This window comes from Cucurbita moschata, unplaced genomic scaffold (assembly GCF_002738365.1).
Source record: "Cucurbita moschata cultivar Rifu unplaced genomic scaffold, Cmos_1.0 Cmo_Scf00003, whole genome shotgun sequence".
Classification (NCBI taxonomy): Eukaryota; Viridiplantae; Streptophyta; class Magnoliopsida; order Cucurbitales; family Cucurbitaceae; genus Cucurbita; species Cucurbita moschata.
The window spans coordinates 1,772,545-1,838,867 of record NW_019268519.1 but is presented as its reverse complement, the minus strand read 5'-3'; the positions used below and the strand labels follow the sequence as shown (position 1 = coordinate 1,838,867).

Genomic DNA, 66,323 nt, shown 5'->3' with positions numbered 1-66,323 from the left:
AAAAAAAAAAAAAAAAAAAAAAAAAAAATTTCCTCTCGCATCCCTTTCCTAAAAAGGCAGCATAAAATATCCCGAACCTAACAAATCCATTTTTAAAAAGAATTAAATTACATAATATATGAATTTTTATATTTGGATGTGCTTCATTTTGTCCTTTTATTTGTTTGGTATGGTTCATACATTGTATTCATTATATTATGTAATTTTATTGCTTTAATAACTATTTTAATTTATGTTTATAAATATTACTTCTTCCTTATTTTAAATCTAAACTTACTTTTACTTTTGAAATTTAATTAAGAATTTCAGAAAAAAAAAACTATATACGTGTGTGATAATATAATATACTATAATATTAGTGTGGGTGAAAAAATCTTAAAATTTAAAAAGATATTATTCGGATGATAATAAATAACATATCTAAGATATAAATACATTATTTTTATTTATTTATATAAAAAGCATGTATTAATAACTCTAATTAATTAAAGATCATAATTTAATGTCCCTATGACATGCATGGTGGTTAGCTATACATAGGCTGTCCATGTGAGCTATGCACATGCGCCATATTTCCCCCATTGACCGTTTGAGAGAGAGAATCTCGATTGGTTAATTATAAGCTATTTATATATTCTAACCGGTCAAAACTGACAATATCTGTGGTAGGCTTAGACTGTTACAAATGACCGAAAATTTTTAGTAGGAAACATGTAAGTGAGAACAAAACATGTTAAAATAAATCATATTATCTACATTCGTTTGTGGGGATAGTTTTTTCTTTTGAAAATAATTCAAGTACATAACATTCGTCGTGTCATAGAGAATGTACGAGAACATATTTTATCTAACACGAGAGTTCAATCTATATGAACATATTTAAGTCGGACAGTCTGATTAACAACATGATTTTTACATGTAACAACATAACTTTCACGATAGCTTGGTGATTTCGAAATTCATTCAAAGATCTCTTACATGTGCCAACTCCAAACTCTAATAAAGAGATTCTCCGAGAAAAAAGGAAGTGGGTTCGAGAAATGAATATTCTAACCATACAACATTTATATATTAAAGTAAAATAAAGTGAGACCTTAAAGAATCTTAATAAAGGCTCGACAAATGTACATGGGTGACGGGTATAGATAGATTCACTGTATATTGAATTGTCGAATCATATAAATTAGAATTAAAATCGGTAGGTACATTCAATATAATGTTTTGGAAACAACTTAATTGATTCTGATATACCGTCGTCTTCCAACCATTGTCCAATGACCTATACATACAATATATATATATATATATATGAAATACAATTTAGCCTTGTCCCTTTGTATTCACATAAATATTTTATTTTTATTAAGTCGTTGTTATTAAAAATAGTTAACAAAAATGACGATGCAATGCAACATTTAAATATACTTTATTAATTAATTAATTAAATTGAGAAAATACCCATTTTTAATTAATTAAAGCAAACCATAGTATTCATAACCATAATTAATTAGTTAACATTAAATTGGATTGATTATACTTTATAAAAAGGATTTATAATTGACATTTTTAATCTCTAATTATATCTGCCATTTTCTATAATATTATATTATAATTTTAAACAACTAAAAATAATAATATAAATAAGTGAATTAATTTTATCTAGGTGGCAATAAATGGCGCGGGGCAGTTTGGGGACTAATTTGGAGGTGCCACTTGTTGAAACGGGGTTGGATAAAAATAAATTTATTAAAAAATTGAATTTCTCTTGTTTTTTTTTTCTTTAATGAATATTTTCCACCTCTAGTCCTATCCTTAATTATGCCACATTTAATCATCGCTAGCTTCCACACTATTTCACCAAAAAAAAAAAAAAAAAAAAAAAAAAAAAAAACTAAATAACTAAATGCAGGTGAAATGACCATTTTAGGACATACCAATCAATTTCATAAAAATTATTTAATCACATCTTTTTTATGAAACACGAGCACGGTATAAATCTTACATTTTGAAAAGACTAAATACATTAACGATTTTTAATCTTTTTGAAACACGAGCAAGAATAAAAAAAAATTATTAAAAATTACTGATAAATAGATTGATGTATTAAAGAGGGCGTAAATAAATTTTGAAACGTAAAGATAATATTGATAATTTAAAAGATTAAAGATCAAATTTTAAAAAAAAAATGTAGAAGGTAATAATTTAAGCCTAAAATTTAAATCAAAATTTAAAATCTTAAATGAAGATGGTCTCGACATTCTTCTATCTCTTTTATAATATATAACTATTTGTATTGATCAACACAAATTATTTCTGCACGTTATGATCGACACGAATTCTTTTCGAATAAGAGACATAGGTGAGAGAAAGGGTTAGAGATTGAATGTGAAAATCTTAGAAAAAGAGAGACAAAAGTGGTGGGCAAAAAGAAAAAAGAAATAAATAATAATAATAATAATAATAATAAGGAAATAAATAAAATATTATTTCCAAAAAGAAAAAAAAAGAAAAAAGGAAAGGGGAGTGGATTGGATTAAAAAAGGAGCACGCTTTGTAGGCTAACTAAGGCACATCCCTTAACCTTTGTGGCTCCCACTATTTTATTTTATTTTATTATTTATTTATTTTTCTCTATTTCTTTTGCATTCATCCTTATCTTGCCCTAAGATTCCCTTCACCTAATTATTATTTTTATTTAAAAAATGGGTTATTTTGTTCTAGAAGAAAATTTTAAAAGAAAATTTTAATTTCCCATTTTTAAAATCTTTTCCTATTTCTCTTAATTAAAATTTTGAATTCTAAAATTATATTGTGGTGTGAGAAAAGATGGCCGTTATTGATTTAATAGGTAGATGATAGTGTACTAAAAGACATGTTTTACGTTTGTCCACCTGCTCGGTATGAACTTAAAGTTTAAAAATTAAATTTGTAGTTAAATATCTATTTATCAACATTTAATGAAATTATAATATTGGAGGTGATTAAAGATGAGTTGTAGAGTTAGTTAATAAAATTGATCTATCCCTGAAACTTTTTTTGATCTATCAACTTGATCCGTCCAAAAATAGAGTTCATAACTCAATCTTACATAAATTATTATGAAGATAATTTTAAATAATTTTAAAAAAATGAACAAATCTCAACCTATCTCGAGATTACTGTAGTGGGTTATGAATCTTATTCGAGTCATCAATTCAATCAATCCAAATTTTCAAATTTGTCTAAAGAAAACTTCAACCGAACCCAATCTATATATGTCTCCCACGTTAGGATTTCTGGTTGAATTGCATACGTCAGATTCATATATTTAAAAGTTTTTAAAAAAATAATTATAGAAAACAATATTTTATTACTTCCTTGGTCAAAAGATAATAATTTTATCAACTATTTAATATTTTTATTTATGACGTAGTCTATATAAATAATTGAAAACAAAAAAGACAGACTTTATAGAGACGATCAAAAGAAAGTGACATTTCATTTTTATTTTCTGAAAATTTTTCAGACGACGTAAAATAAAAATAATAATAATAATAATAATAATAATAAACAACTTAATTGGTAATTATAAATAAATTTTAAACAAAGAAAAAGGGAAAAATCTACCGTGTACTGATGAGAGGAAAGTTCCAACAAGAAATTGGCCATTTTTGGAAATTAAATTAAAGTTTTTTTTTTAAATTTTAATAAATAAATAAATAAAAAGGGAAATTGATGGATTAATTTTGGTTCCTCGTTCATTGCATCAAATTGGAGGATGACTTCCCATACAAATTAAAAAATATATATATATATATATTATTCTTTAAAAATTGACCAATAAAAAACAGAAAACATGGGGGAATGGGACCAGAGGAATCTTTTTTTTAGTTGGGATCAAAGCTTATCATTCCATTTTCTTACAATATCCTCCCACACACGTTGTCTTAATGTCATTTTTTAATTTAAAAAGATTTGCATATAGATCGGGAGTCTTCCTTATAAGTGCGTGTAAACCTCTCCTTGATATACTCATTTTAAAAATTATGAGACAGACAACAATACGTAAAAGCTAAAACGAACAATATCTACTAGCGGTAACCTTTTATAGAACATGAGAAGACAAAGGTTATGAACGGTTCTTATCAAGGGGACAAGCAAAATCTCAACTTGATACCATTTGCCTTCAACCAAGATCTGTTTGGATCATGGGAAAATGGGAAGTTTTCAATCTGTGAGGTGTTGGGATCAGGAATCAAGTACAAAGCTTTGAACTTGTAGGCAATCTATTATTTGCTCATCTCAAATCATTCTTCTCCCTGTTATCTTATTCTTTCCATTAATGTTCTTCCTTTTGTTCTAACAAGAAAATTCCTTTTTGGGAATGAAGAATTTGATTCCCCTTTTGCTTTCGGTTCCATTAATGAATCAAATCCTTAGATTTTGGGTCGGATTTAAACGGCTATCAAATAGTAGATTCGAACTTCTAACATCTTGATATGCTTAAACTAGTTGAGTTTTTTATTCCATTAACGAACCACTTAAACATGAACTCATTCTTATGACGACAACAAAATATATTAGTGGGAATCACATTGTTCCTCTCGGCCTTTATCTTCTTCTGTTCTTGCAGCAACTTTTATGGCAGATTCTACACAGTATAATGCTGTTGGATTGTATCAATATCCAGCCCTTTCAGTTTCACCACTGATTCAACATGACCCTTCAGAGTGTTGAGCTCCCTAAGCCTGTAACGGAAACGTTGTAGATTGGTGAATGTTAGTATAATCTAAACTAATGAACTTGTTTGTGTTACCTAGCAATCTCGGCTCGTCTCTTGGCCTGCTCGGCGATCTCGGACAGCTCTCTGTAGCTATTCTTTTCAATGAACAGGCTGGTTCTTTCTGGGGCTGGTTGGAGGCCATGTAAGGTCCTTTGAGTGGCAGCCCATTGAGCTTCTCTTTCGGCCATTCCATAGTTTTTCTTCGTCGTAAAGGCGGTCTGGTTTTCGACACGAAAAACATGGTTAGCAAAGGGGCAATGAGTGTTTGGAGAAGGCCATTGTTAAAACTATACCTTGTTATCTAGCATGTTAAGCCAAGCCTTGCCACTTAAGGCATATCGAATAGCAAACTTGATGAAGTCTAATGGAATGTAGAAAATAATACTGTAAAGCCAGACTACGCCAGCCCATCCCCATCCAACTCCCTTGATCTTTGCAAATCCCCAATTTGCATATACTGCTATCAGCGTTGCAACCTGCAACCCAGACAATCATTTACCCGCCCATATCAATATAATGTTTGAATGTTTTACCTTGCCTTACCAGTTGTGCAACCATGAAAGCAGCCATGAGTAGCAAGCCAGGGCGTTCGGAGTACGACCAGCTTCGCGATCGAGTCACAAAGATCAAAGCCTGGCTGACAATGCTCACTTGTAGGTAAAGAGCAGCCATCATTTCTTTAGGACTGTCCTTTATAGATCTTACACCAAATTTCTCCTGTGCATTGTTCATGGTTTGATAAATAATAGGGGCTAAAACTGTTGAGGATGGTTAGGAGAGGAGTCCCACATCGGTTAATTAAGGGGTTGATCATGAGTTTATGAGTAAAAAATATATCTCCATTGGTAAAAGACCTTTTGGGGAAATCAAAAGTAAAACCATGAGAGCTTATGCTCAAAGTGGTCAATATCATACCATTGTGGAGGGTTCGTGATTCCTAACATGGTATCGGAGCCATGCTCTTGACTTAGCCATGCAATAGAATCTTTAAATGTCGAACAAAGAAGTTATACATCTCCATTGGTATGTGGTCTTTTGGGGAAACCAAAAGCAAAGCCACGAGAGCATAAGCTCAAAGTGGACAATATCATAACTATTGTAGAGAGTTCGTGGTTCCTAACAAAACTGGTGGCAGCTCAGGAGGAAGGGATTGAGAAGAATCTTACTGGGAAGTAGTCTGTTTCTCTCATTATCCAGAAGAATATGACAGTCATCAAAGCCAAGTAACCTCCAAGCATAACGCCGGTAGCAAATATCTCTCTCAATTTCCAGCTATCAGGTAATGGAGATGGCTTCACTCTATCCTTTGAGATGGTCATGATTGTGCCTATATCAGGAAGATTAGTCAATGAAGCAGATAATGTTGAGGATGGAGGGAGTCCCACGTTCGCTAATTCAGGAAATAATCATGAGTTTATAAGGAATACATCTCCATTGGTACGAGGCCTTTTGGGAAGCCCAAAGCAAAACTATGAGAGTTTATGCTCAAAGTGGACAATATCATACCATTGTGGAGAGTCGTGATTCCTAACAGATAAGAGAGTAGATATCGATATCAAATGCTTATTTAGCAGCAGAATACTAACCATCATTTAGAATGGCAATGATCAAAACCATGAAAGGAGAGAAGTCGAACTTCCATATGAGGGCAATAAGCATGAAACCGAACTGTTTGTTGGCAATCAAATGCAAAAAGTTCGTAAACTAAGATCCATAATAGAGATAGAATAAGAACATGTGCTTATTTGTACGAATACGAACAGGTTTGGGTACATACCACGATACGTATAGTGATCGAAACTGCATAAATCTGCAAAAGAAGAGGGGAATGGTTAGCTGAAATCATGAGGGAAATGGTTGATCTAAGGGAGGCTGGTGGAAGACTGACCGTATAATTCTTCATTCTTTGGAAGATAGCTCTACTTGTAAGAACAGCACTGATGATAACACTCAAGCCAGGCTCTGTAAGGACTATATCAGAAGCACTTCTAGCAGCATCAGTAGCATCAGCAACTGCTATTCCAATGTCAGCCTTCTTCAGTGCCGGAGCGTCATTTACGCCGTCTCCGGTCATTCCACAAATATGTTTCCTCTCTTGCAACTTCCTCACGATCTCGTACTTGTGCTCTAAACATTCAAGAATGGAGATTTCAGACTACATGATTTGTAACAGCTGAAACTTAGCTGAAACTTACTTAGCATATATTGTCCACTTACTTTTAGTATATATTGTCCGCTTTGGCTTGTTTGTCGTCAGCCTCATGATTTTAAAACGCGTCTATTAGGGAGAGGTTTCTATACCCTTATAAGGAATGTTCCATTCCCCTCTCCAACCGATGTGAGATTTCATAATCCACCCCCTTGGGAGCCAGCGTTCTCGCTGGCCCACCGCCCAGTGTCTGGCTTTGATACCATTTGGCCCACCGCCCGGTGTCTGACTTTGATACCATTTGTAACAGCCCAAACCCACCGCTAGTAGATATTGTCCGTTATGGCTCATTACGTATCGCCGTCAGCCTCACTATTTTAAAACGCGTCTACTACGGAGAGGTTTCTACACCCTTATAAGGAATGCTTCGTTCCCTCTCCAACCAATGTGAGATCTCACAATCTACCCCGTTTGAGAGCCTAGCATCTTTGCTGACACACCGTCCGGTGTTTAGCTCTGATACCATTTTTAATAGCTCAAACTCACTGCTAGCAGATATTGCCTGCTTTGGTCCGTTACATACCGCCGTCAGTCTCATGGTTTTAAAATGCGTCTACTAAGAAAAGATTTCTACACCCTTAAAAGAAATGCTTCGTTCCCCACTCCAACCGATGTGAGATCTTACAATCTAACCCCCTTGAGGGTCCAACGTCCTCACTTGCACACCGTCCAGTGTCTGGCTCTGATTCCATTTATAATAGCTCAAACCTACCGCTAGCAGATATTGTCCACTTTGGCTCGTTACGTATAGCCCGTCAGTGTCACGGTTTTAAAACGTGTCTACTAGGGAGAGTTTTCCACACCCTTATGAAAAATGTTTCGTTCTCTTCTCCAACTAACGTGAGATTTCACTTCATTCTACAAATTAACTTTCACGGTAGTTTATTTCAGTAAGTGGTGATTGAAAATCAATCTCACCAGGAAAAACTCCAGCAAATCCATCTGCCTTTTCAATTAACTCTTCTATAGGAAGACCTGCAATGCTTTCATCCTTGTGTTGACCAAGTAAGGATGCAGATGGGTACATGTTCGTCCCCATTCCGAGTCGTCGACCCGTCTCTTTGGCGATGGCGAGCTGATCACCTGCATTGATGGGGAGCTCAGAGAGAATAATCTAAGAAACACAATGAATGGATATGACTAACTTGATTGAGTTGAATTAATTACCAGTAATCATCTTGACATTCACACCTAAATGGAGAGCTCTTTTGATGGTTTCTCCACTGTCATGCCTTGGAGGATCAAATAGAGGCAATAAACCAACGAACTGCCATGCACTTCCAGGACTTTCTTTTCTTTTCTCAGGTACTTCCTGAACCAACATGACATAGCAATGATTACACAAATGTCCCCAAATTAAGTTTATTATTACCTAACGTCCAACCCATTGCTAGTAGATATTGTTCAACTTTTCCTCAATATTTTTAAAACGCGTCTCAAATGATATCAGAGCCAAACACTAGACGATATGCCAGTGAGGAGGCTGAGCCCTGAAGGGGATGGACACGAGGCGGTGTGCCAGCAAGGATGCTGGGCACCGAAGCGGGTGGATTGGATTGGGGGTCCTACATCAATTAGAGAAGAGAACGAGTACTAGCGAGGACACTGGGCCACGAAGGGGTGGATTGGATTGGATTGGGGTCCCACATCGATTAGAGAAGAGAATGAGTGTCAGCGAGAATGCTGGCCCCAAAGGGAGTGGATTGGAATGGGGTCCCACATCAATTAGAGAAGAGAACGAGTGTCAGCGAGGACGCTAGGTTCCAAAGGGGGTGGATTGTAAGATCCTACATCGGTTGGAGAGGAGAACGAAGCATTCCCTATAAGGGTGTGGAAACCTCTCCCAAGTAGACACGCTTAAAAACCTTAAAGAGAAAGCTCAAAGGGAAAAGTCCAAAAAGGACAATATCTGCTAATGGTGAGCTTGGAGCGTTACACATTGAACATAGTCAAGACCTGTCTCGCAACAGCCAACGAGCGAAGACCACGTTCCGCAAATTTGTCGATAACAGCATGAGCCTCCTTCTTAACATCGGCCTTGCAGTTGCAAAGCGTCAAGATCTGTGAGCAGAAATTCATTGTGAGAACAACAACATAGTAAATATTCAATGAAACAAATGGATATGAAAGTTAATATACCTGTTCTGGAGCACCTTTGCTTGCTCGATGCCAATTATCATTGGAATCAATGTAAGTTAATGCAGTTCTCTTATCCACAGGATTGAAAGGGAAGAAATGCACTTCTTTTATGCCTGCTCGTGCCTCCTTAGGATCAGCTAGCATTCCCACAATAGCAGCATCAATAGCATCTTGATTTTCAGTTCGAGAAGCTCTAGCAGCAAGCAATATCACATGCTGTTTATCCACACCATTAGCAAAAACCTCAACCAAGTTGACATCAACACTAAGCTTGTTTAGAGTCAATGTTCCTGTTTTATCACTGCACAGGACATCCATACCAGCCATCTCTTCAATAGCAGTCATACGCTTAGTGATAGCGCCTTGTTGGGACAGCTTATGAGATCCAATAGCCATTGTCACTGACAACACTGTTGGCATGGCAATCGGTATTCCTCCGATCAAGAGAACGAGCAGATTGTCGATACCGTCGCGGTAACTTCGGTGTTGAATTGGGTACATGACAATGATCTCAACCAGCATTCCTAAAGCAATGGAACAAATACAGAAATTCCCAATTGCTGTGAGCACCTTTTGGAAATGGCCAACTTGGTGGGTGCTGTCTACAAGATGTGCTGCTTTTCCAAAGAAGGTATGAACACCAGTGGCAATAACAACAGCTTCGATTTCTCCTTGTTTACAAGTTGAACCAGAGAAGATTCCATCCCCTGGATTCTTGGTAACAGGAAGTGATTCTCCAGTCAATGCAGATTGATCAACTTTCAAAGGATCGCCCTCCAGAAGACGAGCATCAGCTGGGATGATATCCCCCAACTTTACACTAATGATATCTCCTGGAACCAAAATTGCAGCATCCTGCTCGCTCCATTTCCCATCTCTCAGTACCTGCAAATCAAATTTACGAGGGAGTCCCATATTAATTAATTTAGGGAATGATCGTGGGTTTATAAATAAAGAATACATTTCTATTGGTACGAGGTCTTTTGGGGAAGTCCAAAGCAAAACCATGAGAGTTTATATGCTTAAAGTAGACAATATTCATACCATTGTGGAGATTCGTGATTTCTAACATGGTATTAGAGTTATGCCCTTATCTTAGTTATGTCAATAGATGTCGAACAAAGAAGTTGTGAGTTTTGAAGGTGTAGTCAAAAGTGACTCAAGTGTTTTGTTCAAGGACTCTAAAGAAGGAGTCGAGTCTGTTCGATGGCTCCATAGGCTTCAGGAGAGGCTCTATAGTGTCGAACAAAGGGTGTATTTAGTTCGAGGACTCCAGAAAAAGAATCCAGCCTCAATTAAGGGGAGGCTCTATAATATACTTTATTCGAGGGGAGGAAGGTTGAAGCTCAAAATGGTCAATATTATATTATTATAGAGAGCGTGATTCTTAAGAATAAGTTGTTTAAGACTTTGTTGACTCACCTTAGTTTTAGGGGCAAGGCCAGCCATGAGAGCAGCAGCAGCATTCCCAGCGTTATTTTCTTCAATGAAACTGATAGTGGAGTTGATGACCAGCAAACATATAATACCCACAAAGTCTTCCCAATCTGGAGGCTGTCCATCACCATTAGCCAAAGCAATAGCCATCAAAGCTGCGGCTTCCATAACCCAAGACAAGGGATTCCACATGAACCCCAAGAACTTCAGAAATTTGCTTTCCTGTTCATAAACACGTCAGTGGAATCCTCAAGTATGATTAAACAAACATGACAGTATTGGGGAGTTTTTTTTGTTCTTTTTTGCAGACCTTTTTCTCTTCTAATTTGTTGGGACCGAATATCTGGAGCCTGTTTTCCCCCTCCGGAGTTGACAGACCTTCGGGGCCACATTTCAGTAGCTCAAATACTTCCTCGATCGGGATTTTCTCCTGTAAACCAACAGGTGAGGCACTTGACAAAATGAACAACTTTTTTTTTTTTTAATCCAAAATCTTAGTTTTATTAGTTTTTAGAAAACCAACATAATTTTTAGAATCTAAAAACTAAAAAATAATAATTACCAAACAAATCTTAATTTCTTTTCTTACTAATTGACCAAATAAAAACAGAATAGAAAATCTTTATGTGAAAGAAATTATTTTTATTGAAGTATTTAGAATTTACCTTTAAGTAGCGGCTTATTTAACTTCATCTATTTTAGTACAATAAATCCAATTTTAAAATTTGGAATTAATATATTAACCCTATCCAATCCCTTTTCCTTTACTTGTTATATATTTATTTATTTGCAATATATTTAAAAGAAATTAGACTAAATAATAAAGATATCGTTCAAATTTGTACTTTGTCTAAAAAAATATCTCTAAATTTTCAAAAGTTTCAATGATATCCTTAAATATTAAAAAAATATATCATTATCATTAGTTTGGGATGAAAATAGTTAGTATTTTGTTTTAACGAGTATTTTAAAAATACCAAACTTTAAAAAATTTCATTATTGTTCTGAAATTTTTTAAAATATTTTTACCGTTAATATTATATTTAAAAATTATTTATAAATTTTTAAAAGTTTTATAAAAAAAATTAAAAAAAAGTTTTCAATGTAGAGACAAAAAGTTTTCTAAGTTATCTACAAATATTTTATTTTATTTTGAAAAATTCATAATATTTTTAAAATATTATATCAAGCATAAAAGTATTTTTGAGTTTTTTTATAAAAAGTTTAAAGGTATTTTCAAAGTTTTTTTTTTTTTAAATTAAAAGATATCTTTTAAAATTTTAGAGAGAAAAAAAATAGTATTAATGAAAAATTTGAAAATTCTAATTTAATTCTAATGAGTGGGAGTTACTAAAATTTAATAAATTCTCCTAAAGTATATATAACTTAGAATTTTGTCATACAATTTAATAAAATTCTCATGAATTTTACCCAATAATTAGTTAAAATTTTCATCGATAGTTAGAATTACTTTTTATTCATCAAATCACATGTACTAATACTAATCTTTAAAACAAATAAACTACCTCTTATTTTTAAAGAATTATAAGAATCAAATTTATAATTTAATTACATCCAACTATTTTATTTTGTAATAATTTAAGAAAATAGAATATTATACTTATGATCTAATTCTCTATAGTTGAGAAAATAAATTATTTATAAAGATTTTAGCTGACTTTTTACTTTGAAATTGCATGGACTAAATTTTAAATTTATTCAAACTATTAAAAGAATCTACTTGGAAGAAGGATGAGATATACACGTGCGATGGAACGGCGACGTGAACGGGACCGTTTTTTCCTTCGCGCCAAAAAAAAAAAAAAAAAAAAAAGCCCTGAATCCACAATTACTTGATTTTGGTACTCATTTCATGCATATACAATTAGGTCGAAAAATTGAGGAAGATGAAGAACCAGAGCGTGAATCTAAGAAATCTGAGATAGAATCAGAAACGCGCGATAAAGTAATTTGCGAAGGAAATTTGGAGGCGATTACGTACCAGGTCAACAGTTTCGTTCTTGATTTCCTCGAGACTGAGTTTTCCGGCCATTTCCCCCTTCTCCGACCTTCATCAATTAACATACAGTTAGTTCCGATACCGGCGGAAGCCTTTTTCAGTGAAATGGAGAGAGAGAAAAGTAGAGAAAAGCCATTGAAGATGAGAAGAACTTACCTAATTGAGAGAAGAGCTTCACCAGAACTTATGGAGGTTGCGAATTCTTTTCTGCACTCTGCCTCCTTTTTATACCATACTACCGCCACTCACATTTTCCACTCCATTTTATTTTTATATTCTAATAATATAAATTATATTTTTTAAACTCTCCAACATACTAGCAAGACATCATACGTTAAAGACATACAATTTTAAAAGTTTTTAAAGTTTAAAATCGACACAACTTTCCATCTCAATTTATTATACAACTATGTATCTGAGTAGATGAGAGATACATAAATGAATCGATATTACATTTGAATGAGATAGATTATGAGGATAGTATGACTAAGATAGACGAAAATAAAAATTATATTTATATTAACACGGTAATTTTTTTTTTTTTTTTTTTTTTTTTATGGTTGGATGTTTAGAATAATAAATATATTTTAATATAGTTTTCAAATAATTATATTTTTAAATTTTGACACATAAAATTAATTATAATTGTTATGGATTAAATTTCTTGGTCATTTAATACAAGACTTTGGCATATATTTGAAAAGTCAAGGTTTGACTCTTTGCTTCATTCGTTAAAAATATCAGGATGTACTAAAAAACATAAAAATATAGTTTTGTGCTGACTGAAAATACATGTCACATAAGCTTTGCATTAAATAATTTATATAAAAAGACTAAAATGGCTTATTCAATGTCCATGTATTAAAATACAATACAACAATGGAATTTTCGTAGTTCAAACGCAAAATAAATATAACAATTAAAAAAAAAATTATTTAGTTATATTTTTTCATAAGTAACTCTAAAATATTTTTATTAATGTTAAATTACTATAACGAACAACTATCGAACACTATACAAGTCGACCGTTGTTGATGGAGGTCACCGACTTGGTTATCAATGATAGAGTGGAGGTTAGTGGCACTAGTTAATTGAGGTGGGCAGGATGATTGTAAGCGATTGATGATAGTAACAGTGGGAGGGTATTTTGGTCATTTTTATATATTATAAAAACTACCGACCACTATATAGATCAACCGTTGTGGATGGAGGTCTCCAAATTGGTTATCAGTGATGGAGTGGTGGTTAGTGTAGCTAGTTAATGGAGGTGGACGGGACGATTACAGGCAATGGATTGTAGTAACAACACGAGGGTGTTTTCGTCATTTTCATATATCATTAAAATCACTTATGTAAATATGGTATTAAAGTTAGTAGGTATTGTTTTAAATCCTTTAATTCTTTAGAGGAACTGCAAAAAACAACCCGTTTGCAGACAATAAATAACACTTAAAAAGATATTTAAAATGTCATCAAAGGCATGGCGTGTCCTTGCCTTTCCTTTTTTAGGGTTTGTCAACTGAATAAATAATTGCTATTACAAATTAAAAATTAAAAATTTAGTTTTTTTTTTTTTTTTTTTTTTTTTAACTAGGTAACGAAATAAAAAAAATTATAAAGAAAAGATAATATTCATAAAATTAATTTTTAAAAACAAAAAATAATCATAATTTAGGTTATAAATTCTTTAGCTTGACTTCTTTAAACGAGTAGATTTTTAAATAACATATTTGTGGAAAATATTAGAGTTTAATTATTAATATGTTTTGAAGAGAGCGATTAATTAATGTAAAACAGCGAAAATGAGAATAAATTATAATAAAATTATTGAGTCTTAATTATTAGTTTTCCATTAATGAAGCAATAATATTGAACCCCCTCTCATTATTTACTATTAATAATTATAATATTCAAGGTTTCATTAAATTTACTCAAATTATAATTTCTATGAAAAATATTTAAAAAATCAAATTATAATTTCTATGAAAAATATTAAAAAAAATTAAAGTCAACGGAAAAATGATTGAGAAGTTTAGAAGAATTAAATAAGATTATTAATGGAAAAGTTGACATTAAAAAATAATTAAGTTGTAATTGTTTCTCTAATCTCGGAAGAAGATAAGCATGAATGTCAATATTAGTAGCGTTGATTTGATGTTAATTTTTCAAGATAATATCATAATTTAATTAAAAGTGTAGTACATAAATTAATTAAAATGCACAAGTAATGCCTTCGTGGGCATGCCAGTGGTTCTAACGAGTTGACGTGTTATTTTATTTTTATTTAAATAAATTATTTGAATTTGAAAGTGAATATAGAATTTTGAAATTCAAAATTTTCCTCTTTTTTATTATTATATTCTCTTTCTAAACAAAATAGAAAAGTATGCCTATGACTTCAAGTCTTTGTTCCAATATTTTGATTTTGGGAAGAAAAAATATTTATAATATTCATTTTATTTTTATTATTTTGTTGCTTGAATATAATAATTTTATTGTTCTTTAAAAAATATTTTAACATTTCTCCATTCAACTTTTATTTATTTATTTATTTTTGCTTATTTCAATAAAAATATATTATTTTATTGTCAACTATCACATCATTTAAAAACAATTTTTAATATTTAAAAAATTGTGATCAGTAACTAAAAGTGATTTTTTTTTTTAATTTTAATTGTTCAAACGTTTCAATCCTAGCCACACCCAATTATTGCATATTTTTTAATTTCCAATTTAAAAAACCAAGTTTTAAACCTTTTATTAGTTTTGGCTTATTAAGTATTAGACTCACTTTTTTAAAACGTGTATACTAAGAAAAGGTTTTTACACCTTTAGAAGAAATGTTTCATTTCCCTCTCCAACCGTCCAACCGACGTGGGACTTCATAATCCACCCACTTGATCCCAACGTCTTCACTAGCATACCATCGACTCTGATATCGTTTTTAACATCTCAAGCCAACCGCTAGCAGATATTGTCTACTTTGACTCGTTACATATTGCTGTCAGACTCACAATTTATTATTATTATTTTGTATTTTTTTTCCTTATAAATTTCTCTATTAAGAATTTTGAGGGTTTTTATTTTTATTTTTTTTTAATATTACTTGTTTAATTAGATTTTGTTATGTAAATTGCATCTCTCCTTCCTCGTAACGTGGCATTGTTTAGACTTATTTTAGTTGTTTAAAAAACTAGAAAAGGTTGGTAAGGGCATTTTCGTCCAATACTAATTATAATAGCCTATTATTAAAATAGAGATTATAATTTAGCCATATCTAAAAGTCTTAATTAATTTTCAAGTTAGCCCATTAATCCCTAAACATCTCTTCTCCAACTTGAGGCCCAACGTGAGGCCCAAAAATGCGATACTAAGCCCAAATGAAACACAAGCCTTTTTTTTTGGAGTAATGCCATTCGACCAAACTATCAAGGCATTGTGGCTGCAGTTCCTAACAGATCATACATCCTTCCTTCCGTAGAACAGATGAGAAGAGAGGCAAATCATCAATGTTTGCTACGCATAACCCCATAAAGAGAACTTCGTATACAAATAGCACAAAAGTTTCAAGCAGTCTGGAAGATATTGCAACTACGAACTGAGATTAATCTTCTGGCACTTGAAATGGACAACATTTTATCAGTTACTTTATACATACGTAAGGAAGAGTTCTTATTGTGTCTGTGCATAGATAGAGTTGGGAGGGGACGACAAGATCCTGAGAATTCACTTCATTTAAATAACAAGCTGGTGAATTTGGAGCTCCTAAAGTAATCAGTCCAAAAACAACGAAACATAAACAACCACTAGTTTAGGGAGGGAGTGTAAAGTGGGCTTCAAATAGACAGGGCAGTCGGGACTAAGCAAATGGAAGTGAATTCCACAGCAGTCAAACTAGAACCATCTGTAAGGTATCGACCTCTCGTCACCATCACTTTCCACTCTACTCGGTCTCTCGCATCTCCAACAACCATCTAATGACCCTGCACACGCACACAGATGAACCATGTAAATTAAGAGCAGTACTGTTGCACATTAGTATATCAGATACTTCGACAAGCTGGACTTGGTTAATAAGGCCGAGTTTACCGACCCAACTGCATTGGTGGATGAGGTATGAGGTTCATCTATCTCAATCCTCGGGCTGGTTTGAGTTATCTGTACTTGTTGGCGTCTTCACCTCAATCTCTAACTCCAACTCATTTGAAGTTTCCAATTCACTGTCTACCGGAACTAATCGAGTTGCTCCAGAGATGGACTCTGCATTCATGTAAAAATGTCATCATTCCATGAATATGATTAGTACAAAAAATAGGCAGTTTCGTACAGAAATTAACAAAAAAATACAAATAAGCTCAGTTTTTAAGACAAAATTTTAATCAATTTAACTGCTGAAACGGGGATGCCAATATTTTGACTCCTATCCCCATCACCAAATGGGTGATAAGCATAAATCCCTCTGCATGCTTCATTGTGAACTACTGGACTTCATCACTGGAATCATTGCATGAGGCTTGTAGCTGGAAAACACCTTTTTTTAACAAAGAATCAAACATTCATTGGGATAAGATGAAGGAATACAAGGGGACAGTAGAAAAAAATTAAAGCGCGAGATAAAAGGAGCCAAATTTAAAGAAGTTAACAAACTAAACAATTACAAAAAATGGAATATGTTTATTCAACCTATAGATTGGGAAGCTGGGAATACTATTATTCAAGATCATAAACTGGTAGCCAACAGAATCTCCTGTTGAAAAGTAAAAACTATGACATGGATTCATTTAATCGAACATATCGTTACGCTGATCATTATATTTAACAAATTAGAGCTGAGATTTTCAAGCTCAAATCATGTCCAGTATTTGTAAGTTACGCAACAATACTGAATGCATAGTTCCTTCGGGGACATGTGGTAAAAAATTAGGAGAATATGAAGATAATCATGGCCCTGTGCAAGGATCGCACAAATTGAAAAATGATAGAAACAATGCTGTGCATTTATATATATATAAAACATCTATACTTCTGCTTTCACAAGGCATGATAGCTAGAAGAAAGGAACTTTATCCTACACCTTATCGAACTCTCTTAGTTTCACTACAAAAATTTTGCATATTGGGCCAGAACAACCATGAAATGGTCAAAGCTAAATCAAATAACTATGTCAATGCACATAATCATCATTGTGACTATATGCCCATATCTCGACCAGCTCAAGAAGTTGGGGGATAGAGGATATGTCCAGGGGTTTCTTATTTTCTGTAATTTAGTGATGCTTGGTGAATTGCAATCTTTATCAAAACCACTACTCTCAGTCATCTGGGATTTCAAGTTGTTCTTCATAACTTGAAACTACAAAATCACGTTACTAGTAACGAGTTGATATAAGCCATAAACATATCTTACAGTATTCCCTCACATGTTTTACATCCTGAGTGCAACTGCAGATTGTAATTCTGAATTAAGATTCAGCTAAAATGTTGAGACAGTAAGATATTACATCAAATTTTTCACATATACTCAAACCATTTTTTGGGGTAAACTGCAGATTATAATTCTGAATTAAGATTCGGCTAAAATGTCAAGACAGTAAGAATTAGATCAGCCAAAGTAATCACATAAAGCTATCAGAAGTACCGTCCCAATTCATATGCACCAACGACGCAGTAGTGTTTTATATAGAAAAATATGGTTGATTTACCACTCCAATTCAGAAAAAATACGGCAATTCTATCACTCTGAATTAATAGCGAATAACACAAATTCATCTTAAGTCGGTTCACCTACAGTTGTAGTACAAACGACAAGACTAATAAGGCCGAAAAATCACCGCTTTCAATCATCCCTCCCCACATTAATCAACCACTAAAGACATATCTATCGAATAACTCAACGCGATCGGGGAACAAAAACAAAAAGAATAATATATATATATACACACACATATACCTTTGGCGAAGAAATCCAAGCAGGGCCAACCACGGGCGTTAGCAAGGGAAGGAGACTCCTCTTTGGTGAGCGGTTCAACCAATTTATCGAACAGGTCGACCACCTTGCGTGGTTTGTTACGGCGAGGAGGAACCCAAAATGAGGAACCGGGAACAAACGGAAGCCAATCCGGAGTCGATCGCTCAACGATAATCTTCTGTACAAAGTCATCCAGCTTCCTAATAGCAAGAACCTCTGAATCAGCCCCGAAAGAGGACGATTCGAGGTCAATTTCGATAAACTTGACCTTGCCGGAACGTGTAGATCGGTTCCGATGACCGAGGACAAAGGAAGACGGAATCAACAGCGATAATTTCGAAGGCGCAGATTGCAACTTGGCGGAGATGAAAGATTGCGATAAAGATAGAATTCGGGCCATGCGAAGAAACCAGATGAAATTTGAACGCTATAAATTGAAGAGGAGCTCCCTCACCTTTAAGCTCTGGGTGTGCGAAAGAACTTTCAGAATCGAGGATTAATCTCGATAAAGAAATTCTTTTTCGGAATAATTTATCCGCAATATATACATGTATTTTTATAGAATTATCTAAAAAAAAATAAAAAATAATTAATTTAAAATGTCGTAAATTGCGCCAAAAATATTGACGGTGTGTGTTTATTCCGTGAGTATAATGATAATTAAAATAGAAATTTGATTTATTAATTTCTCAAAATTAGAAATGCCTATTTTCATTTCATTTCTTCTATTTTTTTAATTATTTTTTTGGCAATTACCCATTTGAGTTTTTTTTTTTTAGAATTAAAAACATTAAATAATATTTGTTATACGTTTTAAATTAAAATATTTAACTTTTATTTTATTTTATGATATTTTAAAATAAATTATTTTATGGATGCTTTTATATAATGAAGACTTAATTTTATATAGTTGAATAATTTAATTCTTGACCTAATGTAATTGACCAGAAGTCAAGGCAGACGTGGACGATCAAAATTAGTCCAAACAAGGAGGCTGAAGCCAATCGTGAACGAACATTTGTCGTAATCTGGAACGTTCAATTGACAAGTGAGGCCAAATTACTGAACGGTCACGATTGAATTACCATTCATTCGGATGTAAACAAATTCTATTGCTGTAGAATTTCATTTCGCGCAATCGACCTCTCTCGCCTGTTCGAACGATTCTTCTCAAGTTTCGATCCCGATCGCTTGTTCTAGGATTAGGGTTTGGTTTTTTTCTCTGCAAATCGGGGCAAGATGGCAATGAGGCAATTCTTCTCGGAAATCAGGGGCTTGAAGGTTAAGGAGCTGCCTGGCTACGTGAAGCCGATGCTCACCATTGACTCTGTGAAGAAGGCAGTGCAGAGAGGTCTCGACAACTACAACGCCAAGTACATTCAGACCAGCTCGATTGACCCTCTTCTCCATGTCTGCTATGGCGGTATGATCTTATCCTACCTCCTTGCGCTCCCTGAGGAACGGCGCCACCTTGAACATCAGCAACACGCCAAAGAGCATGGTGGCCACTGATTGAATTCCCCATGTTTTGAGGTATGGATTCCACTCTGTAGTATTTCTCTCAGCATTTCTTTGAGTGATTAGGATTTTATAGGCCAAGTCGTGTTTAGGTTTTCTTGGATTGTGATCGATTAGGGTTCAATTCGTGCATGAAATGAGTATTTGTGTCCCGAATCATCGAATTTCATCATATCTGTGGAATATGTTTCCTATTTACATTGTCATCATCTGTAAATCAAGTCAATTGTTATTTTCATGCTGTATTTAGCTTTGCTCAAATGATCATTTGTGTGTGTTGTGATTAATATTTGTAATATGCGATAAAGATTGTTTCCCGCTGGATCTTTTAATTCTACGATAGCATTCAGCACACGATATATACGTAGAAATTTTTTCTCGTGAAAACTTCCGTGCGTCTATATTACGTGCGTCTTTTTATTTGGAGAAAAGGGACTTTATGATTTGGAGAGAAGATACCAGTCAAATAATGTGTTATTATACCCCGCTCTAAGCAACCATTTGGATTAAACAAGGACCTATCATCTTCTTTTTCATCCTTTGTCTATATTACAATTCACCAAATCCATTTTACCTAGGTATTTTTGTTCTCTGTGCTCATAGAAACTGTTTTAGCTGCATTCATGGTCGACTATCTTTAGTTTCTTAATAAGGAAATTCTGCTGTGTTTATCTGACCGTGAATATGACTTCTCAAGTGGAAAGCAGGCAGATTTACATCTCATAAAATGACCCATGTTACAAAACTCACAGGCTTGGGGTCTAACTTCTTGAATTTTGGTGCCATCGAGACTAACTTTAAAAGCGATGTGTGTTTTCAAAATTTTTGTTTTTTATTGCTTATATGCTAAACTCAGTTTAATCTCTCTGCATGTTCGGTGCTTAAAAGGTCAAAGAAAAAGGAGACAAGCACATGTAACTTTTGAATGATTGTGCTTTTCTATGGAACATATAAACACTAAGTAGTGACATTTTTCTTTTTCTTTTTTTATTTTTTCTGAACTTAATGAATGGTGTATGTGGTGCATGCGAGTATTATTCACCCATGAGGCCTAGCCTTGCAGTTTTGAGTTCGTCTGTACTCACTTTTCCCCCACAAATTAGGACATTTAGTGCTCTTAATGAATTCTTGTAGTTGTTGCCTGTTGAAAGTACCTTGTCTTAGGATATGCCTAATTTCCGTAATAAGAACCTGCGGAAAAATATATCCTCATACTGTACTAGTAAGTCCATTTTATTTCCTAAGAATGAAGTTTTGTTATTTCTGGATTAAAAGAGTACGATAAGAAGTATCTAAAGGATGTTTAAGGGAAACAAAGTGTCCGTGTTATACGCTCGTAGCATGGCTTACCTTGCCAGATTTTAAACCTCCTTTCATTTCATTCTTGTGCAAATAACTACAAATCAGATAGATTCTTGGCCTGTATTGACCAATCCTTGTCCAACTTATCCTACTTTTTAGTTGGGTCGACTCAATGTATTGTGACAACCTCTCCTGGGCCGTAAAACTCAGGATCTATGCCTTTAGTTTTAGACATCATAATTGTTCATGCAGGTTGTGAATCTTTCATATAACTTATGCATGAAATTGTACGATAGACTACGTTCACATATATTTCGTCTAAATTTAACTCCTTCCTTTTCTTTATTTTTGCAGGGTCAGTGTGCCTCAAAGGTGTTTCTGGTCAATAATTTGTTTCCCGAATGCTTTTGTATCTTAGTCTTGCTGCCTGAAACTTGCTATTATTTTCTTTAACACATGGTGCCAGAGGCAATAAACAGACTTTTCTGTGAGTTTTTAACCATATGTGGCAACCATCTTTTGAGTTGCAATACGTTCATGGTTGTTTTGCACATGCTTATTCCTGTGGTTAGTTCTTTTCTTTGTCAATTGCCTAGTGTACTATTGCTTCAGGCTTCAAAATTTCAAATGCAAATTGATATCTTTCGTTTCTCCAGGTTGTTAAAAGTCTTTCTTGCAACATTATTTGTATTTGAACTCTTTGAACAAGTTTGTTTGTGATGGAAATAGATAAAATCAATGGAAATTTTAGTTGATAATTGTTTGGTGGCTATTTTAGGATGGAACAGAAAAGACCAAATCTTGAACATTGCAGCTATTCTTGTTACCGAATGGTGGGCTAAAGTCTTTTCCAATATAGAATGTTAAGTTGTCTTGCACCAACCATAATGGGTCGTCTGTGATCTGATTTGATGGGTGATTTTAAATGGTTGAATAGTTAACCTGCGTTCTTAACAGATTCGATTTGGTGTCATTTACTAGACGCCCACACGAATTGGTTCATCATGGCCTGTGATCCCCTTTTGGGTGAATTGGGCTATCCGTCATTTTCTTGTTTTGCTTAATTAAAAAAAAAAAAAAAAAAAACTTTATATATAAATGTATTTTATAGACCAGATATTACATATATATCAAAAGTGAATAACTGAAAAATCAAGAATTTTAATTTAAACCAATCATATTTTACTCATTATTTGTCCCATAAATACTCTCACGAATTTGAGAAAAGATGCATAAATAGATCTTAGGGTAGTCACATGAGTTTGAATATTATGTTGATTTTGTAATTGACACTTCATTGTATAGATACCTATGCAGGTGAGACATTGGTTAGTCCTAAACCTACGACAACGACACAAAGAGTAGCGACTAGACAAACTGCAACCTAAGTACCACGAGGCATCCATTTCTCTCTAAAGGATTACACCCGAGTGACTAATCCCACGATAATATACTAAAATTGAGCATACATACAAAGATTTTCGTGCGCATGAATAGCTAAGATCTAAATTTCAATTTTCCACGGATGGTAAGAATCAATTTTTAATTTTGTATTATATTTGATGAAATCAATTCATTTTGAGAAAGCCAAAATCCACCTATGAATTATTAACTGCAACAATCTTTGATACCCAGAAGAGAGAAAATAATAGGAAAAAAGAAAGACCTACACAAAGCCAAAAACTGTCCTAAGAACGTCAAAAAGGAGCATCCAGAATTTATCTCAAACACTAACAATAATTATTATAATAATTTTGACTTAAAGTTCATCAAATAATAAGAGCAATCCGTAGTAATTTTGTTGCAGAGACATATGAATCAATCATTCTCAAAAGTTATTGGAAATACTAAAAATCCGTTTTAGTACGTATCGTTTCCTCACAGAGTGTAGAGATGAGCAATTGATGCTATACAGAGAAATGGGCTTCAGTTTGATTCTCTAGAAATCCGGAAGATTGCAATTGCTTATGGTATGCGTTTAAGGTTTCGGTTGGTGTCGAGTCTATTCCGGGAAGAGTTTCCAAGTCCAGAGATCGAGTAGAGGCAGAGACACAGAGCTGTGTCCATTGGTTTCTTGAGGAAATTAGAAACTGAGGCGGCTACTGATGAATGTAGCATGAGCCCAAAATCTGCAGTTTCGCGCTTGAAATTTCGAACCCAGATCATTGATTCAGTATAAGAAGCGTCCTCTTACTTGCCATTACCTCTTTTGGTTTCACTTTCATTCCGAGTGCTGCTGTAAATTATGGCTGTTAGAGATCATTCAATTTGAAGATCTCCTTTCTTTTTGCCTATCTCCTCGAGGTACCCTTCTTTTCTTGAATTTCCTTCCATTGTTTCGTCTTGTGTTCCATAATGTGTTTTTCGATTTCTGGTCAAATTCTCGGGAGGTCTACCTTAAGATTTATGTCGTCGACTAATTGTTTGTATGGATTTATTGGCGATTTGGATCAAATTAGCGTCTGGGTATCTGTTGAGTTGGTCTATTACGGATCACGATTGACTTGATCTTTTAAACATTAGTCATATTGACGAATGATTATCTTTGTTGATAGATTCTTTAAACAAGTTATTCTACTTTACCTAATTTATTTTGAAGTATTTAATTTCTATTTCCGAGATCAATGTAGTTATTTTTCTTCTTGAACTCACTACCTTAGCCCATGTTGGTTGATAATATGGCATTTTCAGTGAAAGTGCAGAGGAAGTTTGATTCATGTTTCGTGTTTCCTTATCTCACTACTTGGAGATTCATGTGCTTAGATCAATTCTATGTCTGCATTTGTTGGGGATTTCGTCCTAACAAGCTTTGGTGTCAGTTGAGTTTGCTTATTAAGAATCGAAATGGCTTGATCTTTAGATATCTTTTCGTGGTTGTTCATTAGCCATTTTGGTGATTGATGATGATAAATTATTTGAACAAGTTACTCTGTTTCTCCTAATATGTTCGGAAGTGTTAACTTTCTAATGCAGAGGATAGCGTGATTTTTCTTATAGAACTTACTACCTTAACTCATGTTGGTTGTATTTTTTGTTAATATGCCATTTCTTGATTTCAGATTTCATTTCGACTGAGTCATCGGATGCCCCAAAGGGACCGACTGAGTAATATGAGCTCTATTTTGCCACATACCCAAAAGTCTATTGTATGATCAATAGCTCACATCTGTGCACTTCTGAAGTCCATGGACTTGGATTTTGATTAGTTTTGAGGAGTATCTGCAGTGGATGAAGGAAAAAAAAAATGGTTTTCATATTCGAGAGACTAGTAAATTTTTTTCAAAATCAGTTCCTTAAATTTGATTTCAAACTACGCTAAAATATTGTATTGTATTTCTGAAATTAAAGCAACTTCATAATGGTGAAATTTTATTTATTATTCCTTTTATTCTGGACAAGATTGCCGTTATATGCCAACTAAAATGGCCCTTTTTGTTTACAAGTTAAGCTCCATCTTTCTCAGAGATAGGCTTTGAAGTGATGTAGGCATCATTAGACTTTATCTTTTATATGAGCTGCAGAAGTTTCCCTTTGATGAGATCGGCTATAAAAATTAGCTAGTTGTACAGTTCAATCCATTCTGTTTATATTTTAAGACATTTTTGTTTACCATGTGCTTATAAAGCATCTACATACAAGTCAATCTTATAGTCACCAGCAAATGGTGGATAGTTTTCTCCTCTTCAGAATAATGGTAATGTTATTTTTGTATAAGAGAAATTGGGTTGGCATTGACCGAAGAAGAAGCAGACATCTGCTGTTGAATTTGTATTAAAACAAAAGCACTTTTATTAATTTCTTAAAGTACAAATTGAACTCTTGCTGCGTGTGCGGGGATTTATATCCTTTTCTTTCTTTAACTTTTCATATTTATGCTGTAAAGATTGACCTGTTCCATAGTTCCATGCGTAGGTACACTTGAAGTCACGAGTTCTTATGTCAAGACATTGGAGATCAATATGAAAGGTACTGGAAGAAGATTGACCCAGAAGGAATCTGGCAAGTGTTCTCACTCCAAGATGGAAACTGGATCAGAGTTGATATTACCTCTGAAGTTGAAAAGGTGTAGCAAAATATCCCATTCCAAACAGAAAAAATCAAGAACGAAATCACATGCACAGGAAATTGGTTCAACATTGAAGAGGAGACCATTTCCTAAATCCTTGAGCAAGGGGAACAAAAATGTGACAATTAGACAACTGGCTGGGAAAAAATTTCTGCTAAAGAAACTTAATTCAAAATATACCAAGGACTTACTTTTGTCTAAGCTTCAAGGTGGTAAATCCCTGCCGTCATCTAGTACGGAAGGGAATGCAGAGAAGGTTGAGCCAGTGACCAAGATAAACCAACAAAGGAAAAGGAGGAAGAACAAAGGAAAAAGGGAAAAAGTGGAGTTAGATGAAGCTTCTCGCCTACAGAGAAGAACAAGATACCTTATTATTAAGATGAAGCTAGAGCAGAACCTTATCGATGCCTACTCTGGAGAAGGTTGGAAAGGCCAGAGGTAAGAAGTATCCACAGTATTAACTAAGTTGTCTATTTATTTACTCGTCTTTATAATGGTAGATTTGATGTTTCTTCACTCTGTAGGAATGATGTGAGTTTGATCAGAAAACTAGCTCCCGTCATTCCTCCAGAGTGAATAAACGTCAAATCTACCTCCTCCTCGTCCTAGGAAGTTCGGTTAGAATGCTCTTAAGTTATGATTCTGTGTTTAATCAATGAGAGAGAAAAAAAAACCAAGGATCATGAAAGATAGGCGCTGGTTAAGGTTATTAGCTCTGGATTTCACTTGTCCCTTTATAATAGATGGCGTCTTTTTTTTTAAAAGAAACAATAAGTAAATTAAACAATGAAATTTTCGAAAAAAGACCAGGGAGATTTTATACCTTTCCAAGCTAGTAACATTGAAACTTGCAGAAGTTATTTTGTTTTTCCTGAAAAGAAAAAGGGGTATAACAGATGATTTACTAACCAAATTTAGACTAGACTGCTAAAATTTAAAGATCTTTTTTGTATCTATCATCAAAAGTCTTCTGTTTCTTACTTCCCAGATTTCCCTTTTAACTACCACACACAAATAGAATTTTTTCCCTTGAAAATTAAGAGAATAGTAGCTTTAATACCAGAGCTATTCTTTCAAACATGGACTTCGAAACGTTTGATCTCGATCCCGTTCTTAATAGGACAGCCCTGCCAAAACCCAGACTGCTGACAAAGATCTAATCTGTTGTTTCATAACAGGACAGCCTATCTGAGAACCAGTAGGTTGCATTGGACACAAGTTAGATATGTTACTTTTATCTATTTCAGACCTTTGGAGTTAGGGGGATGTGTCTAACAGCATCACATTTGGTAGAAAACGAAAAAAAGTGTAATATCTGTCATTGTTATTCATTTTTTGAGACATCGATATGAAAAGAGTTATAAGTGGAAGAAAAATAACTAAAAATGCAGGCATGTGAAGTAGTGTGCGCGTCCCAAATAGTTATCTAATTTGTAGTATCATAATGATCATCTGGGTGTTAAATATACCTTCCTTAGGGGCCGGGGGTATGTATACAAAATTTTAACGGGGCAGGGGTTTAATTAGCAGCCGCATCAAAGATTACAGAACTGTGATATACTCCCCTTTTTTTTGCTTTACGTTATTCCATGAATAAAATATTTTACAAATTCAGATGGTTAAGTTCTTTTAGAAGCTGAATCCTTTATATTGAAAGTAGAAAATGGTATGATCTGAGTTTTTGTTGCTATGTAATTTTATCTCCCTGACATAACTATTTCCTACAGCCGAGAAAAAATTAGGCCAGAAAAGGAACTCCAGAGAGCCATGAAGCAGATATTGCAGTGCAAACTTGGAATCCGTGATGCTATTCGCCAGCTGGATTTGCTTGGTTCAGTAGGATGCATTGAAGATTCTGTTATTGGTCCTGATGGATCTGTCTACCACGAACATGTAAATAGTGCAGTTTAAAGTATTCTAAGCTGAGCTAGTTACATCTGATCTTTTGGTTCTTTTGAATCAAATTAATTAGAGAACTATAATGACCCAAATCATATTGGGTAAAGAATTGTACATCATTGTGGTTTGTTGGGGGTGGAAGGCGGTCATGACTGAAGTTTAATTAGTTCATTCATTAGAGAAAGAACATGGGTAAATTCATGCAATGAGATATGTTCATTGGGTGCATAGATGAGAGTCTGGAAGTAATAAACTCTGCTAGTTCAGATTGCTCATTTTAACTTTTTATACAGCTTTTAGATTTGGATATTGGTGGATGGCTTTTTTCTGGTATTTCTGCCTTCTGACTGGGAAAAATGCGAGTCTCGAGGGGGAATTTGAACCGTAGTCGGTTTAAAAGACCAAGTACTTTGGCGTTTATTTTCTTTCAATGAATCGATTAAGCCTAGCCAGTAATTCTTAGGATGCATTAAGCTTGTATCAAAGTTCTATGGCATTAAAGTCTATTTTATTTTCTCCAGATATTCTGTGCAAAATGTAAGTTGCGTGAAGCTTTTCCAGATAATGACATTATACTTTGCGATGGGACATGCAACTGTGCTTTTCATCAAAAATGTCTGGATCCACCATTAGACACGGAAAATAGTAAGTTTAGCCCGTATTGTTCTCCTGGATTTGCAAACTGGACTTTTTGATCTGGTTGCTTCTGACATTGACTCCTGAAATTGTTTATAGTTCCTCCAGGAGACCAGGGTTGGTTTTGCAAATTTTGTGAGTGCAAGATGGAAATATTGGAGGGAATGAATGCACATCTTGGTACCCGGTTCTCAATGAACGTTAGTTGGGAGGTTAGTTTCTTTGAAGATCTTCTAATTCAGTTTTCCATCGTTGTTTTAGTTTTAAAATTTATTCCTTCGCATCATTAACAATATTCATATAAAAATTAATTGTAATCAATCATAAAATTAACTCTTCTTGGAACAGGACATTTTCAAAGAAGAAGCTGCTTTCCCTGATGGTAGAAATGCATCGCTTAATCATGAGGAAGATTGGCCCTCAGATGATTCCGCAGATGATGACTATGATCCAGATAAGAATGAAATTGGCTATGACAACCTAAGCGGGGAAGAAAATGACAAGGATGTTTTTGAGGAGTCGAGTAGTTCGACCAGCTTGAGTTGGTCTTTAGATGGCGAGGATTTAACTGATAGAGATGGCATTGGATGTGAAGATCACTTTGGTGCTAGCAGCAGCATAGTTTCTGATGGCTCCAATGAAGAGGGTATAACAGGTGGCCGTCGGCAACGGCAGGCTGTTGATTATAAGAAGTTATATGTCGTAAGTTTCTCGGCATTATTAGACAAGTCTTAGTTTATTGCTTTCAAGCCCAGAAAGTAATATTCTTTGAGCACCCAGTGACCAACATCGAGCATTTTGTTTGAGCATTCTTGTTATTTGTTTGAAAAAAACATGAAAATTATTAAATTCAACGACTGAACTTTTACAGATAGGCAACTCGCACGTTTAAACGTAAAATTTTCTTTTTCCAATTATTTAGGGAACTTATCAATTTGTTTATGCTAATTTTCACCTCACCAACGAAAAGTTCTGCTTTGGTTGGTAAAAAAGGGCACCGTCATGTAGAATCCTCCAGAATCAATTCTAAAGATTTCTTCCAGAAATATTTATAGTTGACGTTGTAATTTCTTTCTTTCAGGAAATGTTTGGAAAGGATTCTACAGCACATGAACAAGTTAGTGAAGATGAAGACTGGGGACCTGCAAAAAGAAGACGGAGGGAAAAGGAATGTGATGCTGCAAGTACTCTTATGTCTCTTTGTGAAAGTGAAAAAAAGAGTCCGAAAATTGACGTGGAAGCTGAGAAAAGACCTCTCAATTCGCAAAGTAGATCATTTTTCAGAATTCCTCTTTATGCAGTGGAGGTAGAGATTTAATCATCCAATATGTCTAGTTTTCGTTTGAAGTTTGTAAGAGTTCTTCTCCCTTCAAATGAACTTGTTGTTCACTTTGTGAACCTTACCAGAAACTTCGCCAAGTGTTTGCTGAAAATGAACTTCCCTCTAGAGAGGTCAAGGAGAACCTTTCAATAGAGTTGGGTCTTGATGCTGAAAAGGTAACAACAATTCTATAAGTTATCAATTTCTGGAAAATGTCATTTTTAAGAGTGATTTTAGCCATATTATTCAATGCTAGGATAAATCCACACTAAGACATTGCTGAGCAAATAAAAATTTGCCAATAGATCTGTGTCTTCTCTTTATAGTGTTACATTTTCACTTGACGGTTACATTATTTATAATTGTTTCATGCAAATTTCATCTTCTAGAGTGACTTGATTTCCATATAGAATCAGGTTGGTTCGTTTACATTTTCATTTAGAACTTCATTTTTTATGTCTTTCACCTTCATATATTGAAGTTTTAAGTTGTTCGTTGAGTATATTCTTGACTTTCAGGTCAGCAAATGGTTCAAGAATGCACGATATTCTGCACTAAGAACCAGAAAGGTGAGATTTGTGTCTGTGTTGTTCTGGTAGTTCCTTTGCTGCTTCCTATGATTTCCGGCATCTTGTAATTTGACATTCGTGATCCTCTCACAAGATCAATTGTCTGAAATTGAAGAACGCAACGATCTCTTTAAAAGCAGTTCTTAAAACTTGACTAAATAATTGAAAGAAAGAAAGGAAGTTTTGTTAGTTTTTACCAGCTTTTTGCCTGCACAAGACTGAGATTCTGATCCTCATATATTTCTACACAACAGGCAGAGGGAGCAACACAATCCCATAGTCCCAATAAGACTCTCAACGACCCCAGATTAGCAGCAGATTCAAAGGAAATGTCTGCGTGTCCTCCTTCATCAGAGGACGCACCAATAAAAGAACTGCAGCTGAAATCGCGCAATACTCACTACAAGAAAAAGCAGCACAGAAAATCGTCTCTCGTGTCTTCCAACAATAACAAGGTATCATTTGCCTATCATATATTTTTTTTCTAGCTGTGTCTAATGCTTCCTGACAAAATATAATCAAAGACAACGTAGCATTGGGGAAAATGCATCCAAACATCAAAATTATTACTTTACTACTTCTAGCTTTTCATTTTAAAGGAATTCATATGATAGAAATGTTGTTATGTTATGGTTTTTAATTAAATTATTCATGCACAAAGTTTGAAACATCAAGATACTGTTTGGTTGAAAAAGCAGTTTCCGGCGAACTCAGAAACCATGTTTGGAATAGTAGATACCTGTTTCTATGAATTCTTTCTGAACACGAGCTCTTGTGATTTCATAAAGTACATATCTAATTGAAGCAAGAACTCCTGATTTGATTATCGTCCTTGTAACCTCCTTCTTACTCAGTGTTCCATCCTACTATTTATTTTGTGCATGTAAAAAAGATAGTAAAATAACTTTTGGCTTCTTGGAATTATCAAAATAATCATTGAGCTGATATAGCATGCGAAGCATGTCGTATGATGATAAAATAAGATTATAAATCTTTACTGTATCTGATTTAGACTCATTCAACGTAGAGAGTTATACCGAAATAAGATCAGCTTATGTAGATCTTAAATTACTTCAAATTGACATTTCTATGTTCATTGTTCGACACTGTTTCAAAGTCTGAAATGCATTCTTATTTATTACGTCTTTTCATGTGAAGGAATAGTATCATATTTTTGTTACTTTTTTCATATTTAAAATATAAGAAAGTTACAAATTATCCGTAGTAGGCTGTGAAGTTGAACATCACATCTCTAGTAATTGGAAAAAAAAAAAAATCAATACTATGTAGTACAAGTAATTGGAAAATTATATCATTACCATTATTTGTAACGTAATTGCATATGTTAATTTAACTTAAAATTGCAGAGGATTTCATTTTTTTACAAACTATATGGATCTGTTATCATATTGCAACTCCAAGAGTTTTGCAAAAGAAAATTCTGTGATGTGGGATATAGTTGGTCAATTTGATGCAGTTATTGTAAAATTTGACGAGTCAATGATTATGTTTTAGAAAAATAAGTTTCTGGCTCATTTCTTCAATTCTTTATTTCTGAGTTGATGTATCAGGCTGATGTTAAAAATCCTTAACAGATTGTATGTAATATCATAGAACTTCCAAATGATATTGAAATTTGCTCTAATTTCTATGATCTGAGATTCATACCAGGAAGATTCAAAGATCTGAATGATGTGTATTTTCTACATTAATACTCGTAACATGTCAGCCTTTCCTATTATGTGAATACGAGATAGAAACTGACTCATTATGTTTATAACTTTGTTTGGAATGATTTGCTAAACATACTCTTAATTATTATACATTGCTAACATGATAACTTGGTTATGTTTATTTGTTGTATCCAGGATGCTCTTGATTCAGGTGATGATATAAGCTTGAAGAATCTCCTAAAGAATAGGAAAACAAAGGTAAAGAAGAGGGTTAAATTCGTAGCTAGAGGTGGAGGTCGAGGTCGAGGTCGAGGTCAAGAAGCAGAAGTGGAGATGGAGAGACTGTGTAAAATTAAGGGTAGATTAGAGATAATGAAGCAGAAATTACTTAGACTATCAAATGAGAAAGAAGATGGGGTTTTAGATAGGTCACACATGTTTGAACAGTCTATTATATATGTTCCTGTGGCAGTGTTAAAGGAGAAGGTTTGATTCTGTGCTCTGACTTTGATTCTTTTCCCCAATATTCAAAGCTGGGACTTTATCGTATAATCTTAATCTTAATTACGTGTTTATTTTTTCAAAACTTCAAATTACATGTTATAGGTTCCCACATTGTTGCATACAGAAATCTGTTGTGATTTATAAAACTCTCGATAGCAAATCATAAGAACAAAATACAAACTTTTAAAACCATAGGAAGTAAATTCTGACTTTCGTTCGGCCATAAGTACCGAATTTGCAAACATGCAAGGAACTTGTAGCATATTTCACATGAGAAACAAATTCAGATTGATATAATGAATTCTTGTTGACAAAAAAAAAAAAAAAAAAAAATGTAAGAAGTCTCCTTAACCTGCTCTGCTTTGAAAAGGGAATATATTCATATTCATATTCATAAGTTACATAGAATTCTTTGGCTTCTGTAGTTGGAAGTTTTGCAGATATGAAACTAAATCAACTCCCATATTTAAAACACATTCAACTCTATCATCCTATATATACAGCCTTGATTTACATTACTTTTACCATCGAAGATCATTTCTTCATGGAGAAGAGGCCATGATAATGGGGAAAAGCATATAAATCAAATGTCAGCAAAAACTTGAATCAATGAATAAGCAGTTTGCATAATGGAAAATCTAATGAAAAGCCATCAAATGTGCTCGAAATAAAATGAGGATTAAGAAATAAATCAGTAACTCAAAAGATCAAAAAAAAAAAAAAAATGGAGAGAATCCAAAGGAAAACCAATCAACCTAAATTTTGGCAATCTAGCCTTCTCTAGTAACAAATTCACGTGGAACATCAGACAGCCACAGTACCATAAATTTGTTCTCATTTCTTTCTCTTCCTCTCATACTTTGACACTGATCTCTCCACCTAATTCACCCAAACTCTCCTCCAGGGAAAAGATAAGATGGATAATCTAGCCTTCTCTAGTTCCCATACTTCTGCTCTCAAAATCATATCATATCCCAAAGCCCACGAAGCTATACTTTTTTTTTTCTAGGTAGAAACAGATGGAAATAAACGATATCGTTGAAGTATTTTGCTAGCTATCAGTGTTGAATCAAACTTCAGAAAAGAAAACAAATACGGAAATGTAAAAGATCTTGAACTATTCCAATTTCATTTCTCTACTCCTCACCAACAAAAAGCAATTACCATCTACCCATTTTCTCTTGACAGACGTTTTCCAGGAGAAGAGGACAAAAAAAAAATCTCAAACACATCATATTTAGTCCTTCATTTGCATCATACAAGATATTACTATTACAATGCTTCTTAAAGTAGAGAATAAGACTAATTTTAATCTGAATGACTTGATTTTGTAAGACATGGAGTTACGGACACTTGAATACTATCAAGCAGTTCTCACCATATCAAGTTTTGTGTTCTGTATTCTCTATAAGGTTCTGCACATCACTTCTGCTCTTGGTCTCATCCAATTTCCGTCTTTTGGAAGCTAAACGAGGCCTCAACTACAAAGCCAGAGAGAAGAATTAACATTATCAGAACCAAACAGACGAAAGTTGGGAAAAGATGTGGATGGAACCACTTTCAGAATTTTCAAAAGATTATGTTAGGAATGCTAACAGGAAAATATTAGGACATTAGAAAAACATATTAGTCATTAACTGTGTTTTGATGGAATGGTTACACAGAGTAGGTTGGAAGGGTTTTAAGTTAGGTCTTTTTGAGAAGGATCGTCCTCCGGTGTACACTTTCAGTAACTTTTAATTAACGTCAACCCCATCAGGGCGTGGGATTATATACTAATCAATTTGGATGCGAACTATGTGCTGTTAGACCGAACTCCAAAGAAGGTGATTCCTTTGATTATTTCAGGATACAAATTTGCTTAGTTAACAAGAAATAATGTTGACATGATTTTAATAGGAAAGATCATGACTTGAGATTTTAATAGCTAATAAAACAGTTGAAGACTTGGGAATAGAAAGCAAGACGGCAAGATTGTGTGGTTGTCAAAATTGATTTGTAGAAGGCGTATAGCCATATAAATTGTGATTTCCCAACTCGGTGTTAATGAAGAAGAGTTCTATACTAAAATGGAAAGCTTCTAATATTAATGGTAATTTGGGCTCCCAGAACTTCTTAGTGAATATCAATGGAAAACCATGAGGGCAATCAAAAGCCTAAAGAGAATACATGAAGGGTTAACTAAAAAGAAATCCACAGTAAAAGCACATATGGTGTAGTGACTGGTATGTGGAGAAATGACAGTACCATTTCAATGTACTTCAACTGCTTTAAAACTTGACCTGTTTCCAATTCCTGCAATTTTGCAAAACGAATTACTTTAATAATATTCATTACAGCCTCCTATGATTTTTTTTGGGGACACGATCCAAATGATAGCACATGAGAATATAATGGAGCCTAAAGCTCTCTCAAAGAGAAATATGACTCATAAATGAATTTGGTTATTATGATTAACGAATAACAAAGACCAAATTCTCTATTGGTAGAGGAATAGTTCAACATACTAAGAACTACTTATTAACAACGCATTGAACTAATCTAGTTAGGACTTTGGGTGTGGAAGGCTCCATTTTCTTTATGTTCACTTCAAGATATCTTATCTTTGCAAGAATGCAAAATTAAGATGGAAATCTTAACTAATCTCATGGAACAATTGTCTTACTCTATTATATTTAATCGTCATGCACGATTTTTAATGTATTACGTAGGTGGCCACTATAACTAATCTATGTGAATCTTAGAACTACATGGGTTGAGAAGATGACCAAAAAAAGGTCATCAAATGCCCCTCCCATAGGCATCTTGAGATGTTGGGAGACTATATGGCTGCACAATAAACATTGAATGAGCATCCGAGAGTTCACAATGGCCGTTTGAAAATAACGGGAACCTCTAAAAGAACGTTGAGTCTAAGAATTGTGTACATGAGATAAAAGAAGAGAGAAATCCAGTATTGAGGTCATTTCACCTGAGGTACAGCACAATCAGCATGTGCTGGATCCCAAAGGATGGAGCAGAAGCATTCCCAGTCATCAGTTTGGACTTCAAAAAGAGGAGCCCTATGATGCCAAGTTTAAAATAAAAAATAAATTGTAACTCTTGATTTGGCATGTTCACAAAATTAACAAAAGATTCAAAATCATGAACAACAATCAAGATAATGATGAAAAAAACTGAACTAGATGAGGATTTCATCCCCTAACTTAGAAGATTGGAACACTATGACGACAAATAAGTGAATAAACAAGAGCATAAAGTTGATTTCCTGGCAAACATTTAAAGAAATTAATTTGAACAATTAGCTACGAGAAGAACACAACAACCTAAAACAAAACAATAACTTTAATATTTTGTAAAAGAAGGAAAAATTAAATAAAATAACAGGATATTAATCCTGCCTCAATTTGACATTCAATAATATTTTGCTATTAATAAGTATTGTTTCCGATCGCAAAGTTCCATGGAATAAGTTGAGTAGAAACAAGTGAACGTGTTAATGTAATGGCAATTGAGATCATCTAGAACAGACATTAAGTTCTGAAATGAAAACAAGACAGACACTGAGAGTGCAGCATAAGATATATCATTTTCCTTACCTGCGCCACTTGCCACATATGACTCCGTTAACACCACCCACTCCATCTATAACTTGTTGACATTGAAGCCAATTTCCAATAGCGCTCAATCTACAAGGTTTATTGGTACTCTGCTCCTATTATTTTATTGGACGGGAAATAGAAAGTCACATCACTATTTTTCATTGATTTACAAATTCTGTACTGAGTGAAAACTAACAGAAGCAAGTAGATCTTACATGCATAAGAAAAGACCCTGAAGGATCCATTTCCAGTGGCTCACCGGTGGCATCAGTATCACTACATCAGCCCAAAAGAAATAAATGCTTAAAGGAAAAGGAAGAAATATGAACTGATTTAAAAATAAATGATGCACACTTTCTCCTTATCATGTCAAATAAAGGTTCTACTGTAACCAATATTTTTGTTTTCTTTACTGTTCTCTTTGAGACAACTATGAAGGTTCAAGTTCAAGATATCTTGAGCCACTATGCACCTCAGCCGTTCTCACAAGACTAATGTTCCAACCAATAACTAATGTAAGAATCCACCACAAAGAAGTATCTTGGGTAAGTAATCATAGACTTAGTCCACTAATAAATCATGTAGTTTTACAACTATTGACTATGCTAGTGTAAAGACTCACAAATGGCATAAGTAATGAAACGAATACTTGTCCCAAGAAGACCTTCTGCAAAAGCCTGCGCAAAAATAAAGTAACAAAAACCTATACTTCTTCAGCCTAGCTTTGACGCAAGAAAGGCTATGCCAAAAAGGGATGAAACAAAAAGGGAAGACTATTCATGATGCTGGGGACCCATGTTTGTATGTTTGGAATCTATAATTGAGAATGAATATGAAAAATGACAAATTCACAGAATGGATGGTGCTAATTAGCAGATTCGGTGATTTCCCCCCAAACCAAGAGGAGGATAGGCTGCTTTGGGCCAAAGACTCGAGAGGAATTCACAGTTAAATCAGCAACATCGATTCTTTTTAACTGAGGCCGAATTGGAGAGACGACTTTAGGAGAACAAAACTCCTGAAAAGTCAAGTTCTTTCGTGAACCTTAGCATACCAAAGCATGAACACCCAATAAAAGCTACAAAAGAACCTACACCATATGCTTTGTCCTCAATCCAATCCAAATTGCCTTGGGAGTGATGAGCCCGTAGATGATAGACCATCTTTTATTAGCTGGTTTTTTGGTGACTGGTGTGGGTTCAGAATTGGAACTTGTTTAACTTGAGCAGGTGCTTCCACAAAGGTATCACGATTGTTTTTCCTGAAATTATCTCAGGCTGAAGGTTAAAAAGAAAGGCTAAAACCCTTTGGAGGTTTTTGAATATCTCTACAAATCATTTAGAGAGGAGTTGATATGAACCAAAACATCTCAATCATGCAATATGAACTTCAAGGAAGATGTGAAAAAATGTTGTTCAAATTGCCCCAAGATAAACTCGAGTTGCAATTCATGTCATATTAAAGAAGAATCAAGCTTCATTTATTCTTGGATGGTTACAAATTTTGGGAGAATGATAGTCTAGAGTTATGGTATTTCATTGAAGTATTTTAAGCCTTATTATTTACTTTAAGGTTACATTTTGGTTATAAAATATGAAAGTTACAACTCTTAAAATGCCTGAAGGAAGGTCAAGAGTTTTTTTTTTGAGGCTATATAAAGTCATATATATTGTCTTTGTAATGTAGACTTGGAAAATGTAGTAAAAAGAGCATTTGTGCTTTCTTTTAGCCAAGGGTTAAGTTTCTTTGTAATGTTATGTAAATTAGGTTGCATACTTGGAATCATTCAAGCTTGACATGATCAATCTAACTTGTGGAATGATTCAAATCTCAAAGAAGTTTTCTTGCCTTGAGAAATTTGATCAATAAGGTAATCCGGACCTTACTTTTCCTAGGGTTGATCCCTTATCATTTTGAGGTTCTTGGATATTTTAGATCTAAAAGTCTTATTTTTCAATAAGATTGTTAGATTGAATTTTCCAGAGATGCAATCATCTGGAATGAAATCAACCTGACTTTGGGGATTTTAGCATTTGTGAACTCTTACAAGGGCTCTTAGATCCAACTAGCTAGGGTAACACATAAGGAGAAATATGTTTCCTAACAAGAATACTAGAGATTCTTTTCTTGTTTTTTTTTCCTAAAGAAAGGAAAGCCTTTCTTTGAATGTCATCAATGCCCCATTCCTTGGGATCCAAAACAAATGAAGAGGCTCTCGCACTAGAGCAATGGACCAATTAAGGAGATATGAAATACTTCAAACCTCACCTTCTTTCTAAATTTATCATCCCCATCACATCAACCACCATGCAATTGGGTCCTTGTGATTACGTGATAGATATCTAATTGTCTTATCTCATTTCATTCCGTTTCTTGGGACATTACCACAAAGTGAGTCCTTTCCATTGAGACAATTTCCCCCTTCCTTCCATGGTCTTGGTTGTGAGTGGTATGACAATCTCAAGTTCAGGTCCATATCAAGCTGAAAACAAATGAAAAGGGCTTAGGCATGTTGTGGCTGTAGAGGTGGGGCTGCTGCCGCCGCCTGATAAAGGCAGAGTTCCGCAGTTGAGTATTTGGGACCCTAAGAATGGGTTTTGCCCAAAGCATTGAATCGATTATCACCCATTGGAGAAGGTGAAAAAGTACAATATTTTCAGAGAATGGGTTCAAACACCATGGTAACCACCAATCAAGAATACTGTAACCCTATGAGTTTTATAACAACTAAACGTATTAAAGTTAGACAAATTGTCTAGGAGAACATTCAAGGTGCACTTAAATTGGCCCGAACGCTAATGATATAACAAAAAATAATCCTCCAACAGATCATTTATCATCAAAACCAGGTCTATTTTTTTAAAATGAAAAACCAAAAAATAGGCATCGACCCAAACCTCACTCTAAGAATTCTCCACGCATCTTAAAACTTACCTATTTCACTCGAGCTAAATATTCCACAAGACCCCAAAGGATCGCTTTATAATTGCCTATCCTTTCACGAAAGCATTATGATTGATAGGGATTGTCATGGCCTATGGGCAACAATTACTTCTACCTTTCACTCAATACTTCTCAAGTTAAACGCAAATTTTATTCTTTTATTAAAAAAAATATCATCCTTTTCCCTAAAATGCTCACTGAAAAAAGCCATTCATTTCATATTTGCATGAAGACGAAATATATAGTTGAAGAAAATAACATACTCAGAAATCGGGCCAGACCAATCTGGAACTTCGGCTTGAAAACCTTTGCCAATCCGAACACCAGTTGTATAAGGTTCTGTATCCGTTAACATTAATGCTATGGAGTTTGATTCACTCTTAGAAGATCCATTTCTACTTGAGATGTTTGCCAATTTCTTGGTAATTGCTTCGTTCAAAATTTTATGTTTCTTCTTCAAACATGAGTTGCAATACCACTCATCATTTGACACTTTCTTCATGCGATGATTGCCACATAAGACATGAAATGCATCTTCACAATGATCACAAATTAACATCTTCAAGGCTGAATCTGAAGAGCCACAAGTTTTGCACAATCGAAAACAATTGTTTTCGCTTCTTAAATCACTTTCTTGCTCAGAAGCATGAGCCATAGAAGATAGAAGCCCATTGCTTCTAAGAATAGAAATGCATAGATCTCTTCCTGATATATCCTCGACCATATCCTCCATGACCCGGATACTAGAAGACGAGCACTCACCTGTGTCGTCCACTTCAACCTTCAAGGAAGTTGAAACACGTTCCATGTTTGACTTTGATGAGGAGCAGCTATCATTTATGCTGTCAACCTCCAAACTTTTTTGCAGGTTATTGTTAAGTGTTTCATCAGAACCATGCCCCTCCCCAATGGTACAACCATTGATTGATTCTAGTTCTGAAACTTGAGCTTTTCCATAGCCAACAGGACGAGGAGGGATAACATTTCCAACAATTTCACTCTTGTGGATATGTTGAGAAGTCGTAGCCTGCTCTTTGTCCTCTATCAAATGACCATCACAACTAATCAAAGAACAACAATCCGTCCCATTAGCCAGCAACCTGGAATCAGAATTGCCACGCAGTTTCTTTCTCTTATATACTACATTAGATTTTGAACCTCCAGGCATCATACTAATAGTTGATATCTGGGAAAAAGCCCTTGGAAAATTCAAGCAGCGGAAGCCACCATCATTCTTCTTTTCCTCTATGATTTGTCCAGCTTTTCTGCAGCCATCATGAAAGAATTCATCACAATGGGGGCACATCTGTGAATTTCAAGAGCAGACACAACATTAGATATTACGAGAACTAAAACAAGATTTGCTAGAGCTTATCCGATCATTTATCTAGCATCAGTATATTCTTTCGGACAGACAAGAGACAGCATGCCTCTCTTAAGAAATTGAACTGTGGATCCCATTTAATTTATAATCCATCGACAGGGTCTCAGAGATTTCTTTTAGTTTTCTTAAAAAAAGGGAAAAATCGAATTAGAACTCAATTGCCGTCTCAATCTTCATTCTGATTGGAAGCCCTACAAACTAACATAGCCAATAACACGACGGTAAATCAAAGTCTCCCCTTGGAACTCTCCAAAATCTGTATATTCGGTCCATATTCTTCCCAACTCCAAAACATTTAACCCTAAATTTTCATACTCAACAAATAATAATCGTGCATCCAACTTCACAATATCGAGCAACTTGGAAAACAATTATTGTGCAAATTTATATCATCCTCTCATAGAACCTTCTAGTTTAAATCTTAACCCATGGGATTAAAAACTAGACTACCGCATGTAATTCCCAAGTTTCCGTCGACTACAAAAACCACACCAGAAAATCTATCTTAACAGGACATTTGATAACAATCTCCTATCAGTTGGTGAGTTATATACTCAAAACACTGCTAAAAATCGATTCAATAAGAAATGAAGTTTGAACAGAAGCAACCTGCAATTAAAGAGGGCAAGAAAAGTTGAACCACAACATGATGCTACGTTTTGTTCCCGATTGTTAAAGTAAAGAGGGAGAGATTAAACTAACCAAAAGAAGCGTGCAATCTGCCAGTTCCTCTGAATGATAAACCCAGTTGTGAAAATGCTTCTCCTCTGCTTCTTATCACTCAGAATCCGAGATTCATCTATTTCAAAATTATGCGTTTTTATTAACTTTTTTCTTTTATATTACATAAAAGACAACGTCCGTGTTTTTGCACTCAAATTGGTTCATAGAGGGCTCCCTGACGATCACTAGAATAGAAACTACTTTCATTTTTGCTTTGTGGATCAACCAATTTGCATATTAGACTAGTTTTGTTTGTAAAATACAAGCGTTACAAGGGAATGAAGAAAAAAGTACCAAAAATAATTGATGATTCCGAACAGGTGCATTCACAGCTATAATAATTTCTTGGGTTTTTGTACGGAGTGGGCAAAGCCTATGAAAATTGGAAGAAAAAAAAAATGATCCATTCAAACCAAGTCAATACTTAGTGGCTAATGTGGGCATAGCTTTAGAATGGCTAAAATGTTATATTCTTGACAAAGTTCGAATTTGGTAAACTTATGGAATCAAGCAAGAAATCGTGCATTTCTTTCATTAACAAATAAGGTATTGTCGGAAAGATGAACCACCATTAAATAAAAGTCTTCGGGATCGAATTGGAGAAGTTAATAAAATAGCTTTTGAATCCACTAAAGCTCCACAGTTATATTCCAAGTAATATGTAGTGATTTTCTTTGGTGACCATCGGCTCAAATCGTGAAATTAACCATTAGAACTTCTTAATCAAACAATTGAGTAAAATAGAAACAAACAACAAACGACTTTAGTTATACGTTGTTATTAGAGACTCATTTGGATAGAAATTTTGGTTTGAAACAAATTTATTTAGAAAAAAAAAATGTTATAATCACAGTTTGGTTGATCAATCAAATGTCTATGATTGAGACTCTTCAATTCCATTCCATTCCATTTCTCTGGAAGTGACCTGGTAGAAATTTTCTTGAACACTATAATCCAATGGATACCATTTAATCATCAAATGTGTTCTTAACATTGAAGCAATTCCAACCTCGAGCACATTGTTCAAATCGAAACCATTTGTAAACTCTAGACAAAACTGACACTTGTCTTGCTTTCCATTCAATATAACAGCTAATCAAAGGACATGCATAAGAATGTAAAATGTAAACAAACCTTCCAGATGGAAGAAAATGAATCACAGTCCTCAAAGGGCACCACCGCAAGTTTCCAAGCCATAGAACGCACACAATGGACAAGCTTTTGCAGATGGCCTGTTGCTTTGCCCCTTGGCCAAAAAGGCCAAACTTCCATCAACTTTCCTCTCCGATGGCTGCCTTCATCCTATTGGTTTTTCATTTGAGCTTTGGAAGCTAATTCAAGTTCTAAGGTCGACTTGTGACAAGTCCTGTCAATTTCCCAACCATATTTGACTAAACTCAGAGTGCATCAACCAACCAAGCAGCATTGGACAACAATACAATAGTTCCTCCACTAACTTTATGCTATCATACTATAGTGGAAGTCTCTCCTCTAGCCTTTTCTTTCTCTTCAACCTTCTCCTGTGGCTCACACATCAACATATCTGCTTTTCAATCACTAAACTCCCCCCCTACCAATTTGACTTTCTGGCAAAATATATTTGCAGACATTTGATTAGAGGAATAGCTTTTGGTTAACCCTGAAAATTAAGTCATAGTAGATGAAGAGTTTAATTACCATCCGAGGGAACATTTTAATCAATATAAATAATAGTAGTTCAGATAGCAGTTCAAATGTTAGAGGCAGAAATATCCTAATCCCAAAATGTATGGCAATGAGGTTGAGGTCGGCATTCGACATCTTCAAGCTCACAAACTGATATTGTTTGAGACAAGAGCTAAAAATGGATTCATCCATACACCTTTTCCGCTTTCAAAAGCTTTTATCATTGATAATGTCGATTTGGACTAGACGGTATCAAAACCAAAAGTAACCTCATTTCAGCCTTTCATTGACCTGCCCGATTGTGAACAAGGGGCCTGTGAGGATTTGGAGCTGCAACGGAACACCACCACTATCAATCAAACCATATACATTTTTCAAAGTCTATCAATCCAAAAGATAAAAAAAATATCTGACAAATAGGTTATACCAACAAAATAAGCGGGTCTATTTGGAAGATAAAATGTTCAATACACGAGCAAATCGTGCAAATCAGATGATCAAAATAATTTCACGTACCATTAGGATTTCCCTGTTCATAAAAACTTCGAAAAAGAGCAACTGCTTCTGATGCCATTATTCCTGCTGTGCATTTAAATCCCCTTCCTTGCTGATTACCACTATCACAACAAATTAAAGAATCACTATCCGAAATGAATCCCCTTCCTTGCCCATTACCAATAGTTTGATTTGATATCTTGAATGAGAATTTAAATGCCTAGGAAATGCTTCAACGAAAGTTGCTCTTTTCAAGCTCATGCCTTCAGTTTGTCCTTTTTGACATGCAGATGGGGGGTATCTTTTTCATATCTTTTTTGGTTGCACTTATTCTTTGAATTGATGGTTCAAGTATATTGTTCTTTTCAATATGCACTGGGTTTTCTCAAATGTTTTAAAGGACAATATTCTTCAGCTTCTCAGTGGTCCTCTTTTGGCTCAAGGCCAAACAATCTATGGGTAAATGCGGTTAAATCTCTATTTTCAGAATTATGGTTGGAAAGAATCAGAGAATTTTTTAATACAATATTCTTCCTTGCCTCTACTTTTTTTTTTAAAAAAAAACAAGAGATTAATGCTTAAAAGACACAAACTCCATAAAAGAGTGAAAATGAAAAAAAAAAAAAAACAAAAGAAAAGAGAAACCAACGATTATAAAGGAGTGATAAAAGCATGTCAATTAAAACAAATATCTTGCAATGAGAAACCAGCATAAGTCATGGAAAGAGAGCACACTTTTTTTCAAAAGCACGAAGGGAAAAACAAACACAATTCTCCCATAGCAGGTGTATTTTTATCCCACTTTTTCTTGAAGAAGCAACCCGGTTGGGAGGAAGCATATGAATTGATAGCTTGAAAGTATGTAAAAGACTTAAAACTACATAAAAATATAAGTTATTTTGGAAAAGTTAACGACTGCAGCAATTCGTTCAAGAAACCAAAGAGTTAATCTCATAAAACTAAAATCTGATAATGGTAGATAAAGAAATAAACCTTGTATGTGCCTCGCGGCTACCTAAGTGAAGTGACAATATAGATCCACATCCACCAAATTTATCATTTGCACAACCATAATATACTTCATTTATACCTGAAACAGGAAATCACATAGCAATGAATCAACCATATTCAGTCGTTAAATGAAAGGTAAACTATGACTATAACTCTTTGGACAAACAGTTGCCTCTGCATGGAGAAACAAGAAAAGGAAAACATACCAAGTATTGATAGGGCAGAAGCACACATAATGCAAGGTTCACAGGTAACATAAAGTTTGCACTTCGAGCATTTTTCAGCAACTTCTGAGGTTGAAAGTCCATCCCTCTGCCATGCCTCAATCAGAATGTCAGTAGCTTCCATCTCTGCGTGTCTGGTAGCCTATGAGAATATGAAAAATAATGTAGATAATAAGCAAAACAAGGCAAAAGAACTTGTCACTACAGTCTTAAGGAAAGTTGGGAATGGATATTCCCGTGTACTCTTCCTTGCAAGCTTAGTCGTACCTTGCTGATCCCACACTATAACTGCTTGAAAAATTAGCATAGAAAACTTGTAGGAACTTTAATATCTTAGGTAAGCAATCAAATTTTGAGGCCTAAAAAAGATTCATTTGGTTGAGTTATAACAGCATAGTTCTCTTTTGAGAATCCAAAATCCTTTAAACTTGAGAACTGTTGCAATCAGCCTCTAAGCTTTGGCAAGGAACCACCTCGGTAAAAGTCCGTCAGAGCAACTTGGATATTTGAAACATGGCCCTGAATTTGAGACTCCCAAATCCTCTAAGTTGAAAACAATGAAACTATCTTCGCTACAAGTCCTTTCAAAATTGTCCCAAGAAACATATTTACTATTTTTTTTTTTTATGAAAAACAAAACCATCAAATTAATGCGAAAAAGGAGAGCAGTATAAAGGCCTTGAGGATAGGGATCCCTGAAGCTAGTGAGGAGGGCAAAAACAAAAGGACCCAATTTAAGTTGACGCCAGGGTAGCACAAAAAGATTTCTGTAGGCTGGTATCAGAGGCCGCCCACTATACATTGTCAGAGAAGTTTTCGAAAGAAGATGACTTAACTAAGAAAAATATGGAGTTTCTCTCTCCAGAGCGTTAACTAAGAAATAGGCATTGGATCAAGCTCAGTATGTTAGTTGGATCATATATTAAGTTAAGAGCGTTAATCAAACATGTAGTCCCAAAAATTTTGAGGATTTTTTTGCCTGCCAAAGACATGCCAAGGTAGCTAAATGACCATGAAAATTACTGCAATGGAAGGTAGATGCAATCTTTGCCAACTTTCTATATGCCATATTAATGTCTACTCAAAACTTTTAAAAGGTTGATTGTTAGACCAGAAGCATATGAAACATACCGCTAATTTGTAGAAAGTCATCTGCTAAAAGAACGAGTTAAATTCTTTTCTACAAACCTTGAAGCACCCAAACAAACCATCCTCTCTAACTTTGTTCATTATTCTACTCATCATACCTATTATCAAGATGAAGAGAAGCAGAGAGATTGCTCTCCTTGTCTCAGGCTCCAACTAGCTCTTGCATTCCCTCACAACCTTCTATAGATGTACAGAGTGACTTTACATTGATATGGATGGTGTCTTAACCCTGTTCCTTTATACACAAATTTTGTTTCCAATTAAAAAAAGAAATATTCCTATCCTTGGAGGTTCATTGAGATAGAATCATCAAACGCTTTACTAGCTAAGTAACAGCTGAACAAGAATAATATGATACAGGAATAGGACAAAAAAAAGCAGCTACCATGAAGTGCAATTGATCACTAAATAACATTGGAATTTTTTTTTTTTTTTTTTTTTTTGAGGGGGGGGGCAGACAGAGAGGGGAACAAGAACCATGTTGGATTACATTTCGAGTCTCAGTAGTGCGGTTTCTTCCAGTGGCAATAACCATCCCATCTTCAACAATCACACAGCTGAACAATAACAATGCTTTCATAAATAACTATAATGAGTATTGGGCACAACTACACAAAAGGAACAAACAAAAAATATTGAGGTGGAATGTTAATACATCCTCTTGAAAATGCACCAAAACAGTGAACTCATTTGCAACACAACAGATCTTACCGGCAAGAATGGTAAAAATAGACAATAGCTTACCCTACAGGCACTTCTAGGCTGTTCAGGGCAAGCTTGGCCTGCAATCACATGGCAAAATATTGAGCTACTATAGAGATAAATAAATCTGACACCACTGAGACAAACATTTAAATGTGATGAGAATCTAATGGATTAGAAGAAGCTTTCAGTTGAAACAAAACAAGCAACCCCGTGCAAAGGCAGATGGCCCTGCAGAACTCTCTTTTCTTCAGCCTCCATTTTGCTCAACCCCCACGTATTGTATTTTCATTCCCATGATCCCATACTACGCGAAAATTGATGATTTACAAAGCAATAATTTAATGACGTCAGTATGGGAGAGACGCATCAACAAAATAATTTCTTCATAGAAAATGTCGACACAGGGATCAAAATACTACGTAAAGTGTTTCAATTAACTACGGTCAGACATCCATTAGAAATGCAAACTCCAATAAGCCTGCAGCTATTCACAAGTATTTCTAATAAAATCAGAGCAGAAAATGAAGACGCTCGACAGACAAAAGCATAACATGTAAACTAATGCTCGTGGAAATTTGAAAAAGCAATAAAGATCTTCTTGCATACGTCTCATGCCCTGCATAACTTCCTGGAAATTAATTGAACTGCATATATTTTGAGTGCGGGTATGTAACTTTGACAATTATGATGCTAAAATTCACCATCTTCGTACAGGAGGGATATTCACCTGCTGAATTGCAAGTTCCATAAACCGAAGAGTGTCGGAGGAGCAATCCTCCCTCGAAGAATCCATCTTAATCCAGGACGCGGTGCAATAGGTTGAGGTCATATAAAATGAAATTAGCAGAAGATTACCAGTTAACAAATGCAGAGAGAGGGATTAAGAACTTGTCGCCGATACCCGCTTATCGAAGAGTGAGAGAGATTAGGGCAATTGTGCAGATTTTCGTACAGAATGGCGCGAAGAACTGAAGCCGCGGGAGAAGGACAAAGGGTATAGTTGTAATTAACATAACTAGTAATATAATTTCTTTTCCTTTTGGAAAGCATAAAATAAATAAATAAATAAAGCCGATAATATTTTTATTAATTTAGACTAATTATTGATTAATTTAAACTAATAAGCTTAATCCTCAAGGGAAGGAACTGGGTCCCATGAGGATTGGGAATATGAGATTGCGTTGCGAGCCATTTATCTGCAGAATCTCTCCCTGTAAGCCACCCATTGCCATTAGAACCTTCAAGCTAAATTGGACCGTCCCCACAAGCAGCATCAGCGTTTAAAATGCCCACTTTGAATTTGTTCACGAATCTCCCGGTTGATGCCGTGGTGGCTGCTGACATCCTCAAGGACGCATCGAAAGCCGTTTCTAAAATTCTCGGGAAATCTGAATCTGTTAAGTTCTTTGTCCCTTCTTCATTGCTCCTCAACTCTTATCACTTGTTAAACAACAGTCCCTTGCTGTGTTGGGTGTGTTTTATGTAGAGTTATGGAAATGCCCACATGGTGTTCGACAAAATTACTCTGAGAATGTGGAGGTCATTTCAAGTTCTTGAGTTGAGATTTTCCAGTACTAGATTGATAGCTGACTTGATTTTTTTATTTTTCTTTGTTGGTCGAAGAAGTTCTTTTATCGTGATAATTATTCATATACACACGATGGAATCATGTTTATCCTAATGCAAGGGCATGAACTTACATTTTTCTGCTTGAATGGTTCAGTATGTGATGATCTTGCTGAATGGTAGCACGCCAATCGTATTTGCTGGCACGGAAGAGCCAACCGCGTATGGAGAATTGATATCTATCGGAGGCCTTGGACCAAGCGTGAATGGAAAACTTAGCTCAACAATTGCTGAGATTATTCAGACTAAGCTCCATATTGATAGCTCCCGTTTCTATATCAAATTTTCCGATGTTCAGGCAAGTTTTTCTCGTCCTTCCAAATTGTTGAGCACATATATAAAAGGCTGGATAGGTGGGTTTAGTGGATGTCATGGTATCAAGCTCACATGTTGAGCTCCATAATTTAGTTAATATTGGTTATTCAAGCTCACATGCGAGGGAAGTGTTTATAATAAAATATAGTGAGATCCCACACCGATTAGAGAGGGGAACTAAGCATTCTTTATAAAGGCGTGGAAACCTCTGCCTAGCATACGCATTTTAAAACTTTGAGGGAAAGCCCAAAAGGAAAAGCTCAAAGATGACAATATCTACTAGTGGTGGGCTTGGGCCGTTACACTTAACCTCTAACTTTAGTTAGTTTAGTGATGGTTTAACTAGCTTATCAAAGGAGAGGATACAATGTTCAAACCCCTCACAACCCTTTTGGTTTAGTATTAATGTAACTTTAGTAATAGTAAAGCTTTTGACCTGATTTGTTTACGCCTTTTCTGGAATATATAATTCTGAATGGAGGTAGACTTAGTGTAAGATGGTTTGCATATAATTCAATGGCAATATTGTTTTATTCTAGTGGCTGTGCAATTTGATGCTGACTTCATGGATCTCCTGCATCTCTTCCTTGCTTCTCCGGATTGCAATTAAACTTGTTTGGTTTTACAAATTTTGAACTTAAATCTTCCTATTTAATATTTTACCCCGCGTAACACTGTTATTTAAGGTGTTAGTGGTAACTGATATGGACAAATGTGAACCCAGAGGCCTGAAAAAGTTGGCCATTCGAGTATTTGGATATTTTCTGAACTTGTTCATGATGTGTAACTCTGTACAATTTTTTGGTTTAGTGGTCGATACTTCTTCGTATAGGTACTCCCCTTGGCTGGATTTTGGTAAAGAATTGACTTCTAAATTACAAACTTGCATATAATTTTAAACACTCACCTTTCATTTTGAGTCCTAGAGATGATTTCTACATTAGTTGAGCGGCAAATGCACCTATTGATTTGTCTTTTGTCACAATATGACCCATTCCTTGTTAAATCACCATTAAAACCCCAACGTAAAGGATTTTGGTTAGCTCGGCAAGACATCAGACATCAGCGTAGAGAAGGGTGTTTGAATTATTGAGGATTATTGAAAGGAGTAGTCACGTTGGCTAATTAAGAGGAAGATCATGGGGTTATAATAAGTAAGGAACATTATCCTAATTAAGAGGAAGATCATGGGGTTATAATAAGTAAGGAACATTATCCTAATTAAGAGGAAGATCATGGGGTTATAATAAGTAAGAAACATTATCTTCATTGGTATGAAAAACCGAAAGCAAAGCCATGAGAGCTTATGCTCAAAGTGGACAATATCATACCATTGTGGAGAGTCGTGTTTCTAACATGAATTCATACTCATCATCTATTCTCCGATCAATATTGTCAAGTACTAGTTGAGTTTTTGCATTAATCACTGAACTCACGAGAGAAAGGGGAGTATTAAGAATACATATAAAAGATTAATTATGTCTTAACATTGTGAATATCTTAGCCCCCACCCCCACCCCGTCTGTGCAGTTATATAAGTTAACAAATTAGCCATACTTTGTTGGATTTGTATGACATTTACTGTGATATGTTTGTAATATAACATTTTTCTGCACCGATAACCTGTTGACTAACACATCCATCCTGATCATTTCCAGGCCTCGTTCTTCGGATACAACGGCTCAACATTTTGATCAGTATTTTGTAGAATGAACGCTAGAATGCTGCCAGATATGAAAAGTATGGAGTAGTTAGATTATATGAAAGGTTGGCTGGAACAATATTCTTTGCCCTTTCTAAACTATTTGATCTGGATGTAACATACATGAATTTATTGAAAATAATCATTTGGCATCTCAATTAGTCTTGGTGTTTCGTATTTATTACTGTGAATTGAGTTATTTGTTGTCCTCTGCTGTGTATAGTGTTTGACGACATGTTTGATAGTGATTCTGGAATAGCTCGCGTTACTTTTATCGTGTCTAACATATTTGAAATAGTCTTACATGGCAGGTTACTTCCATACTTGCTTAAATACAATTGTCAATTGTATGTTGTATCAGTGGATGGTTCTCTTGGGTCTTGGTTAATAAATTAAAATAAACTTCATTCAACCTTAGAAGAAACCAAATAAATGTTTTTTAGTGGTAAAAATATAAATACAACGAGCAACGTTAAGCCTTCATCGCTACAAATTTGATAATGCACGTATTTTTTTTTTCTTTTCGTCCCCACAAGTTGTCTTCAAAATTATAACTCAAATTATTTATGTGTTTTTCTTTTCGTGTATTAAATCCAAACAACGCATGAACTCACGCCCAACTATTAACATACAATCTTATTCAAACATTTAAGTCACAAGGTCCCTTGATTATTCAATTACTCTTGTTTGTTTCCTTACTATAACTTATAGACATGATTTGGAGTGGATAATTTTCAAGATTGGAGGATGAAATAAGGAGAATAGAGAATATTAAAAAGCGAGAAAAAAAAAAGGAATATAACTAAAGAACGGTTTTCATTCATATATTTTTTAAATTGGCCACTAATTATTTTCTACCAATCATCGTAAGAATACCTTTTAATTTGAGAATATTAATGAGTTTTTTTTTTTTTTTAATTTAAAATTTAGAGTTTTATTTTTTTATTTATTTTTAGTTAAAAAAAAAAAGAGTATAAAAGTATTTTCTATTATTTGGTTTAAAAAAAAATGATTAGACCAAAAAAGAAAAGTTCGTGGACCAGCGAGCCATTCTCCAGAAGAAAACGCGCCGCTTACCGCCATAGCCTCCATTACCCCACTTCCAAAAGCTCCGCATCTCTCCCTCTTTCTGTGCCCTCTCATGGACTCACTGTTAGCCAACTACGCCTCCTCCTCCGACGAAGAACAGGAGCAGCCACCGCCGCCGACGCAGCCACCGTTGTCTGTTAGCGCGTCTCTGAGATCCGAGTTACCGAAATCCTCCTCCTCCGAAACCTCTACTTTCTTATCGTCTCTTCCCCCGTCCAAATCTTCCTCGCTATTCCAATCCCTCCCCCAGCCCAAACAGTCCTCCAAGCCTTCTCTGCCCACTGGGTTCTTCGAAAATGATAAGAACGAAGACGTAGAGGAAGGAGATTCGCTCTCGGGGTCTAAATTAGGTACTGCTTCAATTAAACCTTCATCTATCTTCTCTTCCCTTCCACGGCCTAAGGGGAATCCTACGAGATCGTCGTCTTCCTCGTCTAGTTCTCGATTTAACGGTGATGGTGATGAGAATCTCACGGAATCGGCATCTATGTTTTCTTCCCTTCCGCAACCTAATTCGCAGAATTTGCAGAAATCTATATCAAATCCCTCGTCCACGGAGTCCCAGCCAAAAAGGGTCGTTCTATTTAAGCCACCCGTTAATTCTTCTTTGCTGAAATTGGGGGAAGATGACGATGATGATGACGATGAAGAAGAAGAGGAAATAAGGCGCCGAAAGGCATCCCAATCCTCGTTCCAAACCCCTACTGTAACGTCGTTCTTGTCAAGCATTCCAGCGCCGAAGCATTCGGCAACTTTGGGAGTTTTTTCGAGCTCAGGCTCAGGGCGAAGGTCGATTCTTGAAACAGATGTTCCGGTTGCGTCTTCTGATGGTTCTAAAGTAGTGAATAATTCAGGTAGCACTCAAAAAGTTGATCACGATGCCGAAAAGTACGACAGTTACGTAAATTACAGTTCAGGTGTTGAGCAGAATGTTGCCAGTCATACGGAGAACTATGATAATGCAGCAGTTTACAACGTTGGTACAGAACAGAATGCTTGGAATTATGCAAGCTATGATAGTTATGGGAGTTACCACTATAGTGTTGATCAAAATGTGGTTGGTGAAGCACCGTCTGTCTCTAGTGGAATTAACGCTGGTGACTATGGAAGTTATGAGAATTATGGTAACTATGGTGATCACATACAATATGGGAGTGACCCTGCTGGTCAACCCGCAGTGATGGACGCTGAAAATGTTGTTAGAATACATGAAAAGAGAAGAAGAAATGAAATTCCGACAGAAATACTCGAGGTGAAGCAGGATGAATTGATGAAGAATCGGCCAAGGCAGGACCAGGTCAAGTTAACTGGCATTGCTTTTGGTCCTTCTTACCAGGTAAGCCACTTATAGCTTCATGGCAAGATAACATAGACATACAATGAGGTTTTCTGGTGTATATAATCACATTATGGTTTATCTCTGTCTATTTTTGGATATTATATCAGCAAGTCTACGTCCTTGGTTTATTGGTCATTTTAGTATAGAAGATAAAAAGAAGTGCCATCTAATGAAAGATTAGAGTCGATGTGACCGCATTGGATATTTATGTTATATGGCGCTAAGATGGTAAAATCACTCTTTGATCGATCTTCTATTTGGGTTTTTATGCATAATTATCTTGGGCTGGATTCAATTGTCATGGTTGGTGGTCACCTCTCTTGAGTATTAAAATTCTACTACTAGATGTTGTGGTCAGGTAGTTGTATTGTGAGATTAGTTTGAGGTACATGCAAGTTGGATACTCATAGTATAAAAGAAACATTCTTATGATAATTGAGATTTACTAATGAAATCCTCCCATAAAGTTAACCGGAGTTATTCTTGTTCTCCAATTGGCATGCATGATTGAAATAGAATAGTTACTGTAAGGTAAATACCGAAAGAAGAATTAAGTTATTCTCGTGGCAACTCATATTAGACAATATCAACATTCAAGATAAACTCAAAAGTCAACTCCCCTCATATTAGACTCTTTATGACTGTCACTTATGGAGCTTTATTCTTTCCGCATCTTGTTGGGCAACTTATTGCCTAATGATATCAAGAGTCTCCTTACACATATTTTGGTGCTCACCTTCAAAGGGAATGCAAAGGTTAATCTCGGTTACTTTATCAAGAGATTTTCCTTTTTAGTCTCTTTGACCTGAGAGGAACATAAAGATATTTATGGGAAAAAAATGTCATTTCAGGCACTTTGGGAGTAAGGGTAGTTACTAAATAATTTATTAAAGCTATGACACTACCATCAAGTACACTTAATTAAGCTACGAAAAATTGTTCTAGAGAACACACACTTGTAGACGGCGATTGCTTTGAAATTGAGAGAACTTAGCAAATTGTTGCCATCTTGCCATATTTAGGGAGGGAGAATATATTTGAGGGTGGGGAGGATAAGAAAGTTGTGGAAGCTAGGAGTCTCTATTCACCATCTTTATACTAGTTGGTATTCTATTTGAATTGATTCATAGCTCCTTTGATGTTTGATCAAGTGTATTGTTGGAAACTTATTGGTTGTGGACATTTTAGGCATAATGGTTTAGAGTTGTTGAGCTTAATATTGAGAAGGATAATGGGAACTCCTTTGAGGTGTCTCTACCAAAAAGCATTAAGCAGGAGAAGAACTCTTATTGTCCAATTTCCTTATATTCTGCTCCATCCACAAACTCCACAAAAGTATTGTAGCAGTGAATTTTCTTTTCATCTTCCACTCCCATACTAATCCAACAACCACATGTCCACTTGAAAGAGGGCTTGAGAGGTTTTGGAGTGGCAGTTGTGCTTTTAGTAGGTACAGCCTGTCTCTGTGGGCTTCAGTGGCTAAGTGGTTTTGTAATTACCGGTTAGGTTTTATTTTGCTTGATTGGAAGCCCTTTCTTTAGTTTGCCTCCTACTTTTATGGGTTTTTTCTTTTTTCCAATGTCCTTGTATTCTTGAATTTCTTGTAACAGTTCTAAAAAAAAAAAAGAAAAAAACTCCTTTGAGGAACTATCAAAAGAGTTTTTTTTTTTTTTTTTTTTTTTTGGTGTAGTCAGTTCAATCATTCTTTTTGACTTTTATGGATTCAAAGAAACATTAGAACCTAACAGATTTGGAGGTGGTTGAATGTTTGGCTCTCTCCGAAGCCCTTGTTGGCTTTGGCCCTGATGACAGGCTAGCTGTGAAGTTCAGAAGCTTGAAAACAATGGAGTTTTTATGGTCAGGCTGTTGATACCAAATCATCATCTGCTCCTCTTTACATCGAAACAATATGGAATTCTGAGCCCATAAGAAAGTTCAAGCTTTCTGGTGGATTTTTGCATATGAAAGGTTAAAACACCTTGGCAGAATTAGTTGAACTATGCCGTCTATCTCAATCTCCCTCAACTGGTGCGTTCTATGTAAGAAAAATGAGGAGTCCTTGATGCCCCTTTTCTTTACTTCCCTGTATGCTGCTGTTCGTTGGGGTGATCTCTTGAGTACTTTTGGGATCAGTTGGTGCTTCCCTAGTAAAGCATCTCAGGCATTCTTTCTGTTGCTTTGCAGGACATACTTTAAAAATCAAGCCAAACCCTTTTAGTCCAATGGAGTAATGGCCCTTCTATCCAGACTATGGTTTGGGAGAACCTTGTTCGCAAATAGGGCTTCAGTGGGGGAGAGGGCAACACTAGGAGTTCTCTGAATTTTGTCTTGTGTTGATGCTCTTCATTGAGTTTCCCAAATAAAACTTTGACCTTTTTTGGGTATTTGACTTTTCTTATCTCTTTGCGAATGTGGGTTAAAAAAACCATATCAACCGAATGATGGCTAAATATGAGCGTTGTGTTAGGCATATTGATGTCCTATATTTCGTATTTTTGTTTCTTCCTTTTTACGTTTCATTTCTCTAAATGAAAGCTTGAAGTTTTTTTTAACTTCTCCATTGCATTCATATGTTTGTTTGCCTGTTCTGTTCTGTAGCCTGCCTCAACGACAAAAGGGAAGCCCTCAAAGTTGCACAAGAGAAAGCACCAAATTACATCGTTGTTTTATGATATGAAGCAGAAAGAGACGGAATTAGCGGAGAGGCGTGCAAGAGGTCTTCTTACAAAGGCTGAAACACAAGCCAAGTATGGCTGGTGATTCCTAAAGATACTCTTCTACTTCGGTATGTAATTCATGTGCTCCACGGAGGTAGCATGCTAAAAACTATAAACTTGCATGGTTTATATACATATATGTACGCTTTATCAGTCTTCATTAGAACGTTTTGCAACTCTATTCCTTCTATGTTGAAGAATGAGCAGTTTCAACGACGCTATCTTAGTTCTGTGTCTTCGAGTCGACGCACATCTGTGGTGTAGCAAAGTTGGGAATGCTGATGGTGGTGGTAATGGTGGGTCTAAACAGCTTGAAGTGCAGGTAAAGATTACTTTTTATTGGTAAAATTGAGTTGGAATGTTAGTTCAATTTGGTGAATAGGTTTCAAACTCTTGCGCTCTTTTCTTTGAAGATTAGAACATGTTCTATTCTGATTTAGTTGGTCACCATAGCAAGACCAGTTAAAACTTCAAAGCAATAGAATCGATCTGCTTCCGGTGTGTTGGTATTTCATCTGACATTTTGGAATGATTCTGTCTGATGAAGATGTACTCCAACACCAATGAACTATTTAGCATTGGTAAACTAAATAGCTTTTGCTTTTCAATAATAGTGACCCATTTGCAAAGCTCTCAATCCAAAAACTTTCTCCCTTACCTATCTCCATGTTTGGAAACTTTAGGGAGTGAGGCAATGCAACCAGAGAGGGTGTATAGTGGTAGGGGAAGAGAGAGGTGGTGGGGAGACAGGAGGCCACACATGATATGAATGGGGGCTGAATCTGATTGATTTGCGAACATGGGTATCAGACCCACGTTCTCAATACTCAAAACTCTCATTTGACTGCCCCTTCAATATTAATCATTCCATCTTCTTTTTCAATTCTCTTTATCTGTCTTGCTTTGATGTTAGTATATCAGAGTGATAACCACGAGGAGGAGTTCAGTTCATTCCAGAGTATGTTCAGCCATCTCTCTCTCATAGAAAAATTACTTCAAACAAAATTGATCAAACTATTGATAAGCTTCAAAATCAAATTATCAAGTCACCAGATTACAGATTGGAAAATGCAATCTAAAAGCATACTAATCCTAAACAAGAGATTAACCAAATCTAGCCAAATCCACAACCTACACGCCAATTAACTCTATGAATTTTGAAACCTCGAGATTTGTGATTTCGAACCAACGAACGAAATGGTTGGTTCCTTCTTAGGACCCAGAAAAGAATTCTATGAACCACTTGAAGAAGAACTCTTGAACAAGGAAACACACTTTATGTGACTTGTCAACCTCAAAAAAGAGCAAAAATGGAAAACTATGAGTAGGGAGAGGGAACCCTTTTTTCAAATGTTCCCCGTTACAATGGCTAAGATGGTAACTAAGATGGTTTGTGTTCATCGATCTCACTCGTGTGTGTTTTTTTGATTTGTTGGCTTAGGTTAGATACTCACAGGGCTCTGGGGATCATTAAGACCTGCAAGGGCTGTTTCTATTTTAATCTTCAAGAGATCTCTCTCCTCTTGTCCAGCCTGCAATTCCACAAAGGATAATTCTAATTAGATCATGAAGTTCGGCTTATTGTAGGATTTGGTATATCTAAATAGTTCTCTCCTTTATGACAAAGAAGCCTACGAGAGATAAGTAATTAACTTCAGAAAGGATAAAAACCTTAAGAATGTAATCCCAAAATGCTATCACTCCCAACCCCACAGAAATTACATCACAAGTGGATCTTCCACTTTGAGAAAGTGACTCCATTGACTATGGGCCCACAAATTCTTTATTTGCATTATACACGTTCTTTTGCTTTCCTTGATGGCTCTATAATCTTACCCTTAACTGGTTGAACAGCTTATCATTGAATGGTTCCCTCACCCACCCACCTCTTCTATCTTCATCCAAAACAAAACCGAGCCTACGCCCCATTTTCTGCTGTATTTTCTAAGTTTCCTTTTTAAACATGAACAAATCTCCAAAGATGATGTGCTTAATATTCCAATGAAAATGGAAGACTCACTTGAAAATAGAGTTTCAGACATAGAATATTTAAGAATTTCAGTCCTTTTTCCGCTTTAATTATGACTCTATCTGTGTATTTTTCTGATTCTAGTGTTCTTTTAAAAAGATTTGAGTGCCCATTGATGGTTTAGAACGTTATAATAATAATAATAATAATAAAATCCGATTTCAAATAAAAGTGAAAATTATAGTAAGAATTTCATGAAAAACCAAACTGCTAAAAACGAAGCATTATTTATTATTATTATTTAATTTACATCCAATTCAGATATTGTCTCTGAATTTAGTAAGGGTGTTATAGAATATTAAAAAAAAAATTCTGCTGGCAAAATATGTAACACAAGAAAAAATGATGCCTTTTTAGAAATTGTGATAAGAAAAGCAGTTTCTGAAAACGATCAAAAACAGTCCCTTGGCCCCAAATGTCTCACTCATCTGCCCACACAATCACAAAGCCATATCACAATTTTGATATCCTCCATATCTTAAAGAAAATGGGGTAAACATTTAGGCACATTTTATATTCAAAAAGCACCATATAACAGAGATACTGCTCAAAGAAAACGACATAATTATTATAACAAAACAAAAACAAAACAAAAGACATGATATTGAAACCAAGGCAAAAACAAATCAGCATCTCTCTCGCTCTCCTCCTTTTTCGAGGATCAATTGATCAATTGATCAATTGTCGTCAATCTCAATGATTGAAAAAACCAAAGAAACATGCCCAATTTCGTAGCAAGGCCACGAGTTTCTTAGAGATTTTGTCCATTTCATTCTTCTTATAGTTCTATCCAGAGAAATTGTAACTGTCCCATCTATATGCATTTTGAACACATTTGACTAATTTATGGAAGAATCAAACATAATAGTTCAGTTCAGTTTAGTTTAGTTTAGTTACCTCGATGAACACAGTTTTCAAAAGCCTTCCAGAGACAGCAGTGATATTGGCAGTGATGATCTTGAGCTTCAGTGATTCAAAAACTTTACATAGTTTAACCATTGAATCTGCTCTTTTGCAACACGTTAAGCTCACCACGATTGTTCTTTCCCCCATATACGTTACACTTAACTGCAATTCACAATCCAATCTCCTCAGAATCTCCAATCAATTCATAACTTGAAGGTTTTAAAGAAAGAGAGAGATTAGGAAGCTTACATCCAGCACTTCAATGGGGGAAAATCTTGTAGCCGAAGAATCGTAATAGCTGAATTGCTCTGTTTTATTCCTCTTTGGTGTATGCAACAATGGCACCTCCTGCTCAAACTCATACCGCGTTATCTTCTTCTTTGACTTTCCCGATTCGAGCTCATAAATTTCAGTTTCAATCCTCCTCTCTTGTTCACGCAACTTCTGGATGTGATCGATTGCATCTTTAATAATGGAAGCCTTATCCATCTGCTCAATTGCATTTCTCGATCGATTAATTTCAAATTCCAAAACTACAAAAACAGGTCTATTAAGTATTAACTATCAAATCGAACACCAGAAATTTGATTCTAACCTTACTAATATTTGGAACCACCGCTCGAAGTGCAAAAAGCCTATCATTAAGCTTCCTCCTCCTATTCCTCTCCGATACTATGTTCTTCGAAGCCGCCGACGGCGATAGAACTCCCTCCGGCGAACTGGAATCATAGTAGCTGGGAACCAGATCGTCAAGTCCCCAACTGTCTTCACCAAAACTCCAGCATAAATTCCAATTCAAAAATCCTAAACCCTCATCCCGCTGATCAACATTTTCAGAAAATAGAGAAATAAAAAGAAAACAGACCTGCCGAGATCTTCGGGCATGAACACGCCATTCTCCAAGTAATTCATTTAATCCTCTTCGATACTCTTTGTTCCCTGCGGTGGTGACGGTAGTTAGCACGGCAGCGGCGGCGACGTCGTCTTCCGATTCTTGCTTCGACGGAGAGGAAGTTTTTTTTTTTCTTTTTTTTCTCTTTTAAATAATAATAATAATAACAAGTCTGTAATTTATGTTGCTGCTATCCCTCTGACCATCTGATATTTGGGCAGGCATGGAATTTCCCCTTGTAATCCGTTAAATATATAGGGAAAGGGCGACGCTACAGTGACCTGCGGGGAACAGAATTTCCTATCACCCACCTGTATATCAGAAGTCTTGATATCTCCTGGAAAGATCTTGACCGTCCAGGTGTCCTCGCAAACGATTCTTTCATTTTCTTTAACTGGCTTTTGCTCGACTCACCTTTCATTGTTTCTTTTTTTCTTTTTTTTAAGTTCAATAATTGAATAATTGTCTAAAAATATGTCTATATTAATTTAATTATAAATTTATATATATAATCGATAAAATTAAATTTTAATTTCTATTATTTTAAAATTTAGACTATCGGATAAAAATAACTGAAGAAAAATTATATTTAGATACCTCCGAATAAATTAGCATGGTCTAATAGTGACATATTTTTTTAGCTTTACATATTTCAAAGGTATAAATGATTTTTTTTTAAATATTTTAGAATTTATTCGCTGTTACTAAAAAAAAGTTGAATTAATAGACCGAAGAAATTGTCAATGAATAATTTTAAATATTTCAATGTCATGTAGTCAACTGTGATTTATTTAATTACTTTGTCGATCATTTTCTCTTCATAATATGGATTATATTAAAATTAAATTATTATCTTATTTGTTCTCTAAAAGTTATAATTATATTTCAAAAAATTCTAAATAAAAATGAAGTGAAACTCAAAGTAAATTAAAATCAAATTTTAAAAAAGATTATATAAATTTATTTACTTAAACATGAAACTCAAAGTAAATTAAAATCAAATAAAAAAATGATATAAATTTATTTACTTAAATATAATTCAGAGGTTTGAATTTTGGCTCTTGATGAAATGAGAGGTTGTGGCACACGCTCCGCTAAAGAGCGTGGGTTTTGAAAACGTCAGGAACGGACTGAAATTAAACTTTTAATGTCCGCCGGAAACGAAACAGTTCCTCCGAACACTTTTTTTCAATACCAAAATTGCAGATCCAGATTGATTTCATTTGTTTTTTATATTGCCACGTGGAGTCCTTTCGTTGGATGATACTCTATTATTCTACCTACTCACTTGTACTTTTAAAATTATAAAAAAAGAAAAAAACTTTATTTTCATTTTTGTACTCATTATTAATCAGAAGTTAATTTTTATTTAATTTGCAAAACTATGAATATTTTCTCAAAATTTATTGAAAAAAAATTAATTTAATTTTAAAAAACCCCACAAAAATACTTTTAGAAAAGTTAGAATTCATTTATTAAAAATAAAAAAAGAATTAATAAAGTTATATTGAAGATAATATAAAATAATATTGATAGTGGAAGGAAGAGGCAAGGAGAATAATTTTTTATTTTTTTTAATAACTTTTGCCAATAAAGAAAAGTACAAGCCCGTTTGCTTAATTATTACGTCATCCGCTTACCTCAGCTCTTTACGCAAATCGGATTCGTAGCGCATCGCTGTTTCTCGATTCTTCTTTTATTTTTTTTCTTTTTTTTAAAAAAAAAAAAAAGAAAAAAATATTTATTTTCTCTTTTTTTTTTAAATTAATTAATTGTTTTTTCGCGTTGCTAGTATTCTCGCCGTCTTTCTCTCCTGCTCCGCCGCTGACGGCGGATCTCCTGACATTCGGATTGAATGGAGAGTTCTAAGTAGTATTTTAAACGTTTAGTTAAAATATTATTTTCCTTTCAAATATTTAAATTTATTTCGTTAATTTTAATGAAGTTAAAAACTTGTCGCTTATCATTATGTTATTTAATAGTTTTCATTAACATTCATACATGAAAATTATTATATTATTAAACCTATTTTTATTATAAAAGGAAAAAAAAAAACAAATTTAACCTTTATTAATATATTCATTAAATTAGTTTTCCACACTATCCGTTATCTAGCTCGGATAATATTATCCATTTTGTCTCGTTACGTATTAGTGTCAAATTCAAAATTTTAAAACGTGTATAATAGCGAGAGATTTTCACACCCTTATAAGGAAAGTTTAGTTCCACTCTACGACGTAGGAACTCACAATTGTGGGCAATTGAATCTCTCCTTATCAAACGCGTTTTTAAACTGTGAGACTGATGACGATACGTAGCAAGTCAAAACAAACAATATCTATTAGCTGTGGATTTGGACTATTGCACCAACCTATTTAACTTTTTTTTTTTTTAGTAAAATATTTTGAGACGCGTACACTATCGACCCATCCTAGTTGGAATCGATTCAATGGAGTCCCGATAAGCTTCAACGACTATTAGATACAAAATTTCAAACATCCACATTCTAAATACGAAGATAATCATTTTTTTTCTTTATAATAATTCCAACCTAATTGTTGGCTAAAAATTAGGAATATTTACAAATAATTCTAAGCTTATCTCATCAATAAACAATTGACTAAAAATTTAAAAAATCGAAATTTTTGTAAAAAAATTCCCATTATACCATTTTTATTTAAAACTTTTATTAACTAAATTTAATAAATCTCTCAACTTTTAAATATCGTGGAACTAGGTCGATTTTTACATGAATTTTTAATAAAAGAATTGTTCGGTGACATAATTAATTAAAATTAATTAAAATTTTATGAACATCACATTTTAATTATCCAATTGTTATTAAAAAAATAAAAATAAAAATTGAATGTGAGAGCCGAAGTTTTGTGTTTGAAAATTTGCATATATTGAGAATAAAAATTATATATTATAAGGAAGGTCTTTGTCACCCAAAATGCCTCTAAACATGAGAATAATTGGGAAGAAAAAGTCTAAAGGTTGATTGAGAAAGCACATGATTTTGTGGAACATGGAGCCTAAAAAACCCTAAAAAAGTCACATTTTCATTTAGCCAAAGGTGGACATTGACAAAACCCTTCAAAATTCTTTCGAATTACAACGTTCGAGATTTTAATCAATTTTAATCGAATTTAAGTTTTTATAGATGATTTTCTCCCGACATAATAAAAATCATCGGAGGACGTAATTTTGTTCGTTTTAAGTTATTGTTACTTTAGATGTTGGAGTTTATGTTCTAAGGCATGAATTTTAAGGAAGTGTGCGATTACTATGGATCGTGAGAGGCCAGCGACGATGATTGAAACTCAAATCTACAAAAATTCTACTTACCCAACTGAAAAGCTTAATGTCCAATCGAGATGTTTACTGTGAGATCTCACATTAGTTGAGAAGGAGAACGAAGTATTTCTTATAAGGGTGTGGAAATCTCTCCCTAATATACGCATTTTAAAAACCTTGAGGGGAAGCTCGAATGAGGGCAAGCGAGGACGCTGGACACTGCAAGGGAGTGGATTGTGAGATCCCACGTCGGTTGAGAAAGAGAACGAAACATTTTTTATAAGAGTGTGGAAACCTCTCTATAGAAGAAGACGCATTTTACAAACGTTGAGGGAAAGCTCAAAAAGGACAATATCTACTAACAGTGGTTGTTACACTTGTTGGTCTTAAGAGCTACTTATGAAGCAAGGCATGATGTTTGAACGATTGGACGAAAGCATACGATGTTTGATTACGCGAGAGAGACGAGTCATGGAAGTGCAAAATTATCGTAATATTTTTATTAAGATAAGTATGAATTTTATTATTTAATTTAAAATAAATTGTTATTAATATTATCACAAACATCCAAAAATTACCATTAAAATTGAAACAGAAAACCGTTAGAAATTAAAACATAACCCGAAATGAAAAAAACACATGCCCCCACAAACTTTCCATGCCTAACAAGTACTACCAGACCAAAGTCAAGCCATAAAAATTTGAAAATAAAATAGTATTTTGTCAAGATATTAGAAAGAAAAATCACAATTGCCAATAACACGACCAACTTATTCTTATTTTCTATTCTACTCGGCGTAGAAGATATAACTTTTTTCTATCATTCATTATGAATATGCACGCGTTCCAATGTTTCGAACAATTTTATGAACCTTAACCCTACCATTTTACCCTCGACAAGGTAACGACCCAAACTCATCGATAGCAAATATCATAACGAAGTGTAGCAGATATAGACATTATAACAAACTGTAACAGATATTGTTCTCTTTAGATTTTTCTTTTGGGCCTTCCTCTCAAGGTTTTTAAGACCATCTGCTATGGAGAGGTTTCCTGTAACGACCCAGATCCATCTGCTATGGAGAGCTTTCCCTTTTGGGCTTCCCCTCAAGGCTTTAAAATGCGTCTGCTAGTGTTCTTCTCTCCAACCAATGTGGGACATCACAATCCACCCCCCTTTGAAGCCTAGCGAGAAGGCTGTCACATCGTCCAGTGTCTGGCTATGATATCAGCCCTTATAAAAAAATATTTCGTTCTCCTCCCTAGCTAATTTTGGATCTCACAGACAATTATTTGAATTACGACATGCATAATTTGAAACGAAACGCTAATGAACATAGTCATGTTAATGTTTATGACATGTGGCACGTGTTGAGTGTGGTCCAACGCAAACCTTATAAATGCAACCATAATGCAAGTACCCTTTGGACAACGTTTGAATGTTATCATAAAAACAACAAAATATGACATACCAATTACGTTTATGCTTGTCTACATGTGTTTGTCGTTGCTATAGAATTTAATATTTTATGATTCGTTATTTAATTCTCGACAAAGTAATTTAATCCGTTTACTTTTAAATTTATAATAATTTAATATTCTTTTAAACTTTCACTAAATAAAAATCGAGTTTTTGTTGTGTCTAATAATTAGAAAATATATTTATAATACACAATTGATAATAATTAAATTTTTCGATTTAACTTGTCGAGTTGGTGTCTCGTGGGGACCTATTCTGAATGGAGCGGGGAGATTTCTTTTAAAATATTAATTTAAAAATTAATAATTTGAACGTGTGGTGAACACTAACAAATGAGTCATATCCTATGAACAACAAACATTTTTTTGGAATTAATTATTAAAAAAAAATTAAATTTGAGGGGAAAAACAAAAGAGGAAACTGCCCCCACCTCCACCGCCCAAATTTATGACAACTTTAATTATTTATAATTAAATTAATTCAAATTAACACGATTTAATTCGCTGACGTCTGGACATAAAATTCGCTTCGGCAAACAGTCGAGGTGGCTTGGATGGCGGCGCTAAAATCCTGTCGTGTACACATCTAACCCTACCAAATTATTTATATTTTATTGTATATTTTTCTCGATTTCTTCATTTTTTTTTTCTTTTTTCTAAATATATATAATTTCTAAAATTGTTATAACTTTTAATTTTAATCATAAAAATAACATAGATTTCAATTTTTTTATAATTAAATTTCGTTAAAATTAATTTGAAAGCAATATCATCGCTTAATCAATATCGTCGAGCTAATTTTATAGCCCATAAAATAATAATTTAATGTTATATCGAAGTTGTTAAAATATATAAATTTTAAAAATTATTTTTAAAGCATTCTCATTTAAAATAGATTGAATTCGTTGGAGTTATGTGAATATGTAAGATGTCTATTTATGAGTTAATTTTTTTTAGCAAAATTTTATTAAAAAATCTTTTTTTAGAAAATTGAATTGGTTATAATAATATATATATATGCGAAATAAATGTATAACGCTACTCTAATCGTAATTTTTTTACATTCCTAGTTAAAAAAGTGTCGAAGTTGTATACATGTATTTCCGTTAAAATTATGAAAGGAAAATGCATGAAGTATTAAATTATCATTTTTTTTAGTAAACATTATACAAAATAATGTTTTCAGACCCATATTGTAAAGGTTATATTGACTAACTGTGACTCTAACTCAATTTCGAAAAATGCAGGAATAAAATGAAACATGACAACTTAGATTACGACAGGTATAGTTTGAACCAAATCAATGCACCGTATAAATATACAACTACTCTCAACATTAAAGCACGTGACATGTGTTTGATTATGGTTTGACATAGTCTCAATGAAACAAATTCTTTGGACATATTAAAAAGGACATGACATACTCCCTTACGTATGTTTGTTCTAGGTAACTCTTTCATCATTTTTCTTCTTGTACTTTATTTCAGTAAATAGGTTCATTCAATTCATAATACTTTTGAGTTAAAATTTTAAAAATAATAATAATTTAACTTCCAATTATTATTAAAAATTATTTTCTTTTCCTTTTGCATCTTATGAAAAAACTTAATTTTATTAAAATTAATAAACTTTTAGAATATACTTTTGATGAGTAAATTAGTAAATTTTAAAGTTATATTTTAAAAAAAATTAAATGAATTTTTTAAAGTTATATAATTAACGAATTAAAGATAAAGAGTTTATATATTGTCACGTGAACGCATGATGACGCTACAGTGATTAGTGGGCCTTAAATTTGACCCTTATGTGAAAATAACATGTGGTATTTTTATTTTTATTTTTTCTTTCCAATTTTTCTATTTTTAATTATAAAAGATTAATTTGCAAATTTATCCACATAATATTAAAAATTAAAATAAATTGAATTTAATCCAATTTTTCTATTAATTCTCATAAGCAGTTCAAAAAACTATGTAAAAAAAAAAAGTAAATTCAAACTATTTTGAAATTATAAATGGAAATTCGCAATTTAACTGATAAATAAATAAAAACAAGAAATTGACTCTTCAAAAGAAATGAAAGTCAACTCCTAAAATAAATGCAAATAATTCTATTTAATGTATAAATGGGAATGGACCGGTAATTATCTGGCCGTTGTTGAAAAAACGGCGCCCATTGTTTTATGCATATATCATTATGATTCCTTTGTTCATAATTTATTTTTAATTGATATTTTACAATATATTTATTCCACGTCATCATACCTAAAAATGTTGTCGTGAGTTAAAAATAATATTCCGTAATTTCAACTAATTGTAATAAATTAATGTCTTTCGACTTTATGTTATTTTTTTCTATCTATTTATAGTTAATGAATATTTGAAATATTCAAAATTGTGGGTGGATTTATAAAGATGATGTGTCGATGTATGTGAAATTTTTTGTTCGTTTTCCACATGTTTATATTATTTTCTTACGTCCCCTCTTGGGCCAACACAGGGTTGGAACGAAAGGGGAGAGATTTTTCTTGTTTTTTGCATAGCGGGCCCCAATGTGAGGGTTGCACAACGAGTTATTAACTTTGATGATTGTGAGTGTATGCATAAGACGTGAGTGTAGTAATTATGATGTATAACTCTGTGCTTATGAGCTAGTTATGATATGGGATGTGTATGAGTATTCTTGTCTCCATAAACTCTTGACTGATGTGTTGAGTGCTAAGTTGGAGACAATGAGTATCTTTGTTTGTCGAATTGTGTACTTATTCAAACCACCGTACTTAACCGAAAGTGAACCTTACATGCGAGTCCGAAATTTGTAATAAGCATAAATAAAGCCAACATGTAAAAGTTAAGGTTAGCTATAACATCTTAATATTGGTGGAGAGATCATAGTAGATGTGTTAAGGATATTTAGTAATAAAGTATAGTTTATCATATATATATTATATTTGATATTTTATTATAAGGCAAATATCTAATATTTGCCTTATTACCATAGGTATCTTTC

At 34.4% G+C, this 66,323-nt stretch overlaps 9 protein-coding genes across 13 annotated transcripts; 4 read left to right on the top strand and 5 right to left on the bottom strand.

Annotated features, from left to right (window-relative positions):
* Positions 1–4,354: 4,354 nt before the first annotated feature.
* On the bottom strand, positions 4,355–12,796 carry LOC111438880 (plasma membrane ATPase 4-like). The gene is made up of 16 exons (XM_023076707.1): positions 12,724–12,796; positions 12,550–12,616; positions 10,858–10,977; positions 10,533–10,769; positions 9,111–9,995; positions 8,928–9,032; positions 8,139–8,283; positions 7,890–8,054; positions 6,651–6,889; positions 6,540–6,572; positions 6,349–6,430; positions 5,929–6,089; positions 5,306–5,479; positions 5,056–5,238; positions 4,796–4,980; positions 4,355–4,727 (listed from the first exon to the last, which is right to left on the bottom strand). The coding sequence occupies exons 2-16, from the start codon at positions 12,598–12,600 to the stop codon at positions 4,631–4,633; spliced, it is 2,862 nt and encodes a 953-aa protein (XP_022932475.1). The 5' UTR covers positions 12,601–12,616; positions 12,724–12,796; the 3' UTR covers positions 4,355–4,630.
* Positions 12,797–16,150: 3,354 nt separating this feature from the next.
* Positions 16,151–19,059, bottom strand: LOC111438888. 3 transcript variants are annotated; one of them, XM_023076725.1, is made up of 3 exons: positions 18,517–19,058; positions 16,657–16,827; positions 16,151–16,550 (listed from the first exon to the last, which is right to left on the bottom strand). In XM_023076725.1, exons 1-2 carry the CDS (start codon positions 18,932–18,934, stop codon positions 16,700–16,702), a joined length of 546 nt encoding a protein of 181 aa, XP_022932493.1. In that variant the 5' UTR covers positions 18,935–19,058; the 3' UTR covers positions 16,151–16,550; positions 16,657–16,699. The 3 variants fall into 3 exon arrangements, with proteins under 3 accessions (XP_022932493.1, XP_022932487.1, XP_022932500.1); XM_023076719.1 differs by having other exon boundaries at positions 16,661–16,827; positions 18,517–19,057; XM_023076732.1 differs by lacking the exons at positions 16,151–16,550; positions 16,657–16,827 and adding an exon at positions 16,949–17,098 and having other exon boundaries at positions 18,517–19,059.
* A 591-nt stretch (positions 19,060–19,650) lies between these two features.
* LOC111441149 lies at positions 19,651–22,005 on the top strand. Its single transcript, XM_023078094.1, has 2 exons — positions 19,651–20,067; positions 21,709–22,005. The coding sequence occupies exon 1, from the start codon at positions 19,774–19,776 to the stop codon at positions 20,044–20,046; it is 273 nt and encodes a 90-aa protein (XP_022933862.1). The 5' UTR covers positions 19,651–19,773; the 3' UTR covers positions 20,047–20,067; positions 21,709–22,005.
* A 1,079-nt stretch (positions 22,006–23,084) lies between these two features.
* LOC111441056 (pathogenesis-related homeodomain protein) lies at positions 23,085–32,091 on the top strand. Of its 2 annotated transcripts, XM_023077959.1 has the most exons (12): positions 23,085–23,658; positions 24,414–24,500; positions 25,255–25,858; positions 27,148–27,313; positions 27,841–27,964; positions 28,055–28,167; positions 28,304–28,657; positions 29,037–29,261; positions 29,363–29,452; positions 29,795–29,845; positions 30,100–30,300; positions 31,714–32,091. In XM_023077959.1, exons 3-12 carry the CDS (start codon positions 25,314–25,316, stop codon positions 32,008–32,010), a joined length of 2,166 nt encoding a protein of 721 aa, XP_022933727.1. In that variant the 5' UTR covers positions 23,085–23,658; positions 24,414–24,500; positions 25,255–25,313; the 3' UTR covers positions 32,011–32,091. The 2 variants fall into 2 exon arrangements, with proteins under 2 accessions (XP_022933727.1, XP_022933726.1); XM_023077958.1 differs by lacking the exon at positions 24,414–24,500.
* Positions 32,092–33,026: 935 nt separating this feature from the next.
* LOC111441172 lies at positions 33,027–40,976 on the bottom strand. Of its 2 annotated transcripts, none has more exons than XM_023078129.1 (7): positions 40,654–40,976; positions 38,831–39,873; positions 35,840–35,900; positions 35,622–35,737; positions 34,994–35,084; positions 34,270–34,317; positions 33,027–33,503 (listed from the first exon to the last, which is right to left on the bottom strand). In XM_023078129.1, exons 2-7 carry the CDS (start codon positions 39,871–39,873, stop codon positions 33,405–33,407), a joined length of 1,458 nt encoding a protein of 485 aa, XP_022933897.1. In that variant the 5' UTR covers positions 40,654–40,976; the 3' UTR covers positions 33,027–33,404. The 2 variants fall into 2 exon arrangements, with proteins under 2 accessions (XP_022933897.1, XP_022933898.1); XM_023078130.1 differs by having other exon boundaries at positions 38,831–39,832; positions 40,654–40,974.
* Positions 40,977–41,645: 669 nt separating this feature from the next.
* Positions 41,646–46,942, bottom strand: LOC111440965 (tRNA-specific adenosine deaminase 2-like). Its single transcript, XM_023077811.1, has 7 exons — positions 46,651–46,942; positions 45,963–46,000; positions 45,709–45,775; positions 44,052–44,211; positions 43,828–43,924; positions 42,856–42,956; positions 41,646–42,669 (listed from the first exon to the last, which is right to left on the bottom strand). Exons 1-7 carry the CDS (start codon positions 46,750–46,752, stop codon positions 42,623–42,625), a joined length of 612 nt encoding a protein of 203 aa, XP_022933579.1. The 5' UTR covers positions 46,753–46,942; the 3' UTR covers positions 41,646–42,622.
* Positions 46,943–47,053: 111 nt separating this feature from the next.
* LOC111433078 (macrophage migration inhibitory factor homolog) lies at positions 47,054–49,721 on the top strand. The gene is made up of 3 exons (XM_023070003.1): positions 47,054–47,319; positions 47,647–47,847; positions 49,523–49,721. Exons 1-3 carry the CDS (start codon positions 47,209–47,211, stop codon positions 49,556–49,558), a joined length of 348 nt encoding a protein of 115 aa, XP_022925771.1. The 5' UTR covers positions 47,054–47,208; the 3' UTR covers positions 49,559–49,721.
* An 869-nt stretch (positions 49,722–50,590) lies between these two features.
* Positions 50,591–54,945, top strand: LOC111439369 (uncharacterized serine-rich protein C215.13-like). The gene is made up of 2 exons (XM_023077074.1): positions 50,591–51,991; positions 54,593–54,945. The coding sequence occupies exons 1-2, from the start codon at positions 50,708–50,710 to the stop codon at positions 54,752–54,754; spliced, it is 1,446 nt and encodes a 481-aa protein (XP_022932842.1). The 5' UTR covers positions 50,591–50,707; the 3' UTR covers positions 54,755–54,945.
* Positions 54,946–55,701: 756 nt separating this feature from the next.
* Positions 55,702–58,772, bottom strand: LOC111439385 (transcription factor bHLH35-like). The gene is made up of 5 exons (XM_023077078.1): positions 58,512–58,772; positions 58,242–58,407; positions 57,896–58,135; positions 57,638–57,808; positions 55,702–56,243 (listed from the first exon to the last, which is right to left on the bottom strand). Exons 1-5 carry the CDS (start codon positions 58,556–58,558, stop codon positions 56,154–56,156), a joined length of 714 nt encoding a protein of 237 aa, XP_022932846.1. The 5' UTR covers positions 58,559–58,772; the 3' UTR covers positions 55,702–56,153.
* Between the last annotated feature and the right edge of the window lie 7,551 nt (positions 58,773–66,323).

What these genes read in the sequence shown, in the direction of transcription:
- LOC111438880 (XM_023076707.1), bottom strand. Translation starts at nt 12,600, where the DNA reads ATGGCCGGAAAACTCAGTCTCGAGGAAATCAAGAACGAAACTGTTGAC. An exon ending in GCCTTGCCCCTAAAACTAAG is followed by an intron (nt 9,996 to 10,532) that starts GTGAGTCAACAA and finishes TTTGATTTGCAG; the next exon opens with GTACTGAGAGATGGGAAATG. An exon ending in CTTTCATGGTTGCACAACTG is followed by an intron (nt 5,239 to 5,305) that starts GTAAGGCAAGGT and finishes TCTGGGTTGCAG; the next exon opens with GTTGCAACGCTGATAGCAGT.
- LOC111438888 (XM_023076725.1), bottom strand. Translation starts at nt 18,934, where the DNA reads ATGGCCCGAATTCTATCTTTATCGCAATCTTTCATCTCCGCCAAGTTG. An exon ending in CTTGGATTTCTTCGCCAAAG is followed by an intron (nt 16,828 to 18,516) that starts GTATATGTGTGT and finishes ACATGAATGCAG; the next exon opens with AGTCCATCTCTGGAGCAACT.
- LOC111441149 (XM_023078094.1), top strand. Translation starts at nt 19,774, where the DNA reads ATGGCAATGAGGCAATTCTTCTCGGAAATCAGGGGCTTGAAGGTTAAG.
- LOC111441056 (XM_023077958.1), top strand. Translation starts at nt 25,314, where the DNA reads ATGAAAGGTACTGGAAGAAGATTGACCCAGAAGGAATCTGGCAAGTGT. An exon ending in GATCTGTCTACCACGAACAT is followed by an intron (nt 27,314 to 27,840) that starts GTAAATAGTGCA and finishes TATTTTCTCCAG; the next exon opens with ATATTCTGTGCAAAATGTAA. An exon ending in CTGCACTAAGAACCAGAAAG is followed by an intron (nt 29,846 to 30,099) that starts GTGAGATTTGTG and finishes TCTACACAACAG; the next exon opens with GCAGAGGGAGCAACACAATC.
- LOC111441172 (XM_023078129.1), bottom strand. Translation starts at nt 39,873, where the DNA reads ATGTGCCCCCATTGTGATGAATTCTTTCATGATGGCTGCAGAAAAGCT. An exon ending in CAGGGTCTTTTCTTATGCAT is followed by an intron (nt 35,738 to 35,839) that starts GTAAGATCTACT and finishes ATAAAATAATAG; the next exon opens with GAGCAGAGTACCAATAAACC. An exon ending in AGTTGAAGTACATTGAAATG is followed by an intron (nt 33,504 to 34,269) that starts GTACTGTCATTT and finishes CTGGCTTTGTAG; the next exon opens with TTGAGGCCTCGTTTAGCTTC.
- LOC111440965 (XM_023077811.1), bottom strand. Translation starts at nt 46,752, where the DNA reads ATGACCTCAACCTATTGCACCGCGTCCTGGATTAAGATGGATTCTTCG. An exon ending in TTCTGCCCTATCAATACTTG is followed by an intron (nt 43,925 to 44,051) that starts GTATGTTTTCCT and finishes TTCCTGTTTCAG; the next exon opens with GTATAAATGAAGTATATTAT. An exon ending in TGAACAGGGAAATCCTAATG is followed by an intron (nt 42,670 to 42,855) that starts GTACGTGAAATT and finishes GTTCCGTTGCAG; the next exon opens with CTCCAAATCCTCACAGGCCC.
- LOC111433078 (XM_023070003.1), top strand. Translation starts at nt 47,209, where the DNA reads ATGCCCACTTTGAATTTGTTCACGAATCTCCCGGTTGATGCCGTGGTG. An exon ending in TTCTCGGGAAATCTGAATCT is followed by an intron (nt 47,320 to 47,646) that starts GTTAAGTTCTTT and finishes TGAATGGTTCAG; the next exon opens with TATGTGATGATCTTGCTGAA. An exon ending in TCAAATTTTCCGATGTTCAG is followed by an intron (nt 47,848 to 49,522) that starts GCAAGTTTTTCT and finishes GATCATTTCCAG; the next exon opens with GCCTCGTTCTTCGGATACAA.
- LOC111439369 (XM_023077074.1), top strand. Translation starts at nt 50,708, where the DNA reads ATGGACTCACTGTTAGCCAACTACGCCTCCTCCTCCGACGAAGAACAG. An exon ending in CTTTTGGTCCTTCTTACCAG is followed by an intron (nt 51,992 to 54,592) that starts GTAAGCCACTTA and finishes TCTGTTCTGTAG; the next exon opens with CCTGCCTCAACGACAAAAGG.
- LOC111439385 (XM_023077078.1), bottom strand. Translation starts at nt 58,558, where the DNA reads ATGAATTACTTGGAGAATGGCGTGTTCATGCCCGAAGATCTCGGCAG. An exon ending in ATGCCCGAAGATCTCGGCAG is followed by an intron (nt 58,408 to 58,511) that starts GTCTGTTTTCTT and finishes TGGTGAAGACAG; the next exon opens with TTGGGGACTTGACGATCTGG. An exon ending in TGGTTCCAAATATTAGTAAG is followed by an intron (nt 58,136 to 58,241) that starts GTTAGAATCAAA and finishes GCAATTGAGCAG; the next exon opens with ATGGATAAGGCTTCCATTAT.